Source organism: Podarcis filfolensis (assembly GCF_964270895.1).
Source record: "Podarcis filfolensis genome assembly, chromosome: 5".
Classification (NCBI taxonomy): Eukaryota; Metazoa; Chordata; class Lepidosauria; order Squamata; family Lacertidae; genus Podarcis; species Podarcis filfolensis.
The window spans coordinates 25,219,091-25,290,851 of NC_139608.1; the positions used below are offsets into that span (position 1 = coordinate 25,219,091).

Below are 71,761 nucleotides of genomic sequence, written 5' to 3' on the forward strand. Positions count from 1 at the left end.
TAGCATCTCCAGGTAGGTCTGGGAGATACCCTGTCTGAAATCCTGGAAAGGCAATGCTATTCAGTATGGACAGTACTGAGTTAGATAGACCAATAGTCTAAACAGGTATAAGGCAACTTCCTATGTTGCTATGTGACATTTTCCTGGGGCAAATAACAGTTTGAAAGGGGCAATTGTCACTGAAATTTGTCTTGGGTTTGTTGTTGTTTTAAACATTTATATACCTTTTTTTAAAAAAAAAAAAGCAGTGCACAGAAATGCCATGGTGTGGAGAAAAGGGGCTTTTAAAAAGCCAAAACCCTGTGTTGGCTGTGATCTTTCAAATAAATGGAGGTGGAGCCTGTTCATGGACTCCTGTATCACATCTGGGTCGGCGGTTCAAATCCCCACGATGGGGTGAGCTCCTGTTGCTCGGTCCCAGCTCCTGCCAACCTAGCAGTTCGAAAGCACAAAGTGCAAGTAGATAAATAGGTACCGCTCCAGCGGGAAGGTACACGTGCGCTGCTCCGGTTCGCCAGAAGCAACTTAGACATGCTGGCCACATGACCCGGAAGCTGTACGCCGGCTCCCTCGGCCAGTAAGGCAAGATGAGCGCCGAAACCCCAGAGTCGTCCATGACTGGACCTAATGATCAGGGGTCCCTTTACCTTTACCTATGATTCTATCTTGATAGAATCAGAAGTGAATATTTTTCCCTGTTGTTGTTGTTGCTGCTGCTGCTGCTGCTGCTGCTATTCCACCTTTCCCCCTGAAATGCATTCCATTAAAATCTGTAGGAACTGCTTTCAAGCAAATATATTTAAGCCTGATGTATCAGCTGTTTTATTATACTAACAAAAATCCAAGATATATGTAGATATGTTTCGTACTGCTTTACAGGATGAATCTTGACTGACTTCATGAAGGATTCACTCAGCTGCAAAATGATGAACCAACCCCAGACATGTAAGTGAGACTATTGTATCATTGCCTATCCTGACATATCAACATAGCTGCTATTTAATTACATTTTACTAGAGCAGTAAATAAAAGTTAAATGCCCTTTCCTCAGAATATCAAGAGGCACATATATATCTGCTTGAATAAAATGTCATTTCCAATTTATTTTCATGTAATAGGGTTGCAAGTGTCCAATTTGTAGGCTCAGTGCACAACAGCAATAAGGTCAGAACCTGAAAAATTGTGATCGTATTAGCCCCGTTTCCATACGACCTTGTAAAAATGTCTTTTAACTCAACACATGCTCTATCATGCAAGAAGAATAGTCTGCCAAATGATTTAACTCAATTGAGGTTTATGTAAAAATAATTCACTGGCGGCACCTGAAATGTTAGCCATCACTGTATTTTCCTCTCAGTCTTCTTTTGTGAGTTAAAAAAAAATTAAAGAGATGTTTGTCTTTAATGAAGGTAAAAGTATCCATAGAAAAGTTTTATGCTCTCTGCAGATTTTTAACAGCAGCAAGTACAAGTACCTGTTACTAAATATTGAATAGTGAAATACTAAATATTACTTTAAAAACCCTCAAAAGTATAATATTTGGGAAACAAAACCTATAATCCTAAAGTGTATAAAATGTTAAGTTTTATTGGAGTAACTTTTTGTCGTAAATTATTGTAGAAACTTTTGTTAAAATTTATGTGTGCGTTTTCCAGTCATTAATCAGACTGAAAATTTGAACAGCAACTTAGATAAATAATAATAATAAGCTGGTTGACTTGTAAATTTGTGTTAAAACTGATTTAGTGGCACTGAGAGTAGACTCACTGAAATCAAGTTAACCATACAACTCAGTGTCTGAACACTTGCTAAATGATAATAGCAGCAGAGGTAGTGGCCAGTTGTCACCACCAGGGAGTTAGCCACACAAAAGGACATTTACTTTAGTGGGTTTACACATATCTAGCTCTGATTAAAAGGGGATGCGGGTGGTGCTGTGGACTAAACCACAGAGCCTAGCGCTTGCTGATCAGAAAGTCGCCGGTTCGAATCCCTGCGACGGGGTGAGCTCCCATTGCTCTGTCCTAGCTCCTGCCCACCTAGCAGTTTCAAAGCACTCTGTTTGAAAGCTGTTTGAAAGTTTTCCACAATGTTAGACTTCATCAGAATCCCAGGTTCACATTCCTGCTCAGCTATGAAACGTGCATCACAGGTCAAGGCAAATCAGTTTCTTTCCGAATATCCTTCCTTGTGTGATTTTGTAAGAGGAAAGATAGATGGTATACAAATATATGGAAGTTTGGTGGCAGTGGTGACCCACATAGATGTTTTGGATTCAGATCTAGCATCCCTCATATGTGCTTTTGTATATTCAAGGGCTGACTGTTACAAAGTCTTGCATGTGAAACCCAAGACTATTAAAAGGCTACAACTGGTGCCAGTGATGGTCCATCAGAAGCATAATTACCCAATAATTCATTATGTACTGTGGCTTCGTAAAGTCCTCTGGGCACAATTCACTGTGTTTCTTCTCTATAGAGTTCTGAATTACCTCCTCATTTAAGTCCTATCAAAACTACTGAAAGAAGCAATCTTGTATACAAGAAACTAATGTAAAACAAGGTGGTGTGAGGTACACCAGATCCAAACTCTGTTCCGGAGCAAGGCTACTGCTGGCTGAGCAGTAAGACTGGCTAGGGCTGAATTAGGGGTTAGCTAGGCAGGGATGCGGGTGGCGCTGTGGGTTAAACCACAGAGCCTAGGACTTGCCGATCAGAAGGTCGGCGGCTCGAATCCCCACGGCGGGGTGAGCTCCCGTTGCTTGGTCCCTGCTCCTGCCCACCTAGCAGTTCGAAAGCACGCCAAAGTGCAAGTAGATAAATAGGTACCGCTCCGGCGGGAAGGTAAACGGTGTTTCCGTGTGCTGCTCTTAGTTAAGCGGCTTAGTTATGCTGGCCACATGTACGCCGGCTCCCTCAGCCAATAAAGCAAGATGAGCACCGCAACCCCAGAGTCGGTCATGACTGGACCTAATGGTCAGGGGTCCCTTTACCTTTACCTTTTTAGGCAGGAGTACCCAGATTGTTTCTCTGAGGGGAGGGTAATGATCCTAGAAGGGTCTCACAGCGTTTTACTGGCAGTGTAAGTCCAATAGCTATTCCAGGAAGAATTTGACTATTCAGAGACCGTTTTAAAGTAGTTCTTAACTATCTTTGTAAAGAGTGTTTGGTTGAAATGAAGTGTTGTGCCTTAACAGAGTAACCACTAAGCCAGGCATATGCAAACTCTGGCCCTCCAGATGTTTGGGACTACAATTCCCATCATCCCTGACCACTGGTCCTGTTAGCTAGGGATGATGGGAATTGTAGTCCCAAACATCTGAAGGGCCGGAGTTTGCATATGCCTGCACTAAGCTGTAAATACCTCACTGAGTGTAAATAAAGTTCCAGTTTTGTTCCAAAGGTGTCACATCCTTACTTTGATCCTTTGGGTGAGGAATAAGTGTTAAGAGGTTCTCCTTTCACATAACTGAAATACCTTGCTGCTGATTATTAAGAAATATATCACTTACAGATAATGCAGACATCTCAAGTGTCCTGACTGGGAGAATCTAAGCCAGGCATCCCCAAACGCGGCCCTCCAGATGTTTTTGAGACTACAACTCCCATCATCCCTAGCTAACAGGACCAGTAGTCAGGGATGGTGGGAATTGTAGTCCCAAAACTTCTGGAGGGCCAAGTTTGGGGATGCCTGATCTAAGCTTTTAAAAAATCCAGTTGCTCACTCCCATCTTTCTTTAGGGTGGTTGCCATTCCATCTTTTCTGCCAGCTTAACTAATACTGGGTCGCACAGGCATGTGATTGAGTCGAACATGATTAGTATCCATCAGAAGTCTTCCCTCTCCAGTCCTGCATGTGCCACACCACACCCCTTTGGGGGTTTCTATTAACTAGCTTAAGATCTGCCATATGCTCAGCTCAGCCACCTGAGGCTCAGCTGGGGTGGGGAAAATACATTGGTGAATCTCCAGCTAGGAAGGAGAGTTACTGGAATAACCCAGCTATGCCAGGATGCTCCTGGCTCAACTGGAGATCTGCCAGATCCCTAAGTCCCAACAGATTTTGCTTTGGATTGTTTCCTTAATCGCTCAAATGTGCTCTCTTATTTATTTATTTATTTAAGTATTCGTATACCACCATATAAAATATCAGGGTAGTGTACAACCATCCTGTGCTATGGGGGGGAATGATCTCAGACAGTGTAAGACTGTTTGGGACTGTTACTCCCACTGTGGTGGAAGGGTGGGTATGCAGATTGGGCCCAGTCCTTAACCCATCTCCAGGCTGTGTTGATGCAAATATTCCTGGGTGTCAAGTTTGCGGCAAGTAATCTTTGGTGAGAGAACTGCAGCAGAGATTTAAAGTCACACAATATTCAGCCAAGTAAAGTGTGGGAAAATATTTGCTGTTAGAACTGTAAAATACGCCATTCCAAGTGAATCCTGAAATTTCCCAATTCCCCCAACATAGGAAAAGACCACACCAGTGGTGTAGCGTGGGTTGTCAGCACCCGGGGCAAGGCAAGTAATTTGCGCCCCCTAATCCGTGGATTTGCGCCCCCTAACCCGTGGATTTGCGCCCCCTAACCCATGGATTTGCCCTAACCCCAGATGTTGCGCCCGGTGCGGCCCGCCCCCCCCTGCACCCCCCATGCTACGCCACTGGACCACACATTTGGTAAGTTAAAAAATTGTTTACTTACAAACTCTTCAAAGGTCAGGTTCATGTGCTTTCTCATAAAAGAAAAGCTGCACAGGCAATAAAACTTAGCTTAGGTACGAAGTGGTAAAAGTTCCTAAGTTATTGATGTAGGAACACAAGAGTCGCTGGTGAAAGCTATGTGGTTGAGCTGCAACAACCAGCTCAAACCTCCTGGCACCCAAAGTGAGAAGAAGCCATATTGCTAACAGGACAGCTTGCTTTATAGCGTTAACCCCTTCATGCATTAATTAGACTTCAGCAAGTTGATTATATGAGGCTAGCTATCGCACAGACTGGCATACTGGTTCTCCCTGGATCAGATGCTATTCTTGCCAGTGCTGACTGTGAGAGCAGCTTGGGATCCAGCAGATCCTGAAGTTGCTAAGCCTGCCTTGGAACAACACTTTTCAGTGCCTTCTTCTGGGCTACAACAATTTTTGCACTCGCACGCCACCCACATGCTTTGCAAGTAGTAGGCCAGCTGAGCTAGCAGAAGCAGGCAGAGAGATGCCTCCACTCAAGCCAAACCCCCACAGTGTAAGGGGGAGCCTTGGATTGCAGCTTTAATCAATTCTTTTGCATGGAAAATGCCACTGTTTTTCAGCCACAGTTCTCCAAGTCCTAAATCTAGGAATAATAATATAATTTACCGTGCAAGGTTGTTGAACAATGATTGAGATAAGAATCATAAAACACTTTCAATGACAAGTAGCTCCATAAAATGAACAAAATGCTCCCTCTTATCCTATTTGTTCCCTTAAGACTCTTGTCAGCATATGATATTTGGTAGATTTTGAAACGATACAAAAACAGTACAGGCTTCCATGCATAAGAAAAACCCAGACAAGCTTAAGAGTCCGCAGTCATACAATCTTAACAGGCCTGCTGTGGCCAGCGCTTCCTTACTGTTGAGGTTGGGAGTAATTTTTTAGACTGTTCTCATATATGTGCAGCCTCAGCATGTCTATGTGCAATCATTTGGTCATTTGCACACTTGTGAGATGCTTTGAAAGTCTGCCTTCTCTCAAACGCATATACTTTTTTGCATAATTTTATAAGAGGGCTACATGATCCTCTATACACAAATAGCTTCCATTTGTCTATCCAAAGATACCAGCAGGATTTCCTGGGCCCAGTACATTGTTTATGGATTATGTTCCCTGTCTCTCAATCTATTGGCAAGAACTATTGCTTATTTACATATATTAATTTATCCTGGTCTCAGAGGTGGATTTAGGGGAGCATGACCAGTTCACTCACACTGGGTGCTGAGCTGAGAGGGCACTACAGGGAGGTGCTACTACAATGACTTAGAATGGAAGGTGGTGGGGCACCAAATGTTGGTTTCACACAGGGCACCAACAAAATTTGAAAGCCAATGCTAGCCTATCTCTCAAGGCCATTATTATTATTATTATTATTATTATTATTATTATTATTATGTTGATTTGGATCCTATTACAAAGATAAAAGTGGGACGGGGAGGAGAGATAATGTACATAACCTTGCACTCCTGAGTGGAAATGGACGATACAAGTATATAATGTGATTCATAGCTGCCCCTTTGTTTTAACTGCAGCACTTCATAGTCCTGATATTTACAGCAAAATACCAAATGAAGGGACGCGGGTGGCGCTGTGGGTAAAACCTCAGTGCCTAGGACTTGCTGATCGCATGGTCAGCGGTTCGAATCCCCGCGGCGGGGTGCGCTCCCGTCGTTCGGTCCCAGTGCCTGCCAACCTAGCAGTTCGAAAGCACCTTCGGGTGCAAGTAGATAAATAGGGACCGCTTACTAGCGGGAAGGTAAACGGCGTTCCGTGTGCTGCGCTGGCTCACCAGATGCAGCTTGTCACGCTGGCCACGTGACCTGGAAATGTCTGCGGACAGCGCTGGCTCCCGGCCTATAGAGTGAGATGAGCGCACAACCCTAGAGTCTGGCAAGACTGGCCCGTACGGGCAGGGGTACCTTTACCTTTACCTTACCAAAATGAAACCAAAACCAAAAATGTTTGCCAACCCTGATTAATAACAAGCAAACAACAACAACCCACACACCTCTAAGTGTGTGTGGCTTCACAGCTCTGATGTCTGCAATACCAACTCTCAGCCTAGCCTACCTCCAAGAACTGTTATGAAGATAAAAGGGGGAAGAGGGAGACATAGTCTTGAGCTCCTGAGAGTTAAATCAAGATACAACAAGCAACTAATATATGCAATTTCACAACTCTCAGCAAAACCGATATGAAAATCATTTTGGTTTCCTTGATATACTTTTTATCAAGGACAGCAAAGTGATTTTTACATCTTTATTTGTGTACGGTGTATAGGAATTTTAACTTGCTGCAGCTGTAAGTTGTTTTCTGGTTCATTTTTTTTAAAAAAAAAATGGGTGCTCATATTAATAAATAACAGCCCAGTGATGACAACTGAACCCATGGTGGCTGAGTGGGACACATGGAAAACTGGGAGGAGGGGTCCAACATTGCCCTTTTTTCTTTGTAGGAAAGAAGCCTGATCTCTTTCAAGGGGTTACTTTTGAGTAAAACGTATCAAAGCCAGTAAATTGTGTTTCATTTTGTATAGGCAGCACACTTAGGGAGTAAATAAAATAATCTGGACATGACAGTAAGTGCTTAAACAAACATTAACCCCAGGATCCTCCAGCATCAGGCTGGCAACCGTGAGCCTCTTGTGCTTTTGCTGCTGCTCTGGGAGTGGGCACCTCCCACATCCCAGGGTGAGAGCAGTTAGCATTTGTTCCTCTGATTGCTTAGAAACAATGATTAAATCTCATTAGCAATGGTGCTGCCTGCCAAGTGGTGAACCTTAGAGCTGCCGCTCTGTTTTGTGCTCTAACTTTCTTCAGAAGGTCCAACTAATAATCTCCTTCTCCTTCAAGCTACGAGTCTGAGGCTCCTGCTAGCTCAGGACTGGTACATGTATACACCCTGTACCCTCCTGTTGGTGGCCCTATCTACCCATTCATTCATCCAAATTTAGATACAAGCATTCATTTGACTTTATTTCAGTAAAACAAGTGCAATTTCTGGGTACTGAAAACAAACCATTCCTTTTATGGTACTATTTAAGCACACATCAATACTTTGAGATTTTTTAATGTTCAGTTTTCAACTGTTTTTAAACCCACATATGTTCTCAGAAGGTGCTGTTTCAAAAGATAGAAACTATTATTTTCTTCCTACATACCTTTTTTAATATTGCAGTGTGATCACTTGTTTTCTTTAATAAATATAACATATAAGGAGCCCAGCCATACATTTACTGTGCACACAGAGAACTCCATATTTCATTACAATTTTATCATAGGCAACTAGCAGAAAAGCTATCTATTTGATTGTTAAACCGTATTAGTTGTGGCTATGTTAATGTCTATGATGTTTCTCCATATCAGAAATTTCATTTAATCATTGTGGTTGTTCAGAGCCCAATGGTACAATTCACCAATTTTTCAAGAGAACTTTGAGAATTTAAGAGAAATTAGTCATATTGAATGTAATCTAAGGTATACAAATAATTTATTCTTATAAGTAGTATAGTATACAATTTTTTAAAAAAACCCAAAGAAATCAATGTAAAATTAAGCACAAATTCAGGTGCTTACATTCTTCTGGTGTTTATAGATCTTTCTTATGAGTAACTATGAGTAACATCACAAAAAGCCTTGCTGCTATCCTCCTCCTATGGACATCTACGAACAAACTTTCCATCACACAACCATTGCCTTATGATAAAGCAGATTCTCTCTCATGTTAGAGGAAGAGGCACAAGTGGAATTCTGTGCATACAAAAGATATTTGATAAACATGTACAGGGCAAATTAGAATACCCGCTTCAACACATTTCTGTTCCATTTTTCATCTTCAGAATTACAGCACCACCCTGAGTTCATGGGAACAGGGTAGATTACAGAGCCAAATAAAAGTGTGATCCACAAGACAATAAAGATGATGTATTTTTTTTTATTTAAGTTGAATTAACCTCATTGAAGTTGCCATATGCAGTTCAATCAAAAAGTTCACTGCCTGTGCCTAATTTGAGAATCAGAATTTAATGAAGGAGTTCAAACTTAATGCTGGAAAAGCAAACGTTTGTGTGTGTGTGTGTTATGTATATATCATGTTTGTATGTGCTTATTATTACATTTCAAAGTTCCCCACTTGGTCTATATCTATAATGCTGTTGTTTCACCTCTCTGGAGCTGTGCTGGCTTATAGCTTTCTAGCACATTTGTGTCCACTATTTGCTCCAGTAAAAGTGGTTCAGATGATTCTCGGTCAGCTGAGCTACCACGGGACACTTACAGAGTTGTTCTCTTTCCCTCATCCATGCACATTTCCCCATCATTTGTTTCTCTGAAACTCAGTTTTGGTAGAATTGAAAAACTGCCTGTTTTTGTGCCTATAAATAATGCTTATTATTTTTAATTTGCATTTCTATACTTTCTGCCATAGAGTCCAATTGGGGTGCATCCACTAAGGTCACACAACTGCACAAAATATGATAATAGGGTGAGAGAAATAGGCTGCAAGCCTTTGGGCTTCTGCAGTGGCTTTGCTGAAAGTGAGGACGTCTGTAACCTTTTAACCACTCTGGAGCCAATCTAATATGATTGTATAGTGATATTGTAATACTATTCCAGTGCCCTGATGTTTTCAGTGTACAGTGTGCTGCTTATCACAAATGCATTGCATATACAATGCATTGCATTGAAACAGCTCTTACTGGCCCTATGACAAGGTGGCCTAAATTACCTGTTGAGCTATGGGAGTTGGAGACGTCTTGTTTTATGGCTAGCCCTGATAGAAATGTGTCTTATTTTCACACAGTCCAAGAGTACTGTCAACTTGTCCTTTAAATTGTTGAGGGGAAAATAGTGGAGACATTGCACAGAGGTGATACAGACAGCATTTCAGCATCCTCTTAGACACAATTCCCCTTGAAGTCACATAAAATATTGTTCTCTGAGTTAAGAGCAGCAAAGGATTGGGGGTTTTGAATTTATTTTAGGGTGAACAAATAATAAGGGTGTTAGAAAAGCTCTATGGGACATTCCAAAACTTGTTTGTGTATGATCAGTGATTGTCAATGAGGTGCTGAGAAACTAGTTCATCAAATCAGACCATTAAATGGTGTTACATGCAGCTGCACAACATGTTGTCAGTGCCTCTTTGTAAACCTTCAGAGATTTACAGCACCATACACTGGAGCAATGGTATCTAATATTTATATTCTTTCATTATTTTGTTTTCCTTGGAACAAAACCTACAGACTTATATAAAATCCAGCATGGTGTGTTAGAAATAACAGTGCTAGCTTGCAGGATTTATAGTCACACACAAAGCACAGTCCCAGTGCTACAGTAATTGCAAGCTACCGAAGAGCTGCATGGCATTTATTCAAAATACTTTATGCACTTAGTACACATATTGGGGGGAATTCAAACTGCTTGCTTTGAATCTGATAAAGGCAAAAACAAATGGATCATTTCTCTTCCATGAAAATACATGCAATAAGGCTGCATTATAAACTAGTTTGTCCTCTCCCCACTTTCTCTCGAAAATTCTGCATAGGATCTGCTGTCGGGTTTAGAGTTGGCATTCCTCTCTGATATCCTTTTTCTTCTGAATAAAAAAAAAGGAAAGATACTAGCCCTCATAGATCATAGTGGGAATTTCACTTGCTACCTGGCTTTAATTTTCTCCTACTTGTGTATCCCACTGTCCCTTAATAATAACACATTTTCTCACTTCACTGCACAGGGGTGTTTTTTTTTGCAAAAATGCAAGAAAACAAATCCCACATTCTACACACACACATGAAAAGACCCTCAAATACTGAGTCGATAATATAAAATACGCAGTGCATTTATACAGAATACAAAAATTACACACATACAGTTGTTTTCTTTTTTGTTAATCACAGAATAAGAAATTTTGGCACATACAATGTAACACCTTATGTTTATACAGTATTGTCAGGCAAAAATACTATATGCATATAACTGTAGAACCCAATCTGAATAAAAACCATGCACTGATAACATATTTTTAAATGATGTATCAATAGATAACCAAAGAAAATAGCTCATGACAACATATCTTTGCCCAAAGGGACCTGATATTGGGCATGTTAACTTATAAACAAGCCACAGTGATGTAGATGCTTCTAACTAATTTACAAAATAAAGTGTGCATAAAGTGTGCATTTGACAATGGTTTGCTTGTTAATGTTTGACATTAGCCACTTGCTAGGGTTTTGTGCTGTTTACTTAAAAGAAGAAAAAGAAAGAGACATACATCTAGCACAGAAAGAAATGCCCAGTGAATTCACAGGTATAAAGAATGGAGTTTATTCCGTTTGCTTTCTGGCATTGCTTTCCTAAGGCATCAATTTCATTCCCCACGATATAATACATTTTATTAGTATAGCATTATGATGGTAGCAGTGATGGTGGGGTGTTGTTTTTTTAAGGTACATATTCTTTCTGGTCACAATCCAACACAGATTTAAGAATATTTAACTAAGACCTGACTCTGTGTTGGATCATATTCCTTAACTGATAAGGCATAGTTGTTACAGAATATGAGCCAATTGTTCAGAAAAATACTTGATGCCAAGTTGTTGTTTTTCCTTAGTGGCCCACAGGTGTATTTTAAATGCACAAATATGAATTTGAGGTTATTTATTGTTTTTAAAAATTCTGTTGATAATGATATATATCTAAATAAGCAAGTAGGGGGAGTTCTGGCTTTATTGATAAGATAATCAAAAGGATATGTGGAAAAGAGTGAAACACTCCATATGGTTGCCAGATAGATTTTCAGTGTTTTCTGAGGCTAGGGTTTTGGTTCTGTTTTTATATTTTCATTCCAGGGTCCCTTTATCGCCTATTAAGCAACTTTGTGATAGTGTGTATGACTTTTAATATGAGTTCTAATATCTCATTGGTTAAATATAATTGCAATTCTGATATGAGAGAATACAGTTTATGTCAATGAGATTTATTTTTCAGTAACAAGGAATGATTTGGCCTGGTATGATAGAGTAAAGCCCCATATAACATTTTGGAATGCATTTTCATATGAATTGCAGTATTTGAATTTGTGATATAGGAGATATCCTACTCAAAAGAAATCTTTCTGCATGAAGATTTTAATCATAAAATTATGGTATGCATAATTCTTTGGAGGGGGTTTGACACCCTCTGTTATAAAGTTATCATTTAAAAGGGGGTAAGTGAATTAAAATTATTTCATGTATTTTGAATATTAGATGATAGTACTAGAATGATATTAGCCTGTTTTTGATTCTGTAGTACAGTGTCAGAAATTATTTTTAAAGCAATTAACAGAAATATTAGTCATTATGCAGGTATTATTTTGAATGCGTTTTGATTATGTTAACACTTACGGTACTTATTAAGGATCTCCTTCAGGCCTATAAAACCCTAAGGCTACAATCCTAAACATGCTCACAAGAGAGTAAATCCCACTGAACACAGTGGAACTTGCTTCTGACTAAACATATATATATGATTGTTTTTCAAACAGTGAAATCAGTTGTGTTTATTTAGTTAAGGTTCTACCTTAAAGGTAGATAAAGAACTGATGAATTCTGGTGTTGGAGGTGTTTACTTTCTACTTTCTCAGTCTTTTGGGGAGTCAAATATGTTTATTTTTAAAATGAAATGTTTGCTAGTGACTGCAGGAAAATAATTAAGTCCACCAGGTACATTAAGTCCTCAATACAAAAATTAATAATAATCAAAAGCAGCCCTGCACCTGTGCAATCATTTTACTGCCTTCCCACTTTCAGTTTAAGGTCTGATCCTGTTCCCAATAAAACAACAGGAACCTCTCAAATGATTCAGAGGAAAGATGGATGAATGCAGCCTAGCGATCACACCTCATGACTATTAGCAAGTTAATACCTTGAAAACATTTTCTGTCTCTTGCTGCTAGTGGTGAGCCCAATCCACAAGCCACTTAATATGGAGTGCATGGATTGGGAAACCCCTTTCAAGTCTCTGAAAACACACCATCATACATCTAACCATTCTGGCTGCAATGACTTGCAACCAGGAACGTTCAACAATTAAAGATATTGGGGGGGGGGGAGAGATGTTAGACTCCCGTTAGAGGGAGAAAACTAATTATATGAGAAAGGTGCAAATTTAGAACACGTTCTGTTGACTCTTCTGCACCTCCTGATTACATAAACTTTACATCAAAACAGTTACGTCATACAGCAACTTATTTTCGTTTTAAGAAAGACACAGTGGAATTCATTCACAAACACTAGGCTAAAGAGGAAGAGGGGCTCGTCGTAGTGACTCCCCCCAACAAGCTGGCTTTAGTAACGAAAAAAAGAACCCAGGGGTGGCTAAGGAACAGAAAGATGCTAAAGAGTCTACCAAATAAAATAAAATAAAAACGTTGCACACCGATCTTGGTTTCCTTGTTATATGAAAGAAAATCATGCTGAAATCCATGGGACTTAGGTGATACTGTCTTCTTGGAGTAGTCAGTAGAAAATCTGGCATTAGCTATGGGGAGAAGAGTTGCCCTTTTTCCATGAATGGGCCATCTTTCATTTTCCCATTCCTAAAATTATCCTTTTTACATTAGCCCAGACATATAGGTATGTCGTAGTTCTCTCTTGCAGCCGGCATGCTAAAGTAGAGATAACAGCAGTAGACAGTAAACAGTCGTCTAAAAGCGTGCGCTACGCTGAACCATTTCGCATTCCTTAAACTGTGGATTCCAGACAAGAAAAGAAAAACGCAAGCATGATTAATTAACTAAATGTTCTGCAGATACAAAGAACCGTCTAAAAATGACAGACTGCAGGATGAAGATAGTATAGACAGTGTTTACAAACTGCTTTTATGTGGTGCCTTGCAATAAAAACTGGATTGAAATAGAACTGATAGCAATTCTAATTTATTTTCAACATATGCCTGTTTTCAGGATATTGTCAGACGACACCCACCCACTCCGCTTTTAGATGAGTTGTTCTGCTAAGACAATTTTTAAACCTGCCATTATTTTTCTATTCTGATTTTTCCCCTAGTTTGTTTCCATCTTCTCCCCGGGTTATGGCTGTTGGTGGCAAATTTATACACATGTGGTATATCTACACAAGTGCTCTGTATACACGCACACCATCCTAAGGTGATGTTTCCCCCAGCAAGCCAAACTGTATTCCGACCAAACTGTGTTTATAGAAACCCCGTTTATGTTAAATATATATTTGAATTGATTTCAGAGAGTTCAAATCCGACCTGAAAGAAAGTAGTAGGGTGTGTGGAGGTCTGAACGCGCGCACAGCGATATTGGCACCTCTCCCTCCTGAACATGGATTGGTAGATTTCTGTAATATCAACAATGTAATCAGATATCTGAGCTTGTTCCCAATGCAAATACATTGCAATACTTGGATTTGAACCAGTTTACACCCGAATCCTAAACATGCTGGGCACTATACACCGGAAAGACCTTTTGCGTGAGCCTCATTCTCAGCTGACTTCAATGAGAACTCCAGTCTCGTGGACTTCAGTTTGGATTGGAATACTTTCAGGTGATGTGATCTGGCTATGGGATCGCAGCTGCTGTCCGAAAAGCACTTATGCCCCAATGAGGTCAATCACGCTTCTTTAGATACTGTTTAGGATCGAGTAGTCATTCCTATGCACTTCAGATCGATTTACACCCAGGTAGCTGCGCTAACTAAGGTTGGGCGGTCAGAACTAAATCAGGAAAGGTTGCAGTTTGTGATTTGAAGCTTACTCTTTCGCCCAACTTAAAATATGTTTCCAACACCTCTGTCCTTTTACTCCGCATTCACTTATAGGCTAGACGATATGCCAAAACAAGTGTTCGAGATGGAGCCTCCAGGGCCAGACCTACTTTATATTTGACGGGGAGGGCGCTTCATCCACTAAAGGAAACCTGCTGCAACTAAGGCTCCTACGTCTTATACTCCTCTCTTAAGTACACTTCCTTGGACGCGAGTCCCCTTAATTTCACTCTAATGCACTACGTTAATGTACTTAGCATCGAAATGCCGTTCTTCCACATAGATTGCCATGACCTTGGCAGCATAGTCTAAGACTGGGGGCAATAATAGATGCGTATGTGCTGTTTTATGGACATATATAGCGCACTGTATATATCATAGGGAAAGCCAGGTACTTTACCAAAACCTGACTACAAAGAATGTGACCTGAGTGCGATTCCACTTCTCTGTCAGACATCCACCATCCCTCTAGCCTAAAGTCATTCCTTGATCATTGCGTTTATTATGAAAGGGGTTTGCTCCCCAGCACGCTTGGTTAACTGGCAATGTCTCCCCCAAAAGCGTGTGGAAGAATGGGGTCCAAGACCTATTTTTTTGGGGGGGGGATATTGAGATCTATCTATGTACAGCTGAAATCTCTTTCCGACCAGGATAAGGACTTAACCGAAGCAGAATCTCGCTGATAATTTGGTGGAGGGGGGTGTTCACTTCTACACCAGTCACCCCAGAATTTGTCTAACAATAGACAATTTGCCAGTTTAGAGAATGCAAAATCGCCCGCTGCTTCTTACCTAGTCAACATCATTTATTTTTGTTCCAAGAAACAGTAAGTTTGGCACGAGATCTTGTGCAAAATTACATAAAAGTGAGTTTCGTTGACGTGTGCCTGGCGCAGGAAGACTTTAGCTAGTTAAAATGGTTGAAAACGTGGACTTCGTGGAATCTGCCATTCTAGGGTGCTAGGTGAAAGTCTATTAGGTGGGCAAGAAAACCGTTAAATGTCTACACATACACCAAATGTTGATCGGAGGGGGAGGGGAACATTCCTACCGAAAGCAACTTACAGTGCATTGCTGTGTGATACTCAGAATTAAATCCCAATGTATTCAATGGGGCTTCCTCTCAGGTAAGTGTGTATCGATAGGATTGTAGCCTTACAGACATTAGTCCATTGCAAAAGTTGTTAGTACGTGGCACGACTTCACTAAGTAACCTTTGACAAGTTAACAGAGCCGGGGGCAGGTGTGCGAAGGGAAGTGGGGGGGCGGTCCTCTGCAGTTATATTGACATTTTCTAGCATTGAACCTCGTCTTCGCCCTTCAGACAGTGGGAAGTCTCGTATTACCGTATCAAATCAAACAGCTTGATTTTAATATAACACCAATGCTATAAAAAAAAGCACATACTAAGACCTACCAAAGATATGAGGGTCTTATAATATATAAAGTTTAATAACACGAACAAGCATTCAAGGGCGAGATGATCTCCAGCTCCTTTAAACTGTGTAAACACCGTAAGAAGAATGGAGGGGAGAACGGGCAAGAAGAGTGATGGCTTTTATTGTTATGTTTGTTTGTTTGTGCAGCTTTTGCTTTGTTCCGGAAGCCAAAGTCTCTCCCCCTCCCTGTGGTAGAGATCCATTTGAATCCACGAGTAAACTCGGTGTGCAGTTTTATAAGCCGCGAAGTTCTTTATTTAGACCCACTTTTTTTTTTTAAGGACGCTGTTTTTGAGGAATGCAATACGTTCACACTTCCAGCGTTAAGAAAGTAACACCACTTGTTAGCACAACTGTTAGCGTACTGTTTCACACGCTTGCTCGGCGCTGGGTTTTCTAAGAACTGAAATCACTGCGCCCACGCTATTGTTATAACTACTACAGAAAAGTGAGAACAACCAAAGCCAAAGCTTTCGAGAAGCGGAAAGTGCAATGAACTTGAAGGTGCTGTTGCTGTTGCTGCCGCCGCCGCTAGTGCTACTGCCTGTGCTTTTTCACCCGAGGGAATCATCTTCTCTTCCATTGTAATTTCCAGGGCTCTCTCGAGATGCCGTTCAGACTCCCTTGAACTTTGTTAAACTTTCAGACCTCGAGGGCTAACTACTTCTCTGGCTAATTCCAGTGGATTTATCGCCGGGTACTATCTAAACCCCGCTAACTTTAGTATCTAATTTATCCAGTCCTCATTTGCAAACTGTCTCCTACCAAGTCGTGTCAACCAAAGGTCAACTCTACACAGCAGTTATGTTCACTTTCCTTTCCTTAAAAAAAAAAGGAAAGAGAAGGGGGGGGACTAAGGAGGAATTCAAATTAAACCTTTTCTAAATACCTGTGAGTTCCAGTCACTCCGAGTTACAATTTAATAGAATGGGCGCATTAAGAAGCCATTCATAAGAATAGTTTAAGTTCATATGAAAACGTTTATTTGTAGGAGGCTGGAAAACGCTATATGCAGATATCATTTAAATTGCAAAAGGATATTTTAGGTGCATTATTTCCAACAATACTAGTGCTAGTGTGCTAGTGTGATTAATATTAATAACATTAATAATAATATTAAATTGCCCTTAAATCCTAAATGAATTATCTCAGAGCCCCGTGACAGCTTTGTTATTACGCCCTGGTATAAAAAAAATGTAAATATCATGGCCTCGATCTCCTCAAAGTAGCTCCAGCAAAAACAATACCAGCAACAAAAAGTTGCTGGGCAGATTCAGTTTTCGTGCCATAAAGTCTGTCCGAGCCAACAGATAGTGATCATGCTTGTTCCTGTTGCGATTTCAAACGCCACAATAGTTTAACTCTGTCCTGTTTGATGTGAAAGTACTTGGGCAACGCTGCTCGCAAACAAAACAAAACATACACTCTCTCTCTCACTCACTCTTTCTCTCTCTCTCTCTCTCTCTCTCTCTCTTCCACACGTCACACACACACGCGCGCGCAGAGGCTATCCGAGCAGTGCCATTTTGCAATGGAGCAACGCATCACTTACCAAAGCTGGAGTGTAGATTTTCGGCAAATGCTGTCAGTAGGGTTGAGAAGTGAATAACTGGAGGAAAAGTTGGAAGAGGACTTGTGTGTTGTTGTTTTTAAAGGAAGCCAGAGGGAAGTTGAGAGCACAGCGCTCTCTTGCTCTTTCTGGCCGCCACCACCGAAACAAAGATCTGGGAGTTAAGAGAGCAAAGCCGTGCCAGATCTATACAGAAAGAGGGAGAGGGAGAGAGAGGGAGAGGGAAAGAGACGGGGAGATTATATCCAGGGCCAAATCTCAGTTCCACATTCCCTCCAGCTAAGCGAAAAGTGTAAACGCTCCGGAGGTAAGAGATGTGGCGGGAGGGGGAAATCTCCTGACAATAAATATTATTTTGTAAACAAAACAGCTTTCAAACAAAGCTCCAGGCTGGTGTAGGGGTTTTTTTGGGGGGGTACTTGTTAATTATTGGCCAAAAGAATGAAAGAGATACTAAAATAGGCTAGATAGTTTGAAAGGGAAGGGTCTAAACATCTAACTATGGATCTTGTTCTGTGTTTCTGCATTTTATTCTCTGTTACCCTAGCATTTTAATATCCCCCCCCCCAAGAAAAAAAGTATCTAAACATCTTTATTTTGGAAGAAGAAACCGGGGTTTAACTGGATCTATGAAGTATAGATTAATAGGCTAATTTAGTGTGCGTAAACAAAGCAACCTTGCAACAGTGTTTTTAGAATGCAGTGATCTTAAATAAGGAAGATTAAAAAGGAAGATGATCAACAGTTGTGGGGGGCGGAGGTTTCTCCACCCACGTTTTGAACAAAACGAATCCATCTGTTTACACAGGCATTGACTGGACACGTGATCAAGGTGTGCGCGCGTGTGGTTCTCTTTGCTTCAATCCTCTTTTTAAAAGTCACCAAAATCTCTTACGTTATCCTGCCTAAAATATGCTCTGTGGGCGCAGGGTTGTAGGACTGCGACAAACATTTGCGGTCGTTGAAGCCTACATTTTAAAAAAAAAAAAGTCTCTAGTTTTAAATTCCAACCTGGTGTAAACAAATGGTTGTAAATGATATCGGAGTCGAGACAGTAGATTTAAGCCTTTATTCCTATTTGCAGGCTCAGGGTTATTTCCTTGTCACATACAGTGCTTAGATGTCAGGGGTCTGAAATGGAACGCCGAAGAGATTTGTTTATTTTGTTGCTGTTTTTAGGGCGAAATAACCTTGATAATGGCAGATCCTTTATTACGGGAGGAGGGGGCAAGAAATATGGAAGGAGGAAGAGAGAGTGTCCACAAATGAGATGTGGTCAAATGCTATTCATGTAGTCTTTTTACTCCACCCATAATAGCCCAGCCACTAACTTTGAAAATGAGTCTCTAGTCTGAACCTGATGTCACCTTGAGGTGAACTGGGTGAGAGGAAATTGTCATCGACAATTGGTGATTTCGTGTGTGTGTGTGTGTGTATTGGGGGGGGGGGGAGGGAGAGAGACAAAGCTGACTCCGAGTGAGGTTCCACTGTCTTGTATGAGGTGCCACCTATTTACACGCCTTTAGTCCCACCTATAACTCAGAGAGGCTTAAGTACCGCTAAGCGTTAAGTCAGTGCCCTCTTACAGACTTTAATGGCACGCTGAAGGGTGAAATCCAAGAGCTTTGACCGAGTTGTAAGGCTGGCTAAACATAGCTCGAGCAGTCACTGCTGCGTACCTGGTGTGTGATTTCCTCATTATGACAATGGGCTAGAAAACAATAGCTTCTTTTAAAAAGAAAGTCATCTTTTATTTATGCAGCTTTTTCTCCCTCTTGGCCTATTAGGATGGCTCTCTTCTCATTTTAAACACACACGTTAAATAGTTGTAAATGACACATTTACCTAGAAAGTTAGGCCAACTGAAATCACTGCACTTCCAGGTCCGAGGTTCCAGTCATATTTCACGCTATTTATCTTTTAATTCCAAAAGAGTAGGACGAGATCTAGAAGTAAATTACGCCCCGGTGTAGATGGAATGGCGGAGAGAATGTGCTCTGGTCAGCACCTAGGACCAAGAGAAAGCTTTTGGCCTAGGCAGGCATCTCATCTGAAAATTATTAGTGCTGAGGAGTCCAGCTAAAGGATTCATTCAACGCGATAGGTTGTGCTCGTCCGACGTGTAGAGGCTTGGGAGAAAGGGAGGAGGGACAGACTGGAGGATATTTGTCAGACAAGCCAGAGCTAAGCGTTAGGGTCTCACTCTGTAGCGAAAAGGCCACCGCTGGGGCCTAAGGAAAGATCTATTCGAGAGGAATGGTTGGGCCCACCTAACCGTGGAATAAAATGCATTTGATAACATTATGTGATGTGGATATATGGGGTCGTGAGGAGAGTAAAAAATAAAGTTTTCTTTCAGAAACAGTGCTGCGTGGCAACTCTAGGGCTTCCTGGTTCAACCGATGTGAAATGATTGTTCACGGAGTGGCTGCGATCACAGAATTCTCCTTGAGAATGGTCTTGTTGCTGCTGCTATTGCTGCTGACGCCTTATAGAGCCTCTCGGGGTTTTTTCCGGGTGGGGGGGTGTTACAATGTTTGTTGTTTATCTGTCAAGGTTTATGAACCTTCTGTGCCTTGTTGTATTACGATCTTGCTTAAACCATAGATGTCTGAAAACAAACACGTGCATATTCCCCTACCAAACTATTTTGGGAGCCTCGCCAACGGTTTCCCGATGATTTAGGCTCTGTGTGGTTACCTTCTCTAGACAGTTTAGGAAGTGCTGAGAGTTATAAATATGCAACAGCACGTGGAAGCTGTGCCCGAGCTTGAGGAAGGCGCATGCGCGTCCAGTCTACATCTAACGCCAAGCGTTGTGTGTTCTTAAAGAGAGCAGGCTGTTTCATGTGTGGCATTGGAAAACTCTGTTAGAGACCGCTGGCAGCCCTGATGTAGCCAGAAAGCACAGCGAAGCTTCTAAAAACGTGGTCTTTTCTTGTTTTCCAGGAACTCTCCTTAACAAAAAGCAAAGCAGAATACGTTACCTATCTCCAAATCCCCAGATTCACTTGTCGTGAAAGAGGCAGTATCGAAAAGAAACCACGTGGCCTTACAGTGGTTTGTTTGTTTTTTTGTGTGGCGGGGGATGTGTGTGTGTGTGTGTGTTTAATGCGATTTATTTATTTGCTTATTTATTTTTCCCCTCCCTATTTCTCTGTCGTTGCCCTTTGCCTTTTTTAATTGTAATGGTTTAAAACGTACGCACATGAGAAATAACCGAATTGGGTGACACATAATAAATATCATTAAAAGTATTGTCAAAAAAGGGGGGGTCGTAAAAGGACATTCGCAAACATAAACAAGCACAGGTATATCTTTGAATACGCCTGACTTGTATAATCCATATTTAAATAATTATTATGCATAACAATATTAAGCACATTGCTTGCAAGGGAAATAGCATAAGCCCATGCTTCATGCTCCCACTGAAATAAATGTGACTTCAAAGTGCTTTATTTTGCCGGATTGTGTCCTAGCAAGCAAGATTATCACACACTACACATATATAAATACAGACTCTCCCAGGATAACGTGTGTACACACACACACACACACACACACACACACACACATTATCTTGGAGAAGCCAGCACGATTGGGTAGTTAATTTGATTTATTATTCTTCAAAAACACTGCCTCCAATAGGGGTGTCATCTGGAAACTTCATGCTATTTTGTACTATCATTCTAAGGCTGAAATAAATGTTACCAATTGATGACAGCTTCCAGCTGCACGGTAAAAATAGCCCTCTGGTTTCACATGATCCTGTTTCTTGTTAATCGAGGATGAAGCAGGCCTGACTTACAGAACCTAGAAGGGGAAGGGTGGGTTTAAAGATTGAATTGACTTATTATTTTGGAATTGTTTATTATTTGTTTATTATTTTATACAAAGATTTATATCCTGACCATCTAGTGCTTATGTACTGTGTAGGAGACAGATTGAAAAGATAGATTTAGATATACACAATACAATTAAGAAATGGGCATACGACAATTGTACACAAGAAGCATAATGTGCGTGTGCATGTGCGTGCGCACATCCTATTTATTTTCTAAAATGAATAGAGAAGTAAGCATTTATTTTATTATATTGTTTTCTTTATAATCATACATGTACACACACTTACGTTAACAAGTGGAATAAGTAGCAAACGTCTAAGAGTGAGGAGTGTGTGTGTGTGTGTGTGTGTGTGGTGGATAGACAGAGTAAAGAGGGGGAGGGGGAGAGTGTACTACGGTAAGACCACACAAAAAAGCATCAAAGGCAATGTGGGAGGAAAGCCAAATAAAAATTAATTAAAATGCGAAGTTACCAAATGCAAAACAAGCAGGGATATGTGATTTGAACCAGTATGCACGAAATTTACAGCTAAGCCATATAGTTGTCCATTAGATGCACATTAGATAACAGGTATGTATGTATCTGATATATTTTTAGCTCCCAAACAAAAGTTTTATATAAACAGGGGAAACCATAACTAGGAGGCCCTATCGAAAACCCATGTAAAGAAATCTCAGCAGGTGTAAAAAAAAAAGTGGGTTTGTCAGGATTTCTGAGTGATATATAAATTGTCCTCTGCCTACTTTAAATTAAAAAAATCTAATTTCTGCAAACACCCTTTGTCCACAACTCGCCATCAAAACCTTCATAGCCTTATTTTGCTTTCTTCTCGAAAATGTTATCTGACTCTCTTTAACTCTTTGTAACTGGTGAATGGTCAATATCTTTTTATTCTTACGTCATTCGAGCAGGTTAAGTCTATTAATGTGCGCATAAAGGCTACATAAACACAGCCAAGTAAATAAATACACCGAACAGGGCACTAATGCGGTTATAGGTGGATAGTGTAGGTATACGAAGGTATATGAAGTAGAAAAAGCGTAAAAGTGCCCGTCCATTTCTTGCGCTCAGTTCCTTTAAATACAACTGTATTCCCTTTTTCGACAAAAAGACGCCAGCTACCACTCCTCTGCCAGAAATATAGATCTTCCCATATAGATTTTCGGGGGGTTGTCATACTAACTTCAAAGAAAATCATGCGTCAAGTTTATTATTTAGAAGTATTCCATCCCTGCTTTCCCATCCCGCCTCCCTTGGAGAGCTCACATTGTAGGCCAGCTTGCCCTCTCATTTGCCTCTTCCCTCTCCTGCCCTTAGACTCCTATCCTAAACAGTTACTTGGAAGTAGATTCAATTGAATTTTACAGGGAAATAAATGGGAATTTCAGTCAGATTTCCGTGAAAAATCAATAATTCAAAATGGAATTTCGTTTTCTGATCGTTTCAGTGGAATGTCAGGGGGAAACCAAGAGTCTGCATTATTTAGGATTGGGGTATAAATATGCTCCCGAGCAAAGCAAATTTCTTTTTTAAACAACAACAAGAGAGAATTGTAGTTTATGTTTTACGTTTGTAAACAAAATTATTCCTGTTGTAAAGCATGCAACAGATTGGCCACTCTACTACTGTCGAAATTCCACGTGATCTTGCACTACCCTTTATTCCGAATGTAGCTCGTTCTTAAAAAGCTTAATTTTAAGATTTAACAGAACCATGTATACTCAAAAGTTAATCGTATTAACATCAGTGGTTTTTACTTCAAAGTATGCTTCTGATTACATCTCACAAGTACGGGCTCCTATTTTCTATTTACAGAAAGTATGGGAGGGTGATTGATAGCATTGGGGAAAAATAGTTTAAAACGTAAATATTTATGAAAACTTCAGGTTGCAGACAGCTTCTTTTCTATTGCGTGTTTACTCGTCTGTAAATTATGCTAAGTTAAATGGGTGTTACTCCCAAGTAAATGTACACAGGATTGCAGCCAGTGAAGTCTACCTGCGGTTTGTGTGTGTGCCTATAAAACCCGCACGAACATAATCATATCCACACATTTTGGACAGTGTTTCTGGGTGGTCTTCAAAGGTTCCGCATTGGCGTACAGAAATCTTACATCCTTTGGAAGATGACGCGGAGTCTGGGAATAAAACAACATCATCTGAGCTACAGGCTGCTGCCTCAATAATCCAAACGCGCGGCTCTCCATGCCCCACAAGCCCGCTTCTGCATTGTCTGGAGTTTCTGCTAAATAGACTCTAACAATTCATATTTCTCAGCCAGCGTTCACGTCTTTCCATACCTAATAGCCCATGAAGAAAAGTATGAAATATACATCTCACGAAGCAGACATTAAAAGTACCCGCACAATGAGAGACTGGGTTGGAGTTTAAAAGGCCATTTAATGCAACCTCTCTTCTTAATAGCATTCTTGTCAAGTATTTTTTTTAAAAAATAATGATCTTCGCCAGGTATTGATTTATTCAGTAAAAGAGTTAATTAAGCATTCTTACAAGAAGCCACGATCTCTCTCCATATATGTGTGAGAGAGAGTGTGCGCGTGCGTGTGTGTATAAACACACACATACATATAAATAGTGCATGTCTATTTATCTGTTCAAAACCAGACAGATGCAATATTGTAATTAAATGTATTAAACTTTTAAAACATTCTAGCGCCCATCGCTGAGTTGTGTAATCAAATAAGTGTGGCTGACTGGTTATTCCGAGAAGCCTGTTATTTTATAGGTCGTGGGGATACTATGGGGTTGTTGTTTTTTTGGCTGGGGGATGTTACAATACAACTTCAAGCATAGATAGAACTTAGTTTTAATGATGTTCAAAATCGTCTGATTTGAAAATGACAGAATACTCGGTATTGGTAGCCAGGCAATCCATTCAGATAAAACATATTTCTAAAACAAACTACCACTGGAGAAGAATAATAAAATCTACACCCAAAGAAGCTATGGCATTTATCTTTTAAGATTCTTCTAGATTTTGTAAAAATGAACCGATGATTCCTTTCAATCATGCTGGTGGTGGGCGGGTAAGGGAAGATAATATTGTATATTGCCCTATATCTTCTTTCCTTTTCCATTTAGGCTCGCATACTAAATCGCTGAAACTGCTACTTTCCCGCTAAGGCTAACGGTCTGGAGACGACTAAACTTTATCATTGCATTTCTTTAGGGTTAAATGAATACCCAGCGTGTCTTTCGGCCGCAGTTCCTCCGGGTTGTGCCTCAGCCTCTATGGTTCTCTCGAACTTCTTTCAGTATCTGTAGGCCCTGCAAGGTGGCGCTCTTTGCACTGGAAGAGCTGATAAATGAGCTTCTCATTAGAATAACATTTTCTAGGAAGTGAAGTTTTTAAAAAAAACACAACACAAAGCAGGCTCTACTATTTCTTAACTGTTTCTTTCCGACTGAAAAGATCTATAAGACATCGCAGCGCATCTCCGCGGCCCAGATCCTACTTCCTAAGGGTCCAGAGAGGCCTATGTAGATTTAAGTAAAACATTCCAGCAAAACACCAAAACACAAGCTTCTCCTTCCCCCATGACTCTGTTTACAAAAATCCTGCACAAAATAATAAATATATACCAGGACAATATATACTGTGAGTAGCTAGTAGACATGCGTATTAAGAACTGAGATAACTTGGGGATCCAAACCAGCTTCACTATCCCCAAATCCTCATCGCCGTTGATGCTGCGGCTGACTCGCTGAACTTCTAAATATCTATATATCTATATTTTAAAAGAAGCTGTTAAAATGCCATCTTGGCCTACAAGAGAGGTCAGCAGGTGCAATTCACTCTGTGACATAATATCCCAAACACAGAGAGCTCATGATCTGTGTTGTCTGTTGATATGTTGTCTGCTTAATGGGGCGATCATGCAACCTACACCAAGGAACAAAGCCTAGCGGTTCCTACAAGCGTCGCTAAGTTAACGGAAGCACCACAGCTTGCAAATCTATCAAACTAAACTGCAAGAAAGACAATCTGATTTAGAGAAAAAGGCGTTCTGCCACAGTCATTAAGCACAAGTAATTTAGATTTTTTTAATATATATTGTCTTCTCATTTACAAATTTACTGTATCACCGCCAGCCAATGGAACGAATTTCTTAAGTAAATGGGGGGAAATAAAAGAGATAATCAAACTACATAAACTCCCTCCCACCCTCTCTGGGTTTGTTTTATTTTGCTGCTGTTGTAAGGAACAACTCTGGCAAAATTATAGTAAAAAAAGAATACCAACTGCAAACACAGAACGGAGCATCTAAACAGAGGGATATAATATAATGGCGTGGCTTTGGGGGTAAGAGGTGAGGATCGCAGAAGGCCTTGCAAGAATAAAAAAAATGACTCAGATTAAATGATACCTAAAAGCTTCTCAAATTTAAACATATGAATTCTTTTCGCAATTACTGATTGTAGCAAAGAGCTAATCCATTTTATGATATTGTGGCAACACCTCATCCTTTTTTCTTCCCCCTGACAAGATTTGCATGGTCGTATGCAATCTATTGCTACTCTGCTGTAGCTGTTGTTACTGTTATTATTAGGAGTCAGCAATGGTCATTTAAATTATATTGCAGCCAAAAACTTTTGTTTCATAGGGTTTTCTATAAATACTAATTACATCCTACCCTAAATGCTAGCAGGGGCACATCAATTTATCACATTAATATCAAAGTTGCTGGTCTAGTGATGACATAATGGTAGTACAGTAGGACAAGGAGTGGAAGTCAGGGGGCAGGATTCTTGGTCCAGTCTGTATACTGTCCTGAAAACTAGCTAAGTTGCAGCAGAGCAGCAGGCTTAGTCAATAAGGATTCCTACCACGGATTATGGGATTTCAGAATCTTTAATAAGGTACGAAATGTTACCAAACAGTTCTGTAAACTAAATTGTACATACCAATTCTTCTAGCCATAAATATTGAATATCTGTAACATGTATAACCGGACCTTTACATGCGGATAAATATGGAAATTAGGAAGTATATACAGTATGTGGTTGTATTTGCCAAAAGCAATGGACAGGTTATAGTTTATAGCTTTTTTTTTTAATACCACTTTACATAAACAAATGTAACAGTTTGACACGCAGATCCAGGCTTGCACTATACGAATTTCTTGACAGGACGTGTAACAACATTTTACTGCACTACTTAGACTGGACTTTGGGACGAAATGTTTGCACTTTATACAAAAGAAAAAGCACATTAATACCAATAATATTCTGTTAGGTCGACGTTTAGACTGTAATAATACAAAGTAATTCACATTTTGGTACACATTTACTAGAACATCCTTGCCATTCAGTACAAATAGATGATTTGCTACCTCCTCCCTCCTTCCCCCCCACTTTTCAACCTCCTCCCCAACCCCCTCCCCTATTCCCCTCCCCCCACATATATATGCAAAGACCACAATTCCACGTATCCCCTTATTCAACTTGTGGTATAACTATTTACAAAATCAAACAGTACATTGTAAGCTAGTATTTCTGTATTTACAGAAAACAAGGCGCTGCCCAAAGAGACATGCAGTTGAAGAACTCCAGTCAGTGGTTCCATTAAAAAGCCCTGCACATCGGCAAGATGGCCCAATAACCCTGCTCTTCTCACGCACTCTAGAAAAAAACCATTTGCTTTCCAAGCCTTTGCCCCAAACACGACAAAACCAAAACAAAACAACAGAAATTGAAGAAGAGAGGGAGAGAGATAGAGATAGAGAGAGAGAGAGAGAGAGAGAGAGAATTCTTGATTTGATTCGGTCCTGGGTCTATGGGCAGCATTAAAAAAAAAATCAAAACACACAAAAAGATCGATTTTCAAAGTGTTCATTAATTTTTGGAGTCTTTTAAATAGGTTGGATTTGCATTTGTTTGTTCGTTTGTTTAAACGTACCATTCGTTAAAATTTGACGTGAGCGTGCTGTGGCTGGACGTGTGGTGGACTGCTGAAGATGAAGGGGATAAGGAGCTTGTGGTCTGGTTTTCTGTGGATGGAGAGACGATTGTTGGGGGGGTTGAAGATTCATAGCCTGAACTGGCAGCGGGAGAAGGCTGAGACCCCTGGGAGGACGATTCGTGGACCTAGAAAACAGAAATGAATAACAAAGGGAAATGCTTGAAGTGTGTGTGGATTCACACATAGATATACGTGTATCGCTGGGTGCACACCCACCCACCCATCCCTGGCTAGATAAATATATAAATATTGTTATACCCATGCAAACAATATGCACGTATGCATCTGGCCCATTTACTTGCCCAACATGCTAAATCACGGAGCTGAGCTCACAGATTGAACTCTAAATGCCACGGTGGGGGGAGGGTGGCGGCGCGGGGGAAGCGTGAAGTTTGAAATACTGCTTCGCTAATCAGGATGTTGGCTGATCTCATAGAAGCGCCGAGCCCTTAACTTAACTATACACCGAGATCGCCTGTTCTCAGCTAATTTCAGGGAACTGCCATGCAAGATAAATACGGCCCTGGGATACACAAAAGAAGAACGATATCCTAGCGGAGGCTTGAACAAGAAACCCAGAGTTTCTATGCCTGCCTGTGTCCCTTCAGACTCCCCATCGAGTCTTTTTCTTTAAATTCTCCCCCTGAAGCAATGCACAACCCCAGGCTAGCCCAAACCGGGATCCATTGTGAGACAATTTACAGCGTAAAGGACTGGAATCCCGGGTCTCCAGAAACGAAGACTTTCCACGCCTTTAAGCAACGTAATCACTTCTCCTTTAATAAACCTTTCCAGAGTGACAGAACAATACGGGCTAGTTTCCCAGTTTCCTGTCCGGAACGTCGCGTCACTACTGTATAAACTACTGTTTATAAGGAATAAATGTTTATTTCCCTCCCCCCTCCCCCCTCCCCCCTCCTCCAGTAAATAGCGGTGTGCAAAGTCGATGGTGGAAGGAGAGAGGCGAAGGCCACCCGGCCCAAGCAGATCCCAATGAAAAGAGAAGCTGGGGGGGGGGGGGACTGAGTCTAGCATTTACCTTCATGTGTTTTCGGAGGGAGCTCGGGTGCGTGTAGGACTTATCGCACATTTTGCAGAGATAAGGTTTGTCTGAAGTGTGGACGTGCATATGCTTTTTGCGATCGCTGCTGTTGGCGAAGCGCCTGTCACAGCCCTCGAATTCACACTTAAAGGGTTTTTCACCTATTACAAAAACAAACAAAGTCGACCTAATTGGAAATCTGGCACCTAGATTTTTATAGTATGGAGCAACACCTATAGCCAGTTCTAACCCCCCCCACACACACTTTACTGCACAAGAGTAAATTAAATCAAAGCCTGTTTTCTTTCCCCATTTTTCTTATCTTTCTTTTAAACAGCGAACTGTGGCATCTCACCAGAAAATGAACGTCTGGCAAAGGAGTACATTTGCACACAGTTTTGGAAGGAGGGGAAGGTTTGTTGCCACTTTTATGGCTAAATTTGGCGTGTGTTTACCTTCCCTTCATTCCCTTATTTATTACGTAGTGTACACATAACCTTCTACGGCTGCACGGTAGCATTAGTTATTAAACTTGCAGTGCATTGCACACTTCTGATTAAACTGTTCAAATCACAATAGCGCCAGCTTTAGATTTTTTTTAAAAAAGAAATTAGATAAACACACGACAGGTTGTGGGATTTCTGTTTCCAAAAGGAGAGGGAGAAGGAAAAGACAACACAAGAAATATTAGAACAGGGAGCTGGTGATTTGCGAGTGATTTCAGCGCTCCCAACCCCCACGTTTCCTTGTAATAATACATAAACTCGTACAGCTCAGATTACTTACAATAGCCCCACATAATTAAATATTTACAGAGGGTGAGAAATAGATAGGAAGGAAAGCTGAGGTTAGGTAGCCATATATTTAGCAGGATTTCTCACTGCAAGACAGTCAGTGCCCTCGACTACCAATTAATTAAAACCAATAAATTTTAACAATTCAGATCGCTGCCATCTTTTCCCCTCCACCCCACACCCTAATCTCCCCTTTTTTTCCTGAAACATTTAGAGCCCTACCGTACATTTGCTTTTTCCCACTTAAAAATAAATTAAAAAAAAAGAAAAGCAATGTTTGGTTTATAGTGACAATTAATTCACCAGCTGAACTGAATCCGGCTCTTGATGTGGATTTGTTTAAGAAAGGAGCCCCCACCCCTATATTTCTTCCCTAATCCCCCTCCCTCCCCCTCCCCCCTTTGATTTGTTTTGAGCTGGCTCCTTCTTGGAAAGCTCGAGAGTTCGCTTCAACAGGCAACGGGCGGCTCGGCCCGGTCGGTTGGTTTGGAGACGTACCTGTGTGCGTCCTTTTGTGGATCTTGAGATTTTCCGAGCGAGCGAAGACTTTCCCGCATCCCGGGAAAGGGCACGGGAAAGGTTTCTCCCCCGTGTGGACTCGGATGTGGTTGACCAGTTTGTATTTGGCCTTGAAAGGCTTCCCTTCCCTGGGACACTCTTCCCAGAAGCAAATGTGGTTGGACTGCTCGGGCCCGCCGACGTGCTCCACGGTGACGTGAGTCACCAGCTCGTGCATGGTGCTGAAAGTTTTGTTGCAGGACTTTTTGGGGTTGGCCAACTGCTCGGGCTCGATCCACTTGCAGATGAGCTCCTGCTTGATGGGCTGGCGCATGTAGCGGAAGAAGGCCCCCGGCCCGTGGTGGGCTGCCATGTTCATATTCATGTGGCCGTAGCCGTGCAGCTGCGGCGAAGCGTAATGTTCGGAGCGCGGGCTCGTCACCTGGCCGTACTGCTCCGGCCGGCCGTACATGTCTCCGGAGAAGCCCAGGCGCATCTGCCCGTTGACCACGTTGGGCGACGCGTGGCCGGTGGCTTGCTCGTGGAGGCCCGGGAAGAGGAGGTGGCCCGCCGCCTCGCCGTGCCCGTGCGGTCCGCCGAAGCTGCCGGCCGCCGAGGCGAAGAGGCTGTGCTGGGCGCTGGCCGCCGCCGCCGCCTCGCCGAAGCCCCGGTTGCGGAAGAGAAAGTCCCGCGTGGAGTTGAAGGCGGCCGCGCTGGAGTACGAGCCGACGTGGCCCGGGTGGTGGTGGTGATGCCCCAGCGCCGCTGCGGCCGCGTAGCCAGGGGCCTGCGAAGTGAAGGCGGTCTGGCCGGCCGAGGCCAGCTCGTGGCTGCTGGGGTTGAGCTTGAAGGCGCCCATCCCGGCGTCCGCGAAAGGGTTGATGCCCAGTCCCACCTCGCGCTCCGTCACGTCGCCCGTGGCGTGGTGGCGAGAGGAGCCGAAGGTCGTCACTCCGATGGCGGGGTACTGCGGTCCGGCATCCAGCAACATCTTCTCCCGGCTCTCAGGCAGCTGCGGCAGCAACCGCCGAGGAAAAGTGATGCAAAAATGAAATAAGATTTAAGAAAATATAAATTAAGGAGGAAAAGGGGGGGAAAGGACGTGGAAGAAGTGGGGGTAAGCAGCAGCAGCAACAACAACAGCAGCAGCAGCAGCCAACAAACTGCCGGATCAGCCGACGAGGAAGAGAGCCGCCGTCGCCGCCGCCGCCAATCCAAGCAGCCTCTCTCTCTCTTTCTCTTGCAAAAGTCCGCGCGACGTTCACCACTAAAGCGACCACATCAGGAACTCCCCCTTCGGCATCCGCGCACCCAAAACACACACACGCACACACACAAAACGAGAGGGTGGGTGAGGGCTTAGGGGTGGGCAGAGCCCGCGGAAGAAATCTAGAAGCTGCAAAAATTGGAGAATAAGAATAAAAAAGACATCGGCGCGCGCACAGAAAAACCGATCGCCCCCTCTCTCGCCTCTCGGACTGCACTTTTTCAGGGGGGTTCAATGGGGAGGAGGGAAAGGATTCAGAAGACTCCGCTCGCGAATAACAATGGTGAAGAGAGAGGAGGAAACAGGCTCAGACGGGGGAGGGGGGAGCAAAACAAAAATTAAACTTCCTTCAGTTCTGGTTATTTTTTTTAATTTAAAAAAAGAGGCTAGAGGAATGTAGCGGACTAGCGAGCAATTTTCTCTTCTCTTCCAGTTCTTGCACTCTTTTCCCCCTTCCGTCTCTTTTCCCCCTCCTTGGGCTTTTTTCCCCCTTCGCTTTCCTTTTTTCCCCCTGCTTTGTTAAAAAAAAAAAAACGGCGCAAATCATGCACAATATTGTCTTTTGCGGTTTATCTTCCTGGGGAGAAACTTTCACCTCCTCAGCCGGGCGGTGAACGCGAGACTGATAGCGGCAATCATTCCTGCAGATAAATGAATTGAAAAGACGACACCGTCCCCCCCTTGATGAATGGGAGAAGGAGGAGGAGCTACGTAAAGACCGACGTCGCTGATCATTGGTGCCTGGCGGTTCCCACTTTCGCTTGCAACTCCCTCCTTCCTCTCCAACTAAGGGTGCGCAAAACCTTCCTTCTCTCCTGATTGGCCAGCTCAGCTCATCAATCCCAGGTATTGTGAAGCGCATTGACATCGCTTTTGACAAACAGGCTTGTACAGGAGTAGCAACTTTTTATATACATAAACATATATAATATATAGATATAGATATATATTTCGACTCGACAATATTCCAAAGCTCTCTTTTCTATAGCTGTTTTATGGAGATAGAGAAAGATGTAGATGTTATTCCTGTGCCTATCTTTTCCTTCTTTCTTGTGATGGTGATGTTTGGTTCCTGGAGATCGAGATCTTTGAACAACACAAGTTTTGAAGGAGTTGCCCAGGGAAGTCCTTTTGTGACTTGCTCCTTTTCCATTTGGGCTTCCTCCTTATTTTCTTTCAGATGCTCTCCAAAACGCATGTGTTGGTTACATTAGATTTTGCTTTAAAACAGCAGGCGTGATTTCTGTGGGGAAACGGCTGTAACGTTCCATCACTTTGTTTTTTCTGAATTATTTTTTAGCACCCATCAAAAGGCAGGTGGGTGAGAGCGCTTAACTTTCTGCCTGTGTGTTTGTTTGTGTGTGTGGTGTAGTGTTGTTATTGTATCTCCCTGCACTTTGTTTCTTGTTTTTCTTTCTTCTTTTTTTACGCGACCTCTTTCATTCAGGTAAAAAAAAAAAGCCTGTATTTTTCTCCCCCAAAGTTGCTTTTGTCTCTTCTGTGCTGCATGGAGCTTTTGGATCCTGGGGTTTTATAATGTATTTGAAATCCTCGCTAGATAGGAGCAATATAAATTTTCTGACGCTCAAACCTTTTCTAGTTCACAAATCAGTCACCCTTGTCACATTTATTGAAATTCCTCAACTTGCCACACCAGGACGGTGGAAAAAGCAGGCGGCGCCTTTGTTGCTGACCAAGCTTGTGATCGCCAGAGAAAATTTACTTACCTTCAGATGAGTGAGCAGAAAAAGAAATAACACTCCCTTTGATTTAGTTAGGAAAATGCAGACATTTGGATTCAGTGCAAACATACAACACTTGCTTGTTTTCTAGATGCAACCCCTCGATTAACCTGCCTTTACCCAACTCAAGTCTATTGAAAAACTACGGATAGTTCCTCTTTGTTCCTGTTACAAAGACCCATTGACTATATATTAAAATGATTGTCGAGATGTAGAAGTATGGTTACTTAAAAAGAGACAATCTTTGTGACTCAATCAATTAAGCAAAGCAACTTGGGTATGTTATTCCCTGTGATGCCCGTGCAGTTTTGAGAAAGGGTGCGTTTTGCTGAGAACAGTGTTTTTAGTTTTGGTTTTTTTAAAAAACCATAATAATGATATTTTAACCTGGACCATCCCCAACCCCAATACAGAAAATGTGAACCTGTGTGTTAGACGGAGAAGGAGAGGGATGTTAATAAATGTTAACTAGAAATCAAAGCCCTTCGGGTTTTGAACCTTTGTCCAGCCTTTATGTGACTTCGCTATGACTTTTCCCCAACCTGATTTATCCTGTTTTCTGTTAAAGGAGTTAGGAATCAATTCCCTTGGCAGATAAAAGTGCACGAAAAATATTTCCTATTTCATAGCTGTATATTTCAGTGAAATGTGGGAGGGGCACACAGTTTGGTTTAAGTAAAACAAAAACCACCTTTTTACTGCCATTCGGCAGTGTAATACTATATTATATCAGATTTCCGAGTAGGTTAAATGCATAAAGGAAGATATTCGGGGCAGTTCTATTAGCACGGCTTCATAGTTTCTGACCGATAGCGGAGGTAATGCTGCTTGCATGAAAGAAGGCTTGCACACACAAACGTACGTACGCACACACACAATGTTTGTGTGTGTGTGTGTACACAGACGCATACAAACACATACACACATACATACAAGCACACATCTAAGGTCCTAAAGCAACAGGTCTGAAGCATCTTCCCTTGATAAGGATTATAAAGAGTTTTCATGTGTTCGACTTGGTATATGTAATGAGATCTTGCTCTTTCGCCCTTTCGCTCTAGTATGCCTAATCCCAGAGCGACGGGCAAGAATCTCAGGAACGTTTGGTCCCAGAGAGAATAATCTACACATACTTGAAGTTAGCAAAAGGGAATAGATTCGCCTCTCCAAAATGCAGAGCAACACTTAACCCCATCTCAAGAGTCAACAACCGTGGAATGGTACAGTCCAAAGTTTGTTTGTTTGCTGTTGGGAACATGTTCAGATATAAAGTCCGTGTGTGTGTGTGTGTGTGTGTGTGTGTGTGTGTGTGTCTGCGCGCGCTCTGTGTGCAAGTGTTGTGGGCTGCAGAAGTTATCAAGTGGGATTTGCGGCATGCTCTCTGCAGGAAACGAAAGCTGCTCCAGTTCAAAGCCACATGCACCAACGTGACATATAAGCCATTAAAATATCATCCTGAAGGTTCATTTCTGCCTCTCCATACAATCCCCAGCTGCTCCCAGAAAGCAAGAAAAGAAGAAATGAAGGATGACCGCCTCGATGAAGTCGCCCAAGAGGTGTTTTGGTTTTGTTTGATCCAACCGTTGCCCACCCTACCCCCTCTATCCCACCCACCCCCCAGCTTCTCCTCTCGTCTCCCTCTGTCTTTCGACTTTCTTCTTTTTTTTGGTCAGTTCTGACATGCTAGGCAGAAATGAGGGGATCTCTGCTTCAACAGGTGGAGTGGGGTAAGTGACTGAAGTGGTGATCAAGGGGTGGGAGACGCGGGGCGGGCTAGGAAATGCGGCTTCCCTTCTGCCACAGTCAGGCCAAGCGCTGGAGCAACCTTTCACCTTCAGGAGGCTTGTTATGTGCATGAATGAACCTTAGGAGCTCCCCCCCCCCCTCTCTTCGCACACACTCTGCGGATGTGGTTTGGCACCTTTTCAGGCACGTGGGCAGAGACTTTCCTCCACGGGAGACTGCTGGGAGGTAAAGCTGCACCTGGCCCCACCGCCAAAGGCGGGCAGGGCTTTCCCTTCCCCGACCCGAAGGTCCAGGCCGCCAAGTGGATCGGGGCGTTTGTGATCAAGGTGCTTCCCATGGTGCCGCTGGGACAAGCGCCCTATATCTGAACGCCCACTACAGGAGGGCAGACGGGGAAAAGATAGGGCAACGAAAGAGATGCGGTTGCCTCGGAAGAGAGGGAACAGGAGGCGGAGAACATCAGAGTGTGTATCCTAAGCAGACAATGCCCTAGGGTGCCGAGCGTTAGAGAAGTGCGGTTATCTCGGTCCACCTCTGCTCCAGCCTCCCAACCGTGGAAGATGAGTCGCTGCTTTGGGCTCGAGGTGCAGGGAGGAACCGAGAGGCGGGGATTTGGTCAGCCCAGGTCTTGCTCCCCCTTGAGAACTCGGCACCAGTTTCTCTGTTTCAGGCACTCTCTCCTGCGCAGTTAAGAAGGAGTTAACCATGTCTGTGGCTAAAGGTCTAGTAGCCAAGACTTCGTAAGTTTTTCACAATGGACCTTCCATTCCCATCTCGATCAGGAGCTTTCCGTAATCGGGTGACACTCCCACCTCCCTTACACACAAACACCCCACTCCAGCATCGTTTAACTCCTTGTTTCTTTTTTTTATTCGTGCAAAAATGTCTACCAACCTGCATGTTTTTTAAAAAAAATAACAACCACCACAAACCCTTTCGCTGATTTATTTTGCTGCATTTTTATTTTATTCTTTAAAGAGAATATCTGTAAAATCTGGATCAGAAGGAGGAGGGCGACAGAGCTTTAGGCTATCCAAGTCTTAAAGGGAATCGAGAAGGATTTCCACGAAAGTCACATCCCCCCCGCCATTCATTCTCTCTCTCTCTCTCTCTCTCTCTCTCTCTCTCTCTCTCTCTCTCTCTCTCTCACACACACACACACACACACACACACACACACACTATCCTGGTCTGGCTATTTCTCGCAGTGGCGAGACCGGTGAAGCCCGTTGCATTTCCTTGGCTACTGTTGATCATGTAGTTAATCAGTTTGGATAAGTGTTGAAGGCTTGAGTTCTTGAAGTGGCCGGCTTTGGAAACACCCCTGGAGCTTGACCTCTGACCTGCGACCGGGAACATGTGCCGGGCCCACCGTATCCGGGACAATGACTCGAGTGTGTAGCCGCGCGCCCGCGCGCCCGCGCGCGCCCGTCTCTGTGCACTTCGGTTCGCCCTTCCGTTTCCAACGACTAGCTCAACCTGATTTCCTAACCTTCGTCCAAGAATAGAGTTGCTCTAATGCTCTCCGCAAACAGTTTGTCTAGCTCTTGAAAGGCAAGATCTGTCCAAGCGTCTTCTGAGTTACTCTATAAGAGTAATAGACATTTAGGATTACCTTGAGCCTTGTATGCTCAGTCTCAGAGCGTTGAAAAATATATGTTATGCTTTTAAAACAATATGCGTAGGGGAGGTGGATTCATTGCAGCTTCCCTTGCCTCAACTAGGCCGTTTGAGGATGGAAATAGTTCATAAGAAGAACCCCCAAATTCCGCATGGTATTCCAAAGAGTCAGCTGGATCTGTAAAAGATTTGCTGGAAGTTTATTAGAATGGCTGGCTGCATCGAGAGTCGGGTTACCGGCCATGATTTGAGTGCTGCCAAATTGTTTTTAGTATGGAAATAGAGGCTGTTGACTAGCCGACCTGCAGCAGAAGTCCAGCCTTTCTGGATGTAAATACTACACACGCGCGCGCACAAACACCTACGGACACATACACAGGCTTGTTCCATCTCATCTCAGAAGTGCATCTCACACAGTAAAATAATCTCATGCACTTCTGGAATGGAATACATAAGAAAGAGTTCGGGCTGTAAACAGACGCTGTTTACGGTGCCCCCTATTTTGAAATTTCGGGTGAGGTGCGTGTCAAACTTTAAACTAGGAGAAAATAAGTATTAATAAGTAAGGTTAAGGTATATAATGCAGGGGTTTTTTCCCCATTCATGGACCTTGCACCTATTTCCGCTCCCTTTTTTCCAGCCAAAAAGAAACAGGAAATCCTATCTTTCCCCCTCTTCAGGTCAGAACACTACTTCGGTGTTAATAATAACCCCAAATTTTATATGATGTGCGGAGAAGTTGCACTCCATCTTGATCGTATTTGAGGAAATCTGGCCTCTGCCCCCCCATCTCTTTATTTTTAAAAATTAAAACATATTCCAGAATAAAAATAATAGCACCATAATAATTTATAATGATTCAAAAGTGTCAAGTTTGGGCATCCCATATAAATCCCCTCCTTGATTCAATAACTTCATTTTAAGAGTATTTATTTATTTATTTATTTCACTCCCATTGGGAATCTTTCTAATGTAGTTTTTTTTTATAAAAACAACAACTATAAGCCATACAAAAGCCCTCTTTGAGCTCACATATGTGCATTATTTGGTTCTTATGAAATTATATAATTCCTATCTCCCTTTCAGGAATATATATCCAGAAAGAGCTCCTGCAACAATATTTAGACTTGGTCATTTACCTCCTCGGCAATTCGCACAAGGGTTATCGTCACTCCTTCCTATTATTCCTACTTTACTGTTCACATTAACCACTAGCACTAAGTCATGGGCTGAATCTATTGCTTTTTTGAAGTCTCCTCTTAAGTCTTAGTATCTGCACTGAGAGCTCCTCTCTTGGCACAGTCAGGCCATTGGTTCTCCTTTGAAAAGTAAGAGTCGGACGGTGCAAAAGTGGCAGCTTTAAAGCATCTCATCTTTGGTTGGAAGAGTCTTGCAAACAAACAAGTCGATATTAGCGCTGAAAAGTTTAATATTAGCTCTGAAAAGTCCATAAACAATGCAGCGTCGTCGGTGGTAACACCTCTCAGTGCTCAGCCAGGAGGTATGTGTCAGATCAAAGCAGAATTCTGGAAATCTCCTGTCCTATCTCTTCCTCTAAATCAGCCCTAGGGTAGTTCTGTAATATATGCACGAAGTTTTGAAATGTTTTATTGTAAATATATTCCACCTCTTCCATCTCTCCCCCTCCCCCCTTCTTTACTTCCGCCATATTTTGGCGACATAAAGACTTGAGTTCCAAAACAATTTGAGGTTTTTATTCGGGATGGGGGTATTAAAAAAAAAAAAAGATTTCACGCCATTCTTCAATGATTTATCACTTGCATATAAACTAGACACTTTAAAAAATATTGCCACTTTTCTCTCCTGAACAGGAACCAAGTTAGAAAATAAGGCACAAGGTTTCCCTTGTAATGAGGAAAAGAAAACGACTTTACAGAAACCTTCTGGGACAGTCAAGTAAGTTAAAATATGACTTTCTTTTTTAAAAAAAACAACAACAGCCCAAAGACAATATATGATTCCTCCCCTCTAGTGTTTAACTTGCTTGCATGAACACAAATCAGCCACACAAGGTCCCACCAGCAAGTGCTTAATCCTGCTCTCTGCCTATTCATTTGGAGGTTCTAGAATTAATATTTGACAACTCTCTCATTGAAACAACAACCCCTGACCCTCTGTGATTGCATTGTCACATTATTCTATGACATATTCATCTTGCATTAATTTACGGGCGATTTGATTGGAATGAGATTTGACATGTATTGGATCCTATTAAAGAAGAAAGCTTTGATCTTGGCGATGGGGTTTACATGATATGTATCATCGTTACCCGGTATACCAGCTTTCCACAATGTGGTGGCTACCCAACTTCCACCATGCGAGGAGTTAAGTAGGGCATTGATTGACATCTTATCTGACAGGAATACCTTAATCTGAGGCACTAGATTAAGTATTCCATTTGAAATAAACATTTGATTGGGTTGATCTTCAGTAATTCAAGTTTTGAACTGGTGGAAGGAAGAGGATTTGAAGCCATCCCATCTTCACAACTGGTCATTCTACCTATTACCTGCTTTGTCATCCTTTCCTGCAGCTTAGCCCAATTAGACATTAGTTTTCAGCCATAAAAAGCAGGGCATATTAAAAGGGGGGGAAGATACAGAATTTCCCCTTTATTTTCCATCAGTATTTTCCGTCATATTTTCTGAGCCAATACCTTCCTGAATAAAAGGGAGGGTTCACGTTTAATTCTCATCATTATCTTGCGGCGATTCTTCACCAATCCTTCCACGTGGCTCTTCTTGATTTTGGTGAATTCCTTCCCTTCTCTTAAGTCTCCCGGCTGCCTAAATGCTGAATAGGAACTTCCCCCTGTATTATGCTCTTACAGCCCATCAACAACTCAGTTAATCCCCCAGATAACTTGGGTTTTAAATGGATTGTTTCCCTCGAAATCATGTGCACGACACAAGTCTTGCACCCGTATATTTCAGCTTAAGGAAGCCTCTTATCGGGCTGGTTCCTTTTCCTATGAATTCCTACGCTGCTATTCGAAATAAGGCGACAATGTCCGTAGTGCACCCTGAAGATTTGCGTTTACAGGCGATTTTTGAAGTGGGAAGGGGTAGAGTTGCATAGAAATCCCTTATTCACTAGACTTTCCTTCTTCATAAGCAGTGAAGACCTTCTTCCGAAAGGTCACCACTTCCCTACACTGATTCAATGACCCTTCAGCGAGACAGACATAGAAAACGCGAAAAAAGTTTCTGCGAGTCTCAATCGCCCAGAGAATCTGGCTGTTTTAACTAAAAGCTAAAGGTCAGATTCTGCTAGCAGATACAGCCTAATAAACTCTGTTAAAGAGATGGGGTAAAGAAAATACTGGCAGCGTATAAGACCGGATGATTGCTCTAAAGTTTAGGAAGTTTATTTATTTATTTCTTGTTGTTGTTTTTTAAAAAAGCTTACAATCTTCCATTCTGTATTTACTTATTTATTGGGGAAATCAGCCAGGTGTCGTATTTATGCAGAAATGCAATCTATTCCTTGAGGAAGATAGGATAATATAAACAACAAATGTGATTATATCTGGTTTTAGTGCAAAAAAAGCACCTCTTAGGCTTTTGATCCATGGAACTGATCGAGAAGGTATTTTTTGGGGGGGAGTGTAAATCTCCTTCCCACAACAGATTTCTGCTGAATCTCCAACCTACAGAAATAATACTGTGGTTTCTCTTATGCAGAAATCTTAACCACATCTTTTCCAGTTCGTGCCTGAGGTCACTGGAAGCAACAGAACACGCCATTGGGCGGCAATCCTGCCGACACTTAAGCAGACATAATTGTCGCCGGTGTCAGTGGGAGACAGAGGGCAGAATGGCTGCTTTGCTGCCTACTTTCTGGTATGCATTTATTTCCTAGGCTATGATAAGCAAAACCTGAAACGGAAGAAGTCAATTGTCATTTGTTCAGCTTCTCAATGGTTATTAGTAGGTGCTGTCAGTGTGGTTCTGTGTGCGTAATAAGAGGGTTTTTCTTCAACAAACCTCATCTCTCTCCTACCCACTGTCTGGCAGGGCAAGTCTGTGACCCCTCCCCCCGAAACCACTGGGCCACGGTGTTCAAGTTGTTAGGATCCTCAAACCAGTTCACAAGACAGTTAAGCCGCAGCAATCTCATTGAAACCCGCTTACATAGTCCCAATAGGTGGTCTTAACTGGGCTCTGTGAGTAAAGGGCATCTTGCCAATACTTTACAATTGGGCCACATTGTCCAGGGCAGTCAGTAGGGGGAGAAACTGCGATCCGCAAAACATTTTGTGTGGACAAACGTGCAAGGACTTCTAATTGTCTCTTCCACGCCTTATGCGGCTGCGGTCCTCCGGTGGGAAGCTAATAGCAGCAGTAGTAGTAGTAGTAGTAGTAGTATTAGCAGCAGCAGCAGTCCAATGGAGCTAGTAACCAAACAGTCTTATTGCCTTTGGGGAGTTTAGATTCTGCTTTTGGCTAGTGGCCGTGCTAACGCAACAGGGCTGGGCGTTATTCTTGCAAAGTGCAGCTCTCCTTGTCATCAAGTTCCTCAGCTCCAGTATTTATATTAGAAGTAGAATGCGTCCATGAGGGCCATGACAGTTTTAAAATATAAGGCGGGGAGTCCCTGCCATCCCGATTTGTTTATTTGCGGAAGGGTGAGCTATTCTGCTCTTCTGGTCGTTTTATCTACTCAATATATAGAACATGTTTTGCTGGCAAAATGAACTACTAAATGAACCGTGCGCGCGCGCGCGCGAGCGCACACACACACACTGAGGGAACCACAAAGAAAAGTGCACATTAGGCAGGTAAGAGCTGCATCGCAGATGCAAGTCTCCTGGATAACTGCAACTTTGTTCAGGCCCTCCTAGTTCTGTTTCCCCCGCCTTCTGGTCATGTGTACAGCTCCATCTGCATCACCACCCTCCCTCACTTGTCTGCTCTGTCTCCTTTATGCGCGCGCGCGCACACACACACACTCTCTCTCTCACACACACACGCACAGAGATATGTCTCCCAAGGTACACAACAAATGCTAGGAGTGAGAGCACTAACTTCACCTAATATAATGAGAGAGACACCATGGGCCATTTCTTTTCCATTGGACTCATGCAAGCAGAGGGGGGAACAAGGGGGGGAAACCCCTGTGAGGAACCTCAGGGTTTTAAGTAAGAGCGGATAAAGCCATTAGCGTTTGACAAGAAGCCATGCCAATATTTTAGAATGGCCTAAGCCAACCGATAGTAACATATATATATTGATAAACTGTTCCAGATGTTTTCTCCCTTGACTGAGGACTGTCAGGACTGAAGGATGTCAAGAGTGTAGAGGTGAAGTGGTTGTAAGGAGGGATGAGGAAAACAGCTTTATTTGGAAGTCACACTCTCAGTACCTTTGTAAGTAACAGCCTTCCAGAGTCCTGCTTCCTATAACGTTTCTTTCTTTCTGTGATCTCCTTCGGAGATGGTCAGGGATGAGGAAGGGGAAAGACGAAATGTTTTTGGCTTAGGGCGAAGAAACTGGCAAGGGAAGGTCGTATTGAACTACTGGGGGGGTTTAAGTTGTCTACATAAACATGTTACGTAAGGAGAGCTAGTTAATTACAGCGTGTGTAACTTTTCAGGTCCTCGGGGCATCAATGTGTGTGCGCGCGTTACATTCGTACAATAATAAATACCGATTTAGCTGTCTTTTATTTTATCCTCAGTATTGTGATCTGTACAAAAATGGTCAAAAACAAGAATATAACTCCCGCTATGGTATAAAGTGTAATGAGATGCTTCTTAGATAATTATTTATGCTTGTCGTACATCTTGAACTCAATATTCCAAGATTTAGCAATTCAAAAATATTTTATAGGAGGCAGGCTCCTATTTTTCTGCTTTACGTAAATTTGATTGGCAATTGCTTGAGTCGGGAATTGTTGTTCCCAAGCATACAAAAACAACATTTAGCTAGTAACTTTAGAATATCTCAAGAAATTGTTTTGCTAAGGTGATCTCCGAGGTGATTTTTCTAAAATTCAGTGACTGGCAACTGTTTCCACAGTATAGTTAAACGTTGCTTTTAAAAAATAAAAACAAAAAGTTCAAATATTTTTTGGGGGGAGGGGATAGAGGTGGAAAAGCTGTAAGTGTTCAGTCCGGCTTCAGATAGTTTATTTACTGTATGACAGGATGTAAATTTTGCGATGATGAGAGAAAGAATTATTTACTCTTGAAACTGAAGTTCTGTATCCCGAGAAATGATGTTATTGTCCTTTAATATGTGACTTCCTTTGAGGGGGGGCCTTTTAATTCACCTAGTCTTGCATCTGAAATGAGTTAAAGCCCATCCTATGCATGTTTCCTTGGAACTTCCACTGAATTCAGTTGGGATTACTCTCAAGTGAGTGTTGTGATTGCATCTTTAATAACACTGACCTCACTAATACTCAGGGCATTACCACAAGTAACTTAAGAGCGGCTTTCGGTTTCAGGACATCACTTGTGCAGCTATTAACACGGGACAGAAAGCGGAAAAGAATATTATTTTTAAAAGTACGTGTCGATTTTGCATTTTACTTTTGCCCAGATGCTTCAGTTTTAAAAAATAAAAAATAAATAAAGGGCTCTTTTCGCAGGATGTCATTTAAAAGTAAAAAATGCTGCTTGTTCAATGGGGGGGATACATTCTTAAAATTGCCGTGTTTCTTACTGGATTTTAAGTAAAATTGAAAGCTGCCCTTCTGCAGAAAGTGGGTATACTTAAAGTAACTTTTACGTTTAGAAGTTTAGGTCCAGAGTTCAAGGCCGAATTTTGATATCCCACTAGATGGAGGAGAACAGAATTACCTGAATTCAGTAATATCGGGTTCCAGCATTCATTGGAAGGGCTCTCAATGGCTTTTTTTGTGGGGGTAAAAATAATAAACCCTATACTTTTATTATCATCATGGATACAGTACACTTGCAATCGGTTTATTTTCCTTTTGACAATGAGCAAATGTGAGCATCATAACGTCCGATAGATTTATCTATTAATCTACAGGTTGCTTTTTAAATTGACTTGATCTTTTAATTGCTCTTTATAAATGAATGTGGGCGATTGCGTTTGACAGTGAGAGGCAAAGAGATTCAACACGATGTTTCACACGCATCCAGGGCTGCTTTAGATGGTCAGAGACTTATTAGTTGCATAAGCCTCCTGAAACGATTTGCAACATTTGGCTTGGGTTATATGCGCCAGTTAATTGCAGGTATTAGGTATGACTTTTTTGTATTACTTTTAAAGGGAGGGGGACATAAATATCGTGTAATCGTGGGAAATGAAAGATGTGGCAGAACTTTAGCCTTTGTTGTTGTTTTAAAGGCCTGGTTCTCTGGGCCGCCAACAAGTGTCAGAAATCTAAATACCTAGCTGCCCAGCTCCGCTTCCCAGGACGACTTCTGTATGCAAAGCCTGTCTCTTCCACATTGTGCCCATTTCTGTTGCGGACGGGAGTCCCGGAGATTTGTCTGTGCTATAAATAATCAGCAGGCAAATTGATGGCGCGGTTGGGCTGGAGGTTAGGAAGCGAGGGTGGAGGTAGTGTGCGTGTAGGACTGGATCCCTCGAAAGTATCTTGCCTGGTCCAGGGTTTGGGGTCCACCACCATCGCTGTATTGCTTAAAAAAAAAAAATCTAGACTTTTGCTCCTGGCCCAAAACAGGCCTGGTAACAAACCTGCGCGCTTCTCTGCTTCCTACAATGGTGGGTCGTAGGCAAAGGAATTTATGAGGCGGTCTCAGAAAGCCCCGCGCGTCTCCTGCCTTTCGGATTCATTCATAATCTGGGCGATTGTGAGGGCAGGGAAAGGGGTCGGAGGAGAGCTTGCTACGTCTCGGCAGACCTTCTCCGGGCAGTCTCTCTCCTCCCTACCTCCTTCCCTGCTGATTTCTGCGGCGGCTTGGCCTAGCCGTATTTCGCCCCCCCCCCCGCCGCTCCCCTGTCCCTCGAGAGCGGAAGTTTTGTGAAAGTCCCTGTGTGATGTGTGCTACCTTCCTCCCCTCCCGCCCCTTCTCCATCTTTGTTGTTGCTCTTGCAGGAAGGAAACTGGAAGGGAGTTGAGAATTGCACTTTGGTTAGTCCACAATGAGCTGCTCGGTGGCCAATCAGGCAGTCCGCCCCGAAGCAGACACCGATCTGAGCTCTCCATTAAATCGTCTGCTCGTTACGAGGCTAAGTGAGAAAGAGAGACAGGGCTGGGTGTGGAAGAAGAACGTGTGTGTGTGTGTGTGTGTGTGTGTAAAAGTAAATGGTTGGAGGCTAGCAGGAGAACAGAAAGCAGAAGGGGCTTGAGCCACGATCCAAGCCATGCAGGAGTCAGGAGATCACCCAGGATACCTCCAAGCGCCTGGCTCTTCTAAGCAGATGATCGGGGACAACCAAAGCGTCTTTGGAAGGGGTGGGGAGAAAGCAACAGCCACCCGCCGGCCAGCCTCGCCTCCCAGGCGCTCCCAGGAGCTGCTGCCGCCGCTTGCTCAAGGCCTTGTTCCTCCTTTGGCAACCACTGCTCATTAGCGCGTAAACGACTCGGAGGACCCCTCGTTTCGTCTGGGGAAGACGGTTCCAGCGGCCCTTAATCAGTTAAACGCAGATAAAAACAAAATGCGGGGAGTAAATGCAAACACCGGACAAGCTCGGCGCACTGGTTAGGGCTAGAGAGGGAGGGGGCAAAGGGGGAAGAGGAGGAGGAGAAAGGGAAGGAGCTTTTGGTGGGGGGGGGGGGAATTAGCCACAAACGCCGCGCAGGCGCACTGCTTCCCGAGTCCTCTTCCTCCCTCCCCGCCCCTTTACCCCTTCCTAAATCTTTTCAGACTTCAGCGGGGACCTGTCAGCGCTGACTTCGGTCAGGCAGCTTCGGCCAATCAGCGCCCGCCCTGATTGTTTAGCTCTCTGGGTTGGAGCCTAGTCTGTGAAGCGCTATTCAGTAGCCTCCCAGCGTCCTGCTGCTGCTTCTCAAAGCGTATGGGATTCCACGTAGGCATTAAAAAAAAAAAAAGGAAGGAGGAAAAACACACACACACAAAATAATGGAAGAGGAGGGGGAGGAAAGAAAGGGGAAGGGGGGAAGAGGGGAGCAAAAACAAAACAAAGCCAAATAGTCCAGACCAAGAGAGAGGGAGGGGAAAAACCTTTTTTCTTTGCGGGTGGGGGGGGGGACTTTCAAAAAAGTTTTTCCACCGCTCTTTCCCTCTTCCTCTTTCTCCCTCGCTCCCCCCTCCTCGGCGTCAGGTGACTTTTTAGAATTGTAGTAGAACCAGGAGAGCTTGGAGGCTTTGGGGGAGCCCAGTAATGGACTCTGCTTCACTCTCCAAACGGAACACGGCGCTGAAATTACTAGGCTTGGCAGGGGCTCCTCGTCATCGTCATCACCGCCTCCATCACCACTCCCCTCAGAGCATGACAGGCTTCGCCGGGCATCCCCACTCCATGGTTCCCACGCACCCTGGGGAGTACGCTGCAGAAAGCCGCCTCGGGCTGAGTCCATTCCGGTCAGAACACATGGGGCACCACCACCATCCTCTCCATCATCATCATCACCACCGCCACCACTCTCATCCTCCTCATCACTCAGCGGCCCTTAAGCTCAGCCCTGCCCCTCAGCCTCATCCCCACCATCCTGTGACAGGCCAAGCCGAGGTGGTACCCAGTCCAGCAGGAGCATTTGGCCCGGCGCAGTCAACAACAGTCCCTTACGCAGTCCCTCACCCAAGTCATGCTCTTTCATCAGGTAGGGAATTCTTCCTGCGCAGAGATCTGACAGCCCCAGTCATGCCAGGGCTCCCTTATCAACACTCTGCTGCTACAGGTTCTCACCATGGAATGTTTGTCTCAACAACAGGTAGCTACCCCGGACACCATGCTCACCACCACCATCACCACCACCTCCACCACCACCACTCAGAAGCCGGAACTCCCTCGCTTTTTACTGGACTCCACCATGAGCAACCTCCCCATGCAGCTCCAGGTGGCCATCTAAACGGACAGATAAGGCTGGGGCTACCTGGAGAAATGTATGCCAGGTCTGAACCTTTCACGCCAGTACCAGTCTCCAGGACAGATCCTTTTGCTGCTTCCTCCTACCACGGCTACGGTGGCATGAACCTGAACGTGAATTTAGCTCCACACCACGGCCCTGGGGCTTTCTTCCGCTACATGAGGCAGCCCATCAAGCAGGAGCTCATCTGCAAGTGGATCGAACTGGACCAGACTCCCAAAAAATTATGCTCGAAAACTTTCAGCACCATGCACGAGCTGGTGACTCACGTCACCGTGGAGCACGTTGGAGGGCCGGAACAGTCCAACCACATTTGCTTCTGGGAAGAGTGTCCCAGGGAAGGGAAGCCTTTCAAGGCCAAATACAAACTGGTCAACCACATCCGAGTCCACACGGGGGAGAAACCTTTCCCTTGTCCTTTCCCGGGATGCGGGAAAGTCTTCGCTCGCTCGGAAAATCTCAAAATCCACAAAAGGACGCACACAGGTCAGTATGGAAAGGTCTTTCTTCATTCGTGTTTTGTTCAACTATCTGCTGCATGTGCGATCTCCCCCACCCCACCCCCGCCCGCTATAATTCTACATAGAATTAATACTAGCCAATGAAGACCGGATCAATAGTTTGTTTTGATTGTTGTCTTTCGTTTGAAGAATTGAGGCGTGTGTGGATGCATAATGCTGACGTGTATGTGTATGTGCGTATGCAAGAAGGGTCTTCCATGATTTAGATCGGGATTTCCTGGAGAGGGGAGAGTTAAAAAGCCCTATAGAGACGGAAAAGCATCCAATCTTGATGCAAGCTCGCAAATTAGGAGCGAACAATGGAAGTTGCAACTTGTCTAGGCAGTTTTGAGTGATGCTGCTGGGATGCTGCTTCTGCCGCCTTCCTTGTGAGAAAAGCACAGCTGCAAGGTCCCCTCTTTTTGTTTTGTATGAGGAACCCTGCAATGTTTCATCCCAAGTCTTCGTAAGAGCCTTTTCCTTCTTAAAGTGCTACGGAGATTGAAATATGGGAAGGTGTTCTTTTTGGAACCTGGGAAGGAAAGAGGGGAGTAGTGGTGTGTGTTTGGAGTTAATTTTGTCTTCCTAGCCTGTTCCTTTTGAACGGTCATTGGCCAGAATTATGAAGGAATATTTTGTCAGAGATAGGAACAATTTCTACTTAACACAGAAAGGAAAGTTATTTGAAGGGGAAGACCTTGCCAACACCCTCTTTGACCTCGGAATTCACAGAAGCGTCTGTGGTGAATGAATGAAACTGGCGCTATAAAGTTTTCAGACTTCCAAATTCAGCCTGTGAAGTTGCAGAGAGTTAGTTTAGCAGCCGGTCTTCTTAGCTTTTTATTGCCTTCTCCACTCCACTCCTTCCTATCTGACTCTCTTTCTCTCTCTCTCACACACACACCAGAAGATAATAAATAAGCCCTTTTGGAAAATTAAATCCGTTCCACTGTGCAGTTTTTTTGCACACACACTCCACAGCCTTATAAACTCCCAGGAAAACGACATAATCCTATTGTAAGATATCCTTACAACCCAACGACTCTCTCTCTCTCTTTCTGCAGTTCTAAAATGTCGTAGCCTTAACTGTAGTATGGTTAGGTTAGTCCCTTCCCCCCCTCCAAAAACTACGTTTAAAATAAAGCTGTGCATTTGATGGAGAATATTTTGTTACTTATTTTATTTAAAATATTAATAAGGCGAATGACACCAAGGCATCTTCGTGTTAGGTAGGAAAGCACTGAAGAGCACAGTTCATCCCTTAATTACAGTGTTTTTCTTAAGTAAACAAACTTTAACTGCCCTTTAGCCGCCTTCTCCTTTGAAGTCTATGAAGCAGAAAATGGTCGGATTCTTGGTAAATTTGACCTACATCAGTGCAACCAGTTGAGTGTCTGGGAAGGGTGCGGGCTTGGAGTTCAGCATTCAAAATGTACTACATTATGTAGTCGTTTCGCTTGAACTTCCCTGCTTAATTAATTTATTTTTGCAGTGGCGGTGGGCTAGGCTTGGGATGGAGAGAGGGAGAGGTGGAGGTGGAATCTTTAGGCCTTATTACAATGCAGCGTTTTCGATTGACCCACCCCGCCCTAAATTCTCAAACCCAAATGTTTCTGAAATGGCAATAGAACTTCCTGCAAATTATTCATGAAGACAGTTCTAGATTTAAACGAGAAAATAATTGCCTTCTCAAATATTAATGACGTTGCGTTTCCCTGAGCCTGGGCAGACAGGAATGGGTTTCTGGAGATGAGAGAGAGAGAGGGAAGGAGGGAGGGAGAGAGAACGAACTTAATTCACAATAACGTAGCACAGGTATCAAAAGAAGGAAAGCAAAAATCACTTCCTTACCATCAGTACTGGCCAAGGGACAATTGTGACCAAGTTGGTGTTTAGGCCGCAGTAAGAGAGGTATGTTTTAACTTGTAATTTATAGTGCTGGCGCTGGCAAGCTCAATATCCCTCCTCCCCTCCCCCTCGAGAATTTTGCAAATACTTTAATCCAGTCCCAGAGTTGGGAGGATTATGCTAAAATCTCCAAGCTGTACGTATTGCTCTCCACAGCGAGTCCTGTGAGAGCTACAAGTGTGGGTAGAAAATGGCGGTGTCGACTCGCTGCAGTGTGTGCGCGCGCGCGCCCTTGCCCCCATCCGTCCTCAGTCCTCGCTTCCTCTCTTCCTCTCCCCCCCCCCCCATCTCTCCACCCCCAAACACACACTTTCAAAAGTGCGGCGGGTCAGAGACAAACATGCAAACACGTTTCCTTTTGACCGATACATATTTACGCGCAGGGAATCCTATCCTTTTAACGCGGAACTCTAACATTAACCCTAGGCCTGAAACCACATTCACAGATAATGCGCTGCAGCCAACAAGAAAGAGCCCCCTTCTGCAATCATTTCTTGTGGCCGGGGCCTTTATTTACCCCTGCCAAGGTGCTGAGGTGTGGAAGGTGGGGGCGTACAAGAAGCTGGCCATTTTTATTTATTTTTCTGTTGCTGCTCGCGAGAAACAAGACCGGTCTTATACCACGATGTAACTCACGCCGCCCGATCGCTGGGTTTATGACGGGGCCTCTCCCCAGGGCCTCCTAACTTACTGCTTGCCTGTGCTACACCAATCCTCGTGATTTGTTATTTCAGCTGAGTAGCGGAAGGTCAAACTGTTTCTTTACAAGGAACTATAATTAAAATACTTAAAGAGCCGTCAAAATATACAGATGACCTTCCTTTTCTTTTCTCTCCCCGCCAAAACAAAGCAAAATGAGTAAATACCTTTCGATGCAGGTACACACGGAGCCTCACTTGTCATGCCTAGCCTGCTAAAAACGTCGTTTTCTCGCAGGCCTGAGACCAATATTGGTATTTGCCACCGATATTCTTTAAAATGTGGAACCATATTTTACTCCTTGCAATAACTAGCCGTCCAGCACGGCGGATTTCCCTGAATCATTACACCGACAGAGAATGCTTTTGTAGGGGGGGAGTAGCAGTTGCTTAGCTCCCCACCAACATTTCTTAAAGAACACTTTAGCCTTAGCATATTCAGTAGACACAGCTTTTTTTAATAAAAAAAATGTTTTGTGCTGAAGTCTGAATATACAACATGGCCTCATTAAGGAACTCATGTTTTTAAAATGCTACACAAACAAACACACACTAACACACATATGCACTTACCCTGCTATTTTGGCAACATTTGCCTCTAAGAAACACATAGTATCCTGACCTTCATTTCCCATCCCTGTCAAATATGCGTTATATCATTTTTGCGCGACTTTCGTACGCAAGCGTCTCTGTCTGTTGGTTTTTCAGAATAAGGCATCCGTGCCCCGTAGAGACATCAAAGCACGTGGCTTCAACGTGTTTTCCTTTATCGGTGAAAAATCGCCCATGCAGCATTTGGTGTACAGACTATCTCCAGTAGATTTCCTGGGGAATCTGGCTTCCTTCCGTCTCTCACCCCTCCTCACCTTTCCAATATCTCCTCCCGCATATGGTGTTTAATATGTTTCCAATGCATATCATCTAGTCAGATCAATGAGTTCTCCCATGGACAATGCACTATGGACTGCGTCGTTGTTTTTCTCTTTCTCTTCGCTGCTAAATAGGTCCCTGTCTGTTAGTTTCTGCAGATTTTCCTTGATAGCAAAATGAAATCTTGGCCTACTCAGTAAGGCGTTGGCTGTCCCAGCAGAATGCTACTGAGATCCTTCTAGATTATTAATCTATACTAAGGATATGTAGTGGAAAGATACTCTATCGTAGATTATTCTCCAGAAACTACCAGAACTGCCTTTAGGTTAAGTTATGTATTAATTTAGTTATTTCCATATGAATTTGAGAGAGGTGAAAGAGATGATAGATGATAGATAGATAGATAGATAGATAGATATAGATAAATAGATAGATATAGATTTCTAAACCTGTGCAACACTGGTTCAACCGTGGTATATCTAAACGATGGTTTTAATGAGCTGGCTGCTGACATTTGCTCATCGTTTCCTCCGAAGCCTACTTTGCAATCCCACTTTCCTCCAAAGCCTATTGGCAAGGTCAAATGTGAGCTCTTGTGCGACTCTGTGTGTGCGGGCAAGAAGAAGGCGCCTTGCAGCATGTGGAGTTGTTTATGTGGGAGTGCCCCAGACTAGTAAGAAGCTATGCACCACAAGGCCACGAATCCGTAGTTCTGGGGTTTCAGATCCTAACCTAGGTTATGTAGCCATCTCTGAAGTAAAGGGGTTGTCAGGTGAGCGAGCTTGGAGGGGCATTTGTGAGATGGGAAATATGTGTCCATACCGACACGGTACGAAAAAGAGGAGCGAGCGAGATGGGCAAGGAGCCTAGGGAAGAGAAAGCGTTGTCCCACCTCGTCGCCTCAGGCCCTTCATCCAGGGCCTGGAACATTTCCACCCTTCCTCTGGAAGGCAGGCGTTGATAGGGATGAACACACAAACTCACACACGAAGCTTCCCCCCTTTGTCATTTCAGAAGACCCCACAGCTTTAGAGATCTCTCCTCACACCCTTGTAATCCTGTTCACATACAGTGCTGCTAGGCGCTTCTGCTGGGTTTGGCTTCACGGCCACTGCTGGGAAAGCGAGGTGGGGCGAGGGCGACACAGAGCTCATCGCTCAATAACCTGTGACCTGCAGACACGCCACCCCGCCACCCCAATAAAACACGCAACACCCGCACCTTTCCCCACCCTGGTCCTTTACGCAAAGTCTCCCTGGATTCCCTCTTTTCCTTGCAGGCGAGAAGCCCTTCAAATGCGAGTTCGAGGGCTGCGAGCGCCGCTTCGCCAACAGCAGCGACAGGAAGAAGCATTCCCACGTGCACACGAGCGACAAGCCCTACAACTGCAAAGTGCGAGGCTGTGACAAGTCCTACACGCACCCCAGCTCCTTGCGGAAGCACATGAAAGTCCACTGCAAGTCCCCACCTCCCAGCTCGGGCTACGAGTCGTCCACCCCGTCGCTGGTGTCGCCGTCGTCGGACTGCGGCCGGGAGCCCCCTCAGCCGCCACCACCGCCGCCGCCGCCACCGCCTCCCGCAGCGGCTTCCTCCACCCAGGCGGCAGCCAACCTGAGCGAATGGTACGTGTGTCAGAGCTCAGGGGCCAGCGGCATCCCGACTCCACCCAGTAACTCTCCGTCACCTCACCCGGGAGAGGCCGCTTACACGAACTGCGAGCCCCGGCCCACTTATTAAAGTCAATACGGTAGGATGGCCCGCCGGCGGCGGCGAGACTGCATTGTTCTTTTCGGGGTGCTGTGGATCCTTGGCTCACACTGGACGAACGGCGGGTCGGCAAGGCCCGGTTCTTGGGGGAGGGGCGGAAATCGATCCCAGGCCTGGGGAGCAAGCCCCCTCCCCCTCCCCAGCCTCTTCCCTCTTCCCCCAGTCAGTCACCTTCGATCAGAAATGCTGCACAGGCTATCGGAGAGAAGATACATGGGGGGGGGAGGTGGACAAACCTCCTCCCTCTCTCCCCCACCCCCGTTTTGTATTTATTATGGCACAGAGGACAGCAAACCCCCCCTCCCGCCACCTCCCCCTCCCCGCACCTCTTTCCATGAGCTCTTCTTTTTATTTTACACCCTCCCAGGGCAGACTCCGCGGACCAACTCCTTCCCATACGTTTACAATGGCCTCGATTTGAATGGAAACATCCTTTTGTATCAATGAACCAAAGTGTTTTAATACGGATTTCTAGCTGTACAGCTGCGATCGTCGGTGCTGGTATCTTGTGATGGTGTTTTTTCTTGGACAGTTTTATTAGCCTAGTGTCTGGATTTTAATTGGGTTTCTTGGCGGGGGTGGGTGGCTGTGTGCGTGTGCTTTTTTTCTCCCAAAAAGGAACATCAGTATCTATAAATATATTATTTGTTACCGAACTGTACAACAAATCGATCAATTAAATACTTTGATTAATTTACCAGTTCAGTTGACGTTTTTTTCGGGGGGGAAATCTCTTTACTGCCCCTTTTTCACCAGTATATTCTTCCCACTTGTCACTAATAAAACAGACCCAAGGGTGGCTTAATGATTTATGGTACATTTTAATTTACACTAGTAATGGATTTAAATGCATAAACATATTCTCCTTTTCTCTTCCCCCTCCCTCGCATTATTTCTGTTGAATTGTGAGTTCTTGTGATTCCTTAGTGGATGGAAGGTGAGATCCATGTTAATTGGAGAGAAGGGGGGGGGAGTTGTTATGAGTGACGTAATTGTGTTGAGTTGCTTGGATTGTCCAAAAGGATTCACGACGTGTCGATTTTTTCTGAACCCGTGGTGTAAACCCAGTGGTGGTCTGGTTTTCAAACGCACAACAGTAGTTATGTAAAATAACAATTCGAAATATTAATTATTATTTTTTGTAAAGGTAAAAATAAAATGGTTTTAAAATCTTGAACATATGTCGGGGTCTTTAAAGCTATATGATTCTTATCAGCCCTATGTGAGTCCTTGTCTCTAGCGAATTTCCCAGACGGGGGGAGGAATGCTTGTGGAAATATTATTATATGGATTTCATTTACTGATTGTAGCTCCTAAACGCATCACTTTGTAGTAAGACCCATATACTTCAATGAAACTTATTTACAGGCAGTATATTTAGGAATGAGGGAGGGGGCGTGGTTCATTCTAATCGATTTTTAAACTATGGAAAGGCCCATTTGTCTGTAGGCGCTCTAAGATCTTAGCCAAAACACTTCTACAAAGCCATTTCCTTCAGTTCAGTGAAGGAGAGTGAAGCAAAACGTCCAGCCCAGTCTTTGGGTTAGCCATGCACACACCACCACGAACAGAAATTTCTTATTTCTTGTGGGAGGTATTATTACTAGAGCAGTCAAGTACAACATTTTCCTGTTGCCTAGAATGGACACACAGGGGAATGTGGCTCCAAAGGGAATGTGCTCTGAGCGTGAGTGAGGAGGGATAATATCAAAACAATATATCCTCTCCTACCTTCCTTAACATTCCCACATTTCTGAACTCTTTCTTTCTCTCTATCTTCCTTGTGCAGCAGGACCATATGCTTATTTACTCGGAAGTAAGTTCCACTGAGTTCACTGGGACATCCCAGTGAAGTGTGAACACCGTGGTACTTACGTCTGAAGATGGGGCGGTTGGTGTCATTCAGGCATTCACATTAAATTTTAAAAATAAAATAAATAGAAGAAAGTCTGCCTATCTGGGTATCAATCCATCTATCACCTATCTACCTTTTGAACAATGTGCATGACTTGGTTCCCCATTCCTTCTCACTGCCTCAGCGAGAGATCCTTAATAGATCGCCGAGTTAAATGGACGAAACATAGCAAACAAAGAAATAACCATCCCGTCCCGATTCTCAGGATAAAAATTAAAACAAGATATTCGTTGCCACTACTGCTGCTGCTCGTTTACTCCCTCTGATCTAGCGGAGCCGTCGTGGAAATGAGAAGGTAGAGATGGATGGATGGAGGCCATCTGCGAAAGATGCTTCCACCTTGTCTGGAGTTGGGTTGCCCCCTCCCGGCTCCGTCCCTCGGCCCTCCTCCTCCCTCTCCCTTTTCTTCTTGATTTCTTTCTTTGCAGAAGCGGTTTTTGGATGTGTAGGCTAATCACCTTTAATTTTTCATTTGCTTGTTACAGATGTCTATCCCGTTGCTCTCAAGGTAATCTAGACAGAGGCAGCTGAAAAGCCCCGCATCTTATGCCTTAGACATCAAAGCAGTCTCTCACAATGAAAGTATTTCTTCGCAACGGTGAATCTTCATGGTGAGTTAAGATTTCTATAGCAATAGGCAAGTCATACTTAAAAAGAGTGAAAAGCGAAGTCTGGAGCCCGTCCAGTCTTTTCATGAAGGACATAATATTTAGGTCTAACAGATTCTCTCTCTTTCTCCCCATCCCCTCGCGGCTCAGTTTCTTTCTCCCATCCTCACCGATGTATATATAAAAAAAACAGAAAACACCCCAACAGTGCCCAAACCACATAACACACACACACACACACACACACACACACACACACACACTTATATGTTGTGTTCGTGATGGACGTGGAGTATGCATATTTTCCCTCCGAATTTCCGGGGCAAGAAAACCCCCACGCGAATGGGGGTCGTTGTTCCAGCCCATAATCAGAATGGATAAGAATGTCAGGAAGAAAAAGGGGGCCGCCTGAATCGCCGTCCGCCAGTTCACTTTTGTTTCTCTCCTTCTGGGCCATGATCAGAGACGGCCTTTGGGATTTGATGGCGACCTTTCTAAAGGCGAGGAAATGGGTTTGAAGGAGGGAAAAGAAAAGGAGAAAGGTCTAATCAAGCCCGGCCTTGTTCAAAGGCTCTGATTTTTATTTTTTATTTTTTGGCTGGAGGGTGGGGGTTGAAAGTGTGAGCTTTATGGTGCATCAACATGCCACGTTAGGATCGCTATGGTAATGAGCAGAGCAATAGCAAGCGCCCTTGAAAAGGAGGCACACTCCATTCGAGACAGTCTATTAAGATACATTTGCACTGACCTTTGGTTTCATGCTAGCTTAATACATTCAATCTGCTCTTCCTCAGAGATGGACTTCCTCCATCTCGTCCCCTTTGGCTTGCTTTGCTGGCTTGCTCTCTAAGGAGGGCTTTTGTTGCAGCATCTTGGATCTCTGCGATTAAGAAACAGAAGTAGGGGCGGGGGGGCGAGGCGGTTTTATAAGAGCTATCAGTGCCGAGTGAAATTTTGCACCATGGAAATCTGGGGCTGGGACTCAATAGTAGAGGACCCACTTTTGTTCAAAGCAGCCCACCTGGCTAGAATAGGACTGCTCAGGAGCAAGTCAGTAGTGGACCAGTTTTGTTTACTAGTGAGCTCACAAAACTCTTGTCTCCACGCCCCAAGCCTTAACCCTAAGACATCCTACAAGTACGGTCCAAACAGTGGTTGGTGTCAATATTCTTATTCATAAATGTATACATTTGCTGATCTTTGCTTTGCAAGTAACATTTCGATATTTCTGTGTCTGACTCCATCCTCCTTAGGGTCTAGCTCCTTGCTGAATGCTGCGGCTTTAAGTTGCTTTTTGACACTATTTCCTTCTTTGTAAACACACACAGTCACATCCACACACACACACTGCTGAAGATAGAGACTGAACTAGAAAGGGATGCCATTTCCAGAACAAAGACTGAGGAATCTTCTGAATTTCTTGACTCTTTCACGGAAACAAACAAGGACTAGATCCTAGGTGTGTGGCAAAAACCATGTCCCAAGAAATTAGGGTTTAATGCCTTCCAGGGCTACAGAACTTGACACTCCCAAGTCTGAGGCCACGGGCGATGGGCCATGGTCCCGGGAAAGTTAGAAGTCCATGTTCCAGTAATTGTCTTCTTGTTTATTTTATCCAAGTACCCCAGTGAATAGGGGAAAAATAAACACGCCGAACAAAAAAAAAAATTCAAACAGTCGAGTCGTCTTTAGTGCTAGCCCTTGTGGCTGAATAAAAAAGGATGGTCCAATTTCTATTGAGCTGAAAAATCTTTGAAGTGGGAGTTATTATCTGAGAAATTCCTCCTCGTCGCCCTAACAACGCTGATGAAACGTAAAAAGGTTCTTTGTCAGCGATTTGTTCTCCCCTCTGTCAAACTCCCTCTGCCCCGTTAGCTGGGACCGTTTCTAAAGAGATGGAACCAAACTTCTTAAAAGATAACGTTGGGATGGAGACAGAAAATGTCCCAGTATACAATCAGATACATACATCTACCTACGTCTGTCTGCCTATGTCTGTCTCTCTGTAGGTGGAGGGGGGCGTGTAGCTCTAGGGTGGGGAGGGTGGGAGGGGGAAACGAGAGGGGGGTGGAGAACGAGAGCGAGAGAGGATCCCTTCTGCTTTCTGAACTTCTCAGCCCCAGAGGAACTGCCCGACTGGATCTTCTATTCCGAACTCATTTGCTTGAATTCTGCCCAAGCCTTTGTTCTTTGCACAAAACCCAACTTCCTACGAACGCCATCCATGAACACCAAGTCTGTAGCTGCTGAACCTCGCTACCCTCCCATTATCCCAGTATAAAGAATGCAACAGCTCGTACATGCCTTTATTGCAGGCTCGGCTCGTGTTAATGCTGAGACTACCTATTAAAAAGCACGTTTCTCTACTGCAGTGCACTAAAATGGTTACGCCTTCAAAGCGATGGCTTCCATATGTCTCAATGTTTTATTGTCAGCGAGTGGAAAGAAAAGTAACAGCATCCCACTCACTCCGCAACTTGGTACTCTCAATTGGGAGGAAAAAACAACAACAAACTCAAGAGTCCATAGATGTCTTTGGGAATGAGATAGTGGCTTGGAGAATACACTGCTCACCAGTTTAGCATTTCTGCCACACTGGTAGTTTTGGGTCCCCATGAAATGGTAGCATCGTTGTTGGGCCCTCTTTTGTCGCAGCCAAGTGCCGAGTGTAAACTATTGGCAGTGATCCCAGTAAGTTTTTGTTGGCTCAGAGGCTGAGGAAAGAAGAGTGGTTTAACTGGTGCCTGTTTATTGGAATATACTGGGCCTTGCATTATGAAGGCCGTCTTAGGAAGTGTAATTCGCAGACACCCTGTCCATACCTCAGTTAGCAGAAGGATTTGTCGTTTAAACTGTACATCATCAGTTCCAATCCATATGTGAAATAAGTCCTAGTGAAATAAATAATAATGACTTCTATGTATCGTGTTTAGTTTTGAAATGTTTCCAGCGGGACTCTGTGGTCCTAAACAATTTCTGAAGTAATAAGCTTCTTTGAAATAAATGAGATTCATCTTAAATTTAGGCATTTATTCAGGATTGAGGCTTAAATAGCACTTGCCTTAATCAGAATGAAAAATATAGGCAGAAGAAGAAACACAACGCAACTCCCACCCACCCACACCATAGTATTAGGGCAATGCTTTTATTAGGCCAACAAAAATGTCACAAAATAGTGAGAAAGTTTTTGAGATCTCCAAAAGTTGAGACTTTAGCAAAACGGAGGTGGGGGGGGGAGAGAAAAATCGTGGCTTTGGTATCATTCTTAAAAGGGGGTGTGAGAAAAGATAGCAGAGTAAAGATGACTCCCAATGAAGCTTTCATAGGAGTAAGCCCCATTGAAAACAGTGGGACTTGCGGGTAAACGAGGATTGAGCTGTAAGGCTGCAATCAGATACACATTTACCCGAGAGTAAATGTAAATCCCATTGAACTCAGTGTCACTTACTTCTGCATAGATGGTATAGGTTTAAAAAAAAGGGGGGGGGGGAGAGGTTCTCCTAGGAACTTTCCAAATTTCAGGTTACATCTTCTAGGATGATTGAGTAAGAAAACACACAATGGATGATTCCTCACCATTGAATACAGGAACTTCAGTATATAAGGGTATCTCATTTTTTAAAAAACTGATTTCAAAATCATGTGTCGTTTACAAGGAAGATTATAATCCAAATTCAGTTTCCAATCTACCAATAGATGCAGTTTTCCCCCAGGGGTTTAATGTTTCTTTATTTGAAAAGGATATTTGTACAAATTCTGCGTAGTGTTATTGTATCTTTAAATATTTACGAAGCTTCGGTGCTTCTTTTTATAAAGATGAATTAAAATGTTTTATTTTTCGCCCTACCGTGCTATTTCCGAAAGGTTTTGTTTTTAACAATCCCCTCTTATCACTTGTACACTAAACAGCAAAAGGAAAAATCAATTCTACGCAGCAACCATGTATAATTTGGGTCGGTTTCTAATGCGATGTAATGGCAATTATTGTTGTTGGAATATTATGGACATGTTATGTATTTTTAAATAAATAAATAAAACGAATATTGAATGAAAACATCATTGCTATCTGAAAACTCAATCTTATGGAGAAATAATTTGTACTTTTAAAATAAAGCCCTCCATGAGAAATATAAAACTTGTTTCTTTGTGATTAAATTCGTCTTTACTTTTCCCTTTTTTCTCCCCCCCCCCCTTTCCAGCTGATTCTTTGAAAATCAAGTATCCGTTGTGGTTTCAACAATGCCCCTTGAAAATGACAAACGATTCTCTCAAGTTAGGGTTGGAAAGCTATGGTGCCCAAGAAATGGTTTGGCGCAGGAAAATAATATCTGCTTTCTACTACACTAGTGTTTTGTTTTTATAAATATTTCCAGAACTGCGGGGGTGGGATTGTCTTGTTTTTAAGAAGTTAGTTCACTGGCAGATAGTAATCAATCCCTTTTTCAATGTGAATAGTCCATAATGAGTCCCCTCAAATTTCTCCGCCTTCCCACAACTGTATATATCTATCTATCGAACGCTGCTAGCTGTCTATGCCTACTACTGCGTTTTGCTGCACATGCGCATTGTGCAAGTCGTTGATTTGCCTTTCTCCTGCTTGGAAATATTATGAGTGCAAGAGTGGAATCCTATGCGCGCTCACTCGACAGTAAGTCCCGTCGAAATCAGTTGGAGCAAGCAAGCTATATATAGGATCGGGCTGTCATTGCACTAAAGGAGGACAGGTCACTAAAATCAGCGAGACTCACACCCAAGTAAACGTGCTTGATGGCTAGCGTCTGTAGCACTTCCTTTTTGCTGGGAAGGAAGGTGTGCTTATACAAACGGTGCTTAGATCTGAGTAAAGCTGGGATAGGGCGATTGGTTGACTGCCCAGTCCTATGCGTGTTTGGAAGCAAGTCCCCCTGTGCTCCTCTCTAGCTTCTATCCCACCTTAGTTGTGTTCCTCACACTCCTTGCTTGCATTCTTCACAACCGGCCCGTTACTATGCATCTACAGAGAAGCCGAACTATATGACCAAGGTGGGGTAGAGGAAGACCAGGTTAGTGGAACGTGGGAAAGGAGATCAAGGAAGTGAGGGGAATGTGGGTTGTTCTACAGACGGCAAGGTTGGCGGGTAGGAACCAGGACGACAAAAAACAAAACAACGCCCCCTAACCCCAACCCAACGCTGGAGAGTCGGTGGCTATTAAAGCCAAGAGTTATATGGCCCCTAATCGCAGACAGAAGCCCTGTAATCATCATTACACTCGGCTGTAGTCAGCAAGACATGGAAGGTTCCCTCGGACAACATGGGGAGAGACGTGTGGGCAGGCTTCCCTACTCTTTCTATAGACGCTGCCGCCTTTTTCTTCCTTTAATGCTGACAATCCATTTCGGATGGCTTCCTCCCCTGTTGCTTTCTAGCATCGATCCCCATGCAAGCCCCTGCATTGTGCGGGCGCATTAATTAAAGACCATTCATTTCACAAAAGGCCATTTGTATCTTTAGGAAATGAAGATTAGAAATATGAATCAGGACGGCCGAGCCCCGTTTCCGCCCAGGCACACTATACAAGGGAGAGGGGCTGGGGGGGGGAGGCAGGCAGAAGAAGAAAGGACCTTCGGGGTCTTTGCAACCTCCTTTAATTGAATGCCCATAAAAACGAATGGCCCGCGCTTCTCTCTAGAAGTGTATGACCCGGGGGGTGGTGATGATCCGCCCTCGCCGCCAGGCTTCTCGTGTAGAGACGGTTAGATTCGAAGGTAGTGTCAGGCGGAAGCTGGCCCTCGGGTTTTGGTCCGGTTCCTGGAAATACATTTCCGCTTTCTGAGTAAAGGACCAGGAATGTTTCAGAAATGAAAGTTTTGCCAGGAGGAACACAATGGACACTTTGGGGTTAGAGGTTGCGAGCCACGAGTTAAGTTGACTTTGTGCTAAATGTTCCCTGCGCTGTTGGAAGAAACGATGTGTGTATAGTGTGTTACGTGGAGATCCAGAGAAATTAATGCCATGTTCGTTTGCAGGCATACAACATAGCTTCCATGAATTGCTCTCCTGAAATCTTTGTTCGAAACAACTCTTGAAATCTACCAGGGGTTGATGGGTCACAGGCCATGGTCGTGTCACTACGGAGTGAAGGAGTACCCTCTCGTCTTCTTGCCTGCTTCCCATACAATTCAATGGGGCTTGCACAAGAGGCTCCTCCGGTGGGTTGTGTTTTATACATTTTCAGGCCCGGTATATTCACATCCAGTAGCTAGCTACACCAAATGGAAACGAGGCGCAATGTCGTCTATGCTGACTAGGCACTCTGAGAGCCAGAGTATTCCATTATGTCGATGAAAATAGAGAGATTTGAAACCTTAACGCTTAACTTTCTAAGTGGTACTGACCGCTAAGCACACACACATGAGAATTTGGGAGGCAAGCCTAGGCTGGATTTCATGTAATGTGCTCAAAGGATGGGTCCAATGAGATGACTGGGTATTACAGGTCAGATAGATGCACGCTACAACTGGTGCACACAGTCGCGTGAACTTAGCATCGTGGCGTTCCCACGTACATCAACCCTCTTGCTGGCGTCAGAACCAAAGGAAGAAGTAATAGAAACCAGAGTAAAATTAGGGAATTAAAGGTAATCGAGTGTCCTCTCCTGCTTTCACTCCCCACTTTTCTCATGCGCACCAGAAATATCCCCAGTTTCACTTAAAACCCAGCATGTTATCTGGGTCATATGTTCGTTTGCTTACACTCACATTATTTTAGGTTACCTTCTGAGAATGGTGATTTCCAAATGAAGGCGAAAATGCATGGAGGCATGCATACATCTATTTAAAGCACGTTCTTCCTTTGAGCCTCATGCAACCTCCTAACCAAAGAGTAAGTCTTCTTTTGATAGAAAAGAATTCATTTTGATATAATATAATCCCTATTCCGTAGAGATAGGATGCAGAAATGATACATCATCGGAATTTTTTTATACCCTTCTTCTTACTTGTTTATTCAAAAGAACTGCTGCAACCTTTGCAAAGGTGCAAAATGTTTCCTTTCTTTCTATGCATGTTCAGGAACTAAAGAAAGCTACAGTATGTGGTAATTAGTTCTTTAAAAAACACACAGAGAGAGAGTGTGTGAAAACAATGCAAAAATGATCAGCATCATTATAAATGTTTTATTTTCACGGATATATCCTGAATGATATATTGAAAGAGCAGTTCCTTCTTTTGCAAATTAACCTTTGAACCTTGGCTGAATCCCTTCGCCGCTGCTACGTTAGTAGCATTCAAAATGCAGTTTGAAGAAGGTAGGTTTACTTTTTCAAAACTGTTTCTGCACATCTTTCTTCCTCTTAAGAGCAAATAAATCGATGAAGATTGCAGAACGTGGACATTACTAGCAAGTTCTTCGGGGGGGAAATGGATTCAAAATATTTCTTGTGACGTTTCCTAAACATGGGGGTGGAAGAAACCTTTCGATCAATGCATAAATTTGGAAAATGCATTAATTGGGAAAATTGCTGAATGATCCAACATCTCCTTCCTTTCTTCAAAGAAACCTGATCACTTTTTAGTTACGTATATGCATATATATTTTTAAGATTTCTACTTAACCGTGAAAACTTTCTACATTCTCTCCCAATACTTTTGTCCCTTTTCTCTCTGTATGTTTTGCAGTGTTGGGGACCTCGATCCACAGCCCAGTTAAGCGAGGGGCTTCATTTATTACCTGTTTCATTGGCCTTCGGTGTGGCTCAGTCGGTTTAAATACACTTACTCTCGTCTGACTGAATGGTGGCAGAGTTCTCAGATGCTTTCACATAATAAGCCAACCCTTTATATTATTCCTCTTTAAAACTGACTACCTCAAGGCTTAGGTGAAGTTGTTCTTCACTGAAACGTCGAAAACAACCCCACAACCCACCTCATCTGAATCAATCACATTAATCTCAACTGAACTACTTAAGAGGGGGGAAATGTAGCCATGCAACATAGTGCTATTGTTTTATTGACTCCGAATCTATTCACAAGTGTCGAGTTTGAAGATATTACAGCACTCTTTAGCATATTTATTTATTGATATGGCTAGAACAATATATCTCCAGGTAGCCCGTGACAATTTTATTCTCTCCCTTAGCAATAGCTTAGCTATGCTGCTAAACATCCGGATAAATCTGGTCTCTACTATAACTGCTTGTATTTTTCCTAAACTTGAAAATGTGGGTAGTGGTGTGTGGGTGTGGGTGGGTGTTACACAAGCACACAAAAGAAAAACAACAACGTTTGATTGGGGATAGGGAGTACCTCAGATTATTTTTTTAATCGTCCAGGAAACGGTCCAATTTAAGAGGGGCGGGGAAAACAGTTGTAAAAATTCAGACACTCCTTTAAGTGTGAAATATCATTTCATTGTGCAAAGTTAAAAAGAGAGCCGGTAATCCAACTTCCGGAAAGTGTTCTGAATTATTTCAGCAGACTCTTTTAAAGGGGATTAGCAGGGCTTTGGGGGCACAATCCTTCTGTTTTATTCAATCTCTGATTTTATGTTATAATTACGAGATGTAAAGCCTCTTGAATTAGTATGCAGCCGTGGTCCAGACATTATGCAGGTGCTATTCTAATCATTCAGCTTTTTAATTAAGGGACGAGGTAAGAAAACAGAATAATAAAAACACTTTTGTGAGAGCTGAGAAAATTGTGAGCGACTGAATGAAAGAAGCCTTTATACCTTCTCCTGACAGGTCAGACACCAATTGCCTGACTTACGACCTTTTCTTGGTGAAACAAGGCTGAACAGCTTTCTCACCTTGTTCCCATTATATGGCTTTTATACTCGTGGAGAACTTATGGAAATGCCAATAAGATTCTTACTTAAATTGAGGGGTGGGAGGCAGGGAAGCCGTAGATATTTCCATTATAATAGATAGGTAGTTTATAAGAAATTACTTCCTCTCTTAACATTCTCAAATGGGTGGCCAACGTGGATATCAGCGATGGCCACTAACATTAATTATTTGTCTTTTTTTAAAAAAAAGAGAGAAAAACGTTTCCTTTGGATGTAATCCTGGCATAAGGCAGTTCCAGGATGGAGGAGGTGCTGTGGAATAAGCATCGCTGGTGTTTTGTTATATGTTCCAACTTTCAAGCATAAAGTTTCTGAAACAGGCCTTTAGCAGATTAACAGCACAAACGTAGCCACGTCTACTCATAAGTAGTTAAATCAAATGGACTTGCTCCCAGGTAAATGGGGCTAGGATCGCCCCTGAAGTCTACTCTGAAGGTTGCCCACAAGCTAAATAAATAGGATTTAAACCTACTAATTTAGGGCTGCAGTCCTAAAAAATGGAGAGTTAATAAGTCCCTTTATTATCAGATGCTTTTCATTGTTAAGCCCAATTGTAGTTAAACACTCTCCTCTAAGAGTGTGATCCTAACTACTTTTAGTGAAACGTAAATCCCGCTGTGTCCAGCGGCGTTTACTTGGGAGTAAACTAGCAAACCATTGCACCACACTGACACTTCACTCTTTCCGTCATGTAGTTTGTTTGCTTGTTGGACTACAACTCAAGAAAACCCAGGTTCAGTTTCTCCACCCATACCCAGTTGTGAAGCTCCCTGCACCATCTTGGGCTGGTTACCTCCTCTCGGCTTAGCCTAACTCACAGGGTTGTTGTTAAACAATAAGAGGCAAGTGGAGAAATACGTGCGCCCCTCTCTGCCCTAGATCCTTGAAGGAAGGGTGGGATAAACATGGAATGAAATGAAGCCAATTCAATCCATCTCGACTAGCTCTTAGGTAGACGTGCGCAGCCTCGGGCCGCACCAAAATATCAACAAATCTGACCTCAAGCAGTGGTCATTATTTCTCCAACGCAAGAAACTGAGGGTTGTTCTGGTGGTATATGCTGGAAAGCACTGTAAGGCTTTCAGATACTCGACTGGCATTACCTCGACTGGGTTGAAGGCGGCCTAAAGAGCATTCCCAGGGCGTTTCCATTCTAGGCACTGCTATATCTCTTCATCAAGGGAGCTGCATCACGTGCTCACACCTGGTCACGCCCCCTGACCCGAAGTCCCGCCCTCCTGACGAGTCTGGTTACGAAGAGTCTGGAAGAGAGGAGCAAGGTACTCACATGCCATGAAGTTCCCTAGGTGACCCTGGCCAGTCGTCTCTCAGCCAAACCTACCTCACAGGGTTGTTGCGAGGATGAAATGAGGGCAGGGAGAACTATCTACGCCACCTTGTGCTCCTTGGAAGAAAGGTGGGATGTTAGTGTAAGGTGGGTGTCAACCCTTTTTAGTTCAGTGTGGGAGAAACCCAAGTGCAGCTTAACTTTAACCCGATTCTCATCATGTTTATTTGGAAGTAAGTCACCTAAACCTACCCAGTATGTGTAGGTATTCTTAGGACTCGTTCCTCGCAGGCAAGAAATTCCGCTGAAATCGGTGGGACCGCTATAGAAATGAACTGTAAAAAGGATGAAATCCCAAGCCCTTCAATTCGAGACTTGGGCTGTCAACAGGAGGATTTGGGTCGTTCCATTTCATTTGCTCTCCCACCACCTAAAAGGTCCAAGCCCCACATCCCAAACTGATTTGTGTCTCCCTCTGCCCAGGGCAGCGGGGCTCTTGACTTCATCGGTGACAGTTGGATCGCTCCACGAAGGATTTTGGAATTCCCTCGGTCAGATCCAGATTCACTCCATAATGTGTGTGCGCGTGAGCGAGTGACTGAATCGAGCCCACGTGCTTCTCGATCCAGCGTAGGCAGAGGTCCATTTCTCTTTCCCTCCTTCGCCTAGTTTGTCTTTGCAACTAATTGCATTTGCAAGAAGAAAGGCAAAGTTTGTTCTTTGGTTCTTGGAAGGAATATTAATAGGAGGAGAAAGAGGCGGGGCAGGGGCTGGGTGGGGGAGAGACCGGCTGGACTTTGGTGTACTGTATGCAAATATAGTGGGGGGGGGGGGAGAGTCCTTTTTTTTTTTTAGGGAAGGGATCTTTTGGAGTTGGCTTTCTTTATTCAAATGGAAAACCTCCCTCTCTCTCCCTTTCATTTCCTGTCCCAGAACCACCTCCCGCGTCACCTCCCGCCCCAGTTCGGAGCAGAGTTCATTGACTGTAAATGAATCAATCCGGAATGCTCTGAGACTTTCTTCTTCTTCTTCTTCTTCTTCTTCTTCTTCTTCTTCTTCTTCTTCTTCTTCTTCTTCTTCAGAACAATGCCAAGTATTAGGATATCAGGAGCACTCGAAATGATCAGGAGTTCAATGATTTTGCTTTCACGGATGAGGAGTCTTAGTTCTCTCTCTCTCCTCCCCCCCCCCCCGCCTCCCAATGTAAATCAAGCGCTTTAGTTATTAAGGCTGTGCACTAATCTCCAACAACCTCCGCATAATGTGCCCGATGCGCCGCACCACTTCGCACCTGCATCCTGAATAGAGGCTCCTTTTCAATGGAAGACACGCTTGTTGGCCCTGCTCTCCAAAGAAGTTGTCTGAATAAGTCAAGCTCGCTGAATGCCCAGACTCGTTTTCGCTTGCTTGCCTTTGATCAGGGAAAATGGCTCCTAATTTGTCCGGGTTTTTTTCTTCTTCTTCATTGTAACATCGTTTTGAGGTCTCATTCTCTCTCTCTCTCTCTCTTCTTAAATAAAAGAAGAAAAAGTGTCCAAACCACATTTTCCTTAAAGGGGGAATACATTGCCCCGCCCGCGGGGAAAAACCAAAAAACAAAAAGTAAACGCAAATATGTTACGTTGTGATGGGAGGTCATTCACCTCCACCGGCTGTTTGGAAGTCCCAAGCAAATAATCCCCAGCTATTTCCCCTTGGTCAAGTTGAGTTTTTGTTTAGTGTTTTGTTTTGTTTTTGAGGAGAGGGGGGATTTCCTCTCAGTTCCTTTTCTATAGTTCTACAGAAACAATAAAAGACCCGCACATTTTTCAGGAGGAAGAAAACCCGGAGCATTAAAGTCAACTGCTTAGAGACGGGCGAGGACTCAGAGGAATGGGTATACATATGGTGTGTATGTAGGCGTGCATGTACACACATGCACACATACGCAGAATACACAGCCACAAACGATAGTGGGCTTTTACACTGCTGCCACCCTCGGTGGAATCTTATGATGAAGGGTGGGTAAGAATACTACTGCTATTGTTATTAATATTACTACTATTATTATCACTACTACTAATAACAACAGCAATAATAATAATAATAATAAGTGCCTGACTTTCTAAAAAGCAACTGGGGGGTCAACAGCGAGAATATATTTTATTTACTTTATTTGCTTTTTTATTTTAATCATCCAATCAACTGTAGCTGAAGAATCCTGTGTAACAGGAAACCTCGTTGTTGTTTTTAAAGCACAAATCAGGCGCAACCCTTGTCACTGGGTTTGCAATCCTAATCGCACTTACTTGAAAGCAAATCCCATGGAACTCAAGGCGCCTTAGTTCTTCTGAATAAACATGGACAGGACTGTACTCCGAGTCTCTAACCCAAAGGACACTAACCCGGAAGTAAGTCCCTTTGAACCAAGCGGAAAGGAGTAAACAAACATACAGAAGCTTAGGTTGAACAGGGTGAGCGCTATCGGAGTGGCGAGGTTTGTTTATGTTTGGGTATCTGAGTAGACAGCAACAAGGCAGTGGCTGTTGCTCTGATTCTTTAACGTAGCCATGTTTGTCTTGTTTGTTTGTTTAGTTCTATTTTTAGCTCGCCTTTCAATCATATCGATTTCCGAAGCGGGGCACAATTAAAATTTGTCCATACAAATAGAATCGTAATCCAACAATAAAACAGCAGAGGGACAAGGCGGATGGGGTGGGAAATCAGGAGAGGACATTAGCTATAGTCAAAGGCGAATAAGAAAAGACCTGCTTAAGGCTGTCATTCTAAGCACGCTCACTCGTGAGTAAACGCCATTGAAGACAGCAGGGTTTACCTTCGAGGAGAAATGCGTAAGATCGCTCTCTAAGATGGAAGTTAATGGGACTAAGCCAAAACAGGTCGTTGGCATATCCCATAACAGCAACAACAGGCTGGATGTATAGAATCTAAAAAGAAGCAGCACCTCTGGACATTTTTCTCTGAACATCTCTGAGGAACAATTATGTGTTTTTTGGAATGAAGACTGGTTGCTTCCCCCCCAAAAAAAGTCTGTATTCCGAAAAATCTTAATATAAAGATGCTTCTCTTATTTCTCGATAGACAAACGGGACATTCTCCGCTTTTAAGTGATCCGTCTTAAAAGGGTGCTCTGAGGTTGAGCTTCCTGTGGGAGAGGGAGTCATGGTGTCCTTAATACAGCCCCCTCCTCAACAATCTCTACGGATAAGCTTCCAGAAGCAGAGCCTTCCTTGAGACCGTGTCCTCATTCTCAAATGAGAGGGCTTGGACATTCCAGCTGAGATAAACTCAGGTTATGATTGTTGCAAGATGACACCGCCCCCGTCAGGTAAGAGCCATCCGGCACATTAGGCAGCAACAAACACAGGTGATTCACCGGTAGAGATGCTCAACTGGTAGCTGCAATCAGTCCTGCCTCTTTGACTCTTTATTTTGTTTCATTAGATGATTTATATACCGCTTAACTACGTTCATCTGTGAGCAGTGTGCATGAATTACAATTCAGAAAATGTAAAACTCGGTTAAAACTATAAAATCAGACTTCAATTCAAATGCCTGCTGGATTTCCTTTATTAAAGACTCCAATAGGCACCCCGAAGTTCGGCTGGGAGGGAGCCTCCCTGACCTCAACTATACAAATGTCGTCGTGTGAGACAAATATTTCCCAACGAAATGAATGCCTTCACACTTTGCACGTGTGAACAGGCCTAAGTCGGTCATTTCAATTGACTTTCATGCAAAAGCTTAGGAATGAGGTATGTTCTGTACCATAGGCAGTGAGAAGGGTTAACTCCCACTCACCCAAATGTATTATAGATCTCAGGTGGACTGAGGACTATATTCCTTGGCTATTATTGGACCATCATTCCCGGAACGCAACAAATGGTCTTCAAACTCAACCACTCCGCCCAAATCCTTAACATATCCAACAGAAGCTGCTGGGAGTTAGCATGAACTCTCCTTCCCGTTCCTGCAGACCTCCTGTCTCGGCGGTCCTCTTCTAGGTGTCTTGGCGGTTCATCTTCAGCGTCTTCTACCTCTCACCGATTACAGAGCCAGAGCCGCGGCACCAGATTTCATGACCATTGAAATCAACGGGGATTCAAAATGCTGTTGGTAATGAAATGGGCGGCCTTGACCCTCTCATCCCAGGAATCCCTCCTTCCGGTTTCTGACATGTGCCAGTTGCATTGGCAAACTTTCTCGCGTTGCATGCACTGCTTTCCTTTGCTATGCACCAATTCGGGGCATGCACTCGCGGTTTCAGAATTTGAGCAGCCGTCGCTGCCTGGTGGTGACCTAACATGACTCAAATCCCCAGGTATACGTGGATCCAGCAAAAACCTCCAGCCAGCTTCCCCTCTCTCCACCTTTCTCTTTCGTCTTCCCTCCCCTCCCCTCTAGGAACACCAAGCGGTTTCTTTCTGACATTACCGTAGGCTTGGACTAATAGAAAGCTAAGATCTCGCCCAGCCCGCTTCCCGCCCCCGCCCGCCAATACAGTTTAAAACACTTTGATGTCTTGCCAGGAAATACACTTCCTTCAAAGAGGCATGTCAACATTTGTTTTTCCCATTAAATGGCGTTTAGTTGCCACTGGAAGAAAAAAAAAATGATGCTAAAAGACCACTTTTTAATTCGATGTATAACAACCGCGGGGGTCTAAGAGAAAATAACGGCGAAAGCGATAGACACAAATAACTAAATTACCAAAACGTTAGTATATCTGCGAACTTCATTAATATGTAACAGACTCCCCAGTTAATCTCCAAAAGCCAGTGTTCCCCCTCTAAAATAGCACTCTGGGACGAATTGTACAGGAGATCAATCACTGCTAATGCAGGAAGGTTTACTGCAAGGGGAAAAAAAAGCTATTTACACCTTCAAATAGAAGCTTTTGAGATTTAAGAGTAAGGGTCATACATCACGAAGAATAAATGATTATGAATTGGTAAACGCGCCCTCCAGCCATTAGCTTTGCCACGCGATTTATCATTTCGGGGTGTTCTTTCGCCCCCCCTCCTTTTCTTTTTAAAATAATCGGGGCTGTTTGGGAAAGGAAAGCATGACGGATTCTCCCCACCCCCTTTTAAAAAGGCCACCGCGGGAAAGTTTGTTTTTGCATATACTATAAGTCATCAAAACACCGGCCATTCAGCCAGAAGCGGGGCCACTTATGGATTGCTGCGCCCAGAGGACAATGTGGTCTTTTCACCGTGGCCATTTGTTACCCAGCGATTGGCCGGCCCGGCGGGGTTGACACGTCCGGTAAACCTCCAAAGGCGCCGGCCACTTCGAAGGGGCGAACTTGGACTCTGCTAGCCGAGGAAGGTACCGGCCGCCCAGTGGGAAATTCTCTTGCGCAAGTTCGGTGGCCAGGAATGAATGAGTGAGTGAGTGAATAAATGGATGGATGGATGGGCGGTGTTCAAGAGGAGTGGGGGATTTCTTCCTGCGATTTACCCAAGTTCTTTGGCCAGTTCACAGTCCAGATTCCCCCCTCCCAGAGTCACAGTGTTTCTTCTTTATTACCGCCCAGTTGTCCAGTGTCCAAGTCCTGCAGCCGGTGCATCAGACTCGACCAGCCAGGAAACGCCCTTCCCTTGACCTTAGGCGGCACGTGGTGGACCCGCGCTGCAAGCGGACCGAGGCGGGGAAAGGGAGACTCGCTGAGGAGATGCTGCAGAAAGAGGAGTAAGGACCTCACAGCCTCCCTAATCTCACCCATAAGTGCAAACTAACAATTGGAGCGGTGGTGCGGAATAGGGATATTTCAAGGAGAGACACATTTCCCAAGATGCCCTTTATTCCTTGCTGGTCAAAAGCTCTTGGGTCTTGACCTCTGCACATAAGATGTATAAGGCAATCTTCCCTGAGGACCAGACCGGAGAGAAAAATCAATCTCCATCCTAAGAGCCGCTTCACACGTTACGCAAAAGGACACCCGAGTTTGTCGACAAATAGACTTTTTTTTAAAAAAAAGAGCTTCAGTCAAACATTTCTCCCTGTAGTGCGTACCTGTGTGACACAGCTGCTTGTAAACCCATGGATGTCCTATCCATACGTTATGTGTTTTAACATCTCAGGTGTATATCTAAACACATAGCAGCCGAAAGCGGCGAAGGCACTGGGTTAAGGTCAGCCTGAGGCCTGCCACTCTAAGCAGGTTCCACTGGGAAGCAGGACCCGCTGAAATCAGTGGGATTTTACTCCGGATATATAGTTTGGATTCGCGTGTTAGCTGAAAGCCACAAAACCTTAGAACGAGGGAGCACGGAGGGGTCAACTCCTTCTGAATTTGCCGCAAGGAAACCAAACTCTTGCTGAACAAAATATTTGAAAGATCAATTTCCTCGGGATTTTCCGTAATCTTTCTCCGAAAGCTTAAATTTAGACGGCGTCAGTTGTGTTAACATGCGCACACGCCTCCCTGGAAGTAAGCCCTTATAAACTTGGAGGCATGTCAAAGGAGTTCCTTTAGTTTATAAAGCCTCGGTGGAAAGGGTAGTTGATACTTTAAACTCTTGAGACCACATTTGAGGTTCAAGGCAGCCCACACCGCACCCTCTCCCCAATAAATCGGATTCCACTTGTGACAAATTTTGGAGAGGGAGAGTGGGAGAGAGGGATTTAATAGATGTGAAGAAAGGGGGTTCTGCCACTCTGTCTCTCAGTAGGGAACAAGATCTGCTGGCGGCCTCCAGGATTTCCCCCCTGTCTAAATCATGCACGATTAAAAGACTTGGACAGATTCTGTAATAAAACCTCTTTTTATAGGCTGGCTGAGATTTTACTATATATTCTAAGCAAAGAATGGAAATGCGAAGTGGGCGGAGGTAGAAATGAAGGATATTAAGATTTAGTTGCTGAACGCTGGTCGCTTTAACTGAACCCCTAGACTTCATCCTTTGACACTTATTGGAGTGGCACATGCTAGCAACTCCAGGGTAATCCTATAGACCCTTCCTTGGGAGGAAGCTTCATTGGATACAACGGGATTTGTTTCCGAGTAATCATTCACAGTCTCGGGCTTCACAGAAGTAAAGACACCATATCCTGGGGGTAGCAACCGTTCCTGTAAAACAAACAGCAATTCCAGAAGCCAACGCCACAGATACACGCGAAGAGCTTGGAGTGGCGAAGACGCAGCACCATTTGCAGAAAAGTTGCTGTTGAGATCGGCTGCTTTCTAAATTTTTACTCCAGCTGCGCTCTCACCCTCTCGTGGTCCTCTCCTCGTGTGATGGAGTCCCTGAGTCATACTGCCAACCGGCCCTCGACCCTTTTCTGTCTCTTCAGGGCAG

General features: G+C 43.6%; 2 protein-coding genes across 13 annotated transcripts; one reads left to right on the forward strand and one right to left on the reverse strand.

Moving 5' to 3' along the window:
• Positions 1 to 26,226: 26,226 nt before the first annotated feature.
• ZIC1 (Zic family member 1) lies at positions 26,227 to 31,608 on the reverse strand. Its single transcript, XM_083613435.1, has 3 exons — positions 29,690 to 31,608; positions 28,395 to 28,558; positions 26,227 to 27,480 (listed from the first exon to the last, which is right to left on the reverse strand). Exons 1-3 carry the CDS (start codon positions 30,678 to 30,680, stop codon positions 27,283 to 27,285), a joined length of 1,353 nt encoding a protein of 450 aa, XP_083469561.1. The 5' UTR covers positions 30,681 to 31,608; the 3' UTR covers positions 26,227 to 27,282.
• A 223-nt stretch (positions 31,609 to 31,831) lies between these two features.
• On the forward strand, positions 31,832 to 56,012 carry ZIC4 (Zic family member 4). Of its 12 annotated transcripts, XM_083613341.1 has the most exons (7): positions 31,832 to 32,273; positions 33,760 to 33,918; positions 34,191 to 34,254; positions 37,897 to 37,981; positions 45,923 to 46,564; positions 51,334 to 51,676; positions 52,189 to 53,742. In XM_083613341.1, exons 4-7 carry the CDS (start codon positions 37,936 to 37,938, stop codon positions 52,331 to 52,333), a joined length of 1,176 nt encoding a protein of 391 aa, XP_083469467.1. In that variant the 5' UTR covers positions 31,832 to 32,273; positions 33,760 to 33,918; positions 34,191 to 34,254; positions 37,897 to 37,935; the 3' UTR covers positions 52,334 to 53,742. The 12 variants fall into 12 exon arrangements, 11 of the variants coding, with proteins under 11 accessions (XP_083469467.1, XP_083469476.1, XP_083469468.1 ...); XM_083613350.1 differs by lacking the exon at positions 33,760 to 33,918; XM_083613342.1 differs by lacking the exons at positions 33,760 to 33,918; positions 34,191 to 34,254.
• Positions 56,013 to 71,761: the final 15,749 nt, after the last annotated feature.

Coding starts and splice junctions, on each gene's coding strand:
- ZIC1 (XM_083613435.1), bottom strand. CDS start 30,680: ATGTTGCTGGATGCCGGACCGCAGTACCCCGCCATCGGAGTGACGACC. Junction 28,559..29,689: donor CCACAAAAGGACGCACACAG/GTACGTCTCCAA, acceptor TTTTTGTAATAG/GTGAAAAACCCTTTAAGTGT. Junction 27,481..28,394: donor CCCTCCGAAAACACATGAAG/GTAAATGCTAGA, acceptor TCTGTTTTCTAG/GTCCACGAATCGTCCTCCCA.
- ZIC4 (XM_083613340.1), top strand. CDS start 45,373: ATGGACTCTGCTTCACTCTCCAAACGGAACACGGCGCTGAAATTACTA. Junction 46,565..51,333: donor CCACAAAAGGACGCACACAG/GTCAGTATGGAA, acceptor TTTTCCTTGCAG/GCGAGAAGCCCTTCAAATGC. Junction 51,677..52,188: donor GCAGCCAACCTGAGCGAATG/GTACGTGTGTCA, acceptor ACACCCTCCCAG/GGCAGACTCCGCGGACCAAC.